General features: G+C 31.1%; 5 protein-coding genes across 6 annotated transcripts; all 5 read right to left on the bottom strand.

Annotated features, from left to right (window-relative positions):
- Positions 1–275: 275 nt before the first annotated feature.
- LOC111022179 (uncharacterized) lies at positions 276–2084 on the bottom strand. The gene is made up of 2 exons (XM_022299344.2): positions 1860–2084; positions 276–1310 (listed from the first exon to the last, which is right to left on the bottom strand). Exons 1-2 carry the CDS (start codon positions 2026–2028, stop codon positions 481–483), a joined length of 999 nt encoding a protein of 332 aa, XP_022155036.2. The 5' UTR covers positions 2029–2084; the 3' UTR covers positions 276–480.
- Positions 2085–8794: 6710 nt separating this feature from the next.
- AUG5 (HAUS augmin-like complex subunit) lies at positions 8795–20026 on the bottom strand. Of its 2 annotated transcripts, none has more exons than XM_022299349.2 (10): positions 18920–20018; positions 14250–14792; positions 11741–11882; positions 11366–11542; positions 11002–11211; positions 10668–10853; positions 10394–10553; positions 10057–10252; positions 9678–9810; positions 8795–9434 (listed from the first exon to the last, which is right to left on the bottom strand). In XM_022299349.2, the coding sequence occupies exons 1-10, from the start codon at positions 19441–19443 to the stop codon at positions 9306–9308; spliced, it is 2400 nt and encodes a 799-aa protein (XP_022155041.1). In that variant the 5' UTR covers positions 19444–20018; the 3' UTR covers positions 8795–9305. The 2 variants fall into 2 exon arrangements, 1 of the variants encoding a protein (XP_022155041.1); XR_015792938.1 differs by having other exon boundaries at positions 9293–9434; positions 9678–9830; positions 18920–20026.
- Positions 20027–22981: 2955 nt separating this feature from the next.
- LOC111022167 (Thioredoxin superfamily protein) lies at positions 22982–26158 on the bottom strand. Its single transcript, XM_022299329.2, has 8 exons — positions 26024–26158; positions 25464–25634; positions 24533–24652; positions 24379–24422; positions 24180–24305; positions 23985–24069; positions 23325–23381; positions 22982–23228 (listed from the first exon to the last, which is right to left on the bottom strand). The coding sequence occupies exons 1-8, from the start codon at positions 26102–26104 to the stop codon at positions 23151–23153; spliced, it is 762 nt and encodes a 253-aa protein (XP_022155021.1). The 5' UTR covers positions 26105–26158; the 3' UTR covers positions 22982–23150.
- Positions 26159–27765: 1607 nt separating this feature from the next.
- On the bottom strand, positions 27766–35548 carry LOC111022175 (agamous-like MADS-box protein FUL-L). The gene is made up of 8 exons (XM_022299340.2): positions 34856–35548; positions 32874–32955; positions 32062–32126; positions 30715–30814; positions 29702–29743; positions 29557–29598; positions 28652–28761; positions 27766–28221 (listed from the first exon to the last, which is right to left on the bottom strand). Exons 1-8 carry the CDS (start codon positions 35038–35040, stop codon positions 28107–28109), a joined length of 741 nt encoding a protein of 246 aa, XP_022155032.1. The 5' UTR covers positions 35041–35548; the 3' UTR covers positions 27766–28106.
- An 11429-nt stretch (positions 35549–46977) lies between these two features.
- SEP1 (K-box region and MADS-box transcription factor family protein) lies at positions 46978–54079 on the bottom strand. The gene is made up of 8 exons (XM_022299330.2): positions 53553–54079; positions 52747–52825; positions 52553–52614; positions 51797–51896; positions 48691–48732; positions 48533–48574; positions 47514–47650; positions 46978–47408 (listed from the first exon to the last, which is right to left on the bottom strand). Exons 1-8 carry the CDS (start codon positions 53735–53737, stop codon positions 47315–47317), a joined length of 741 nt encoding a protein of 246 aa, XP_022155022.1. The 5' UTR covers positions 53738–54079; the 3' UTR covers positions 46978–47314.
- Positions 54080–60948: the final 6869 nt, after the last annotated feature.

The raw sequence follows: 60948 nt of genomic DNA, 5'->3' as shown, positions 1-60948 counted from the left end.
CATTGAGGTGTCGAATCTGAATTCTAAATCCTAGTTAAAAGAATTTATCTCTCTTTTAAGATCTAAAAAATCCTTCAATTCCTCTTAGATCTCTCTTCAATTGAAAATAATAAATTTTTTTAGTTCAACAAATGTAAATGTGAGGTTGGAAATATTTGAACCTTCAACCTCGTAGGAATACAAAGTTGAGATCGAGAATATGCGAGAATATACAAGAATATGGAGTCACGCTATTTGAACTTTTAATTATAATGACTTTATTGGTAGAACTAGGATTAGATTTCAAATCTAAAGCTTTTATTTCTAATCCAAATTTAAGTAATATTAGCAAAGTTTAATATTCCACTAAATTTATTTTCACATATACTACACCATCACACATCAACCTCGCTACAATTATAATTTATACCCATAAGAAGGAAAATAACAAAAAAAAAAAGTAACAATTTTTAATCATAATCATAATGGAAAAATCATCCTTCATGGGCTCTGTAATTTGCTCGTTGAAGAAGTTTCTTTTCTAGGAGGACCAGAGGGAATCCCGGGTATGGCAGGCAACGGCGGCAGAAACGGCGGGAGCAACGACGGCGGCGGCGGCGACGGCGGTGGAGTAAAAAACGGTATCGGCGGCAGAGGCTGAAACGGGTTCGGTAAAAACGGCGTCGGCGGAGGCTGAAACGGGTTCGGTATAATCGGCGCCGGCGGAGGTTGAAACGGGTTCGGTATAACCGGAGCCGGCGGCTGTAACGGGTTCGGAATAATCGGCGCCGGTGGCTGAAGCGGGTTGGGAATCAACGGCGGAAACAAAAACTGCGGATTACTTTTCCGGTCTCCGATCATCCCGTCCGGCGGCGGAAGGCCGGGAATGAGCGGCGGAAGAGGCGGAAGATCAGGAATTGTAGGAAGAACAGGGGAGGGCAAAACAGGGGAATCCAGAGGGGGAAGAACAGATTCAATGGAACCAATTCCATTTGGTGTTTTTGGGGATTTCAAAATTGTGGGCTTTTGGCTGCACAAACTGGGCTGCTCCAATGGCGTGAAAGTGAAGAATCCGGCCGAGAAAATTCTGGTTCCTCTCTTGTTCTTGGACTTGAAACGAAGAACAGAGGAAGTTGCAGAGGAGGCAACAGAGCAGAACGGCTCGCTGCTTCTGATCAGTTTCACAGAACAGCTCTCGATTTTCTTCACGTGTTTGGCTATGGAGAATGGTAAAATTACTCTGAATTTTCCATTCTTGTTCGTCTTCACCTGCTGCCGGAAACTGGTTTTCGAGGCTTCTCCATCTCTGCACTCCACTGCAACTGTGGCACCTGCAATATTCAAACATTTTTATCAAAACCCACTTTTTTTGGTTTCTATGATTTAGTCTCACAAGATTTTTTGTCCCAAGTAAAAGCACATTTGGATGTTAAAGATAACCGTAACTTTTAAGTATTCCTACAATAATATGATATTATCGGTTTTGGACGTAATTTTCGCGACTCAACGATCGCTTTCACCTAGAAATCTTCATATTAGATAATTGTCCTTTTTCTACTATACCATAAGTCACTCTTTCTTAGCTAAATACGCTGCCACCTGGAAGAAAAGTCGAATTTTTGACCAACTTCCAAACAAATTTGAAAGAAAAATTAGAAAATTTCCTCTCTACTCTCAAACTTACCTACAATCCATTACATTTAACATCAACTTAAGAAAAGGGTGTGATTGAAAAATTGTTGCCTTGCAAGAGCATGAACAATAAGAACTAAATCAAACCAAAAAAACCCAATATTGTGACTAAAACAACATTAAATCTAGGCTTTTTCTTGCTTCACTTTTGTAAATAGTTGAAATAAAAAGGAGGAAAAAGAAAGAACCTGAGATGAAATGGGGAGCTTTGGAGAGATTTTGTTGGAAGCAAGTGTCACAGAAGACAGTGCCAACAACAACAGCAGGAGGAACAACAATCTTCTTAGCCTCACAGAAGCCATTAAAACTCAAGTTCACAAAAACAAGCAACACAAACAAAATCCAACACAGCCTCATTATTCAACAAGAACATGAAGAACAACAAGAAGAAGAAGAAAGAATTTAATTTCCTACTTACAGCTCTCTTCTCCTTTTATACTAAACTTTCTGAGGCCCTCAAAAAAAAAAAAAAAAAAAAAAACTCTCTTCTTATCTAAATTGCCATCTTTGTCCTTTTTCCCCACCTTCTGAAAACTCTGAAATTAAAAAAAATAATAAATAAATGAAATTGAAAGAAGCCAAAGAAATATTATTAAAAAAAAAAACCACTAAAAAACCAAGGCTTTGATTTATGACTTTCATGCAAAAGTCAGTGAACTCCCAAACCAGAAGAAGTGAATGCTTCTTTCGAAAAAAGAAGGGAAAAAAAAATTGAATGCTAAGTTCTCCCATCATCATTTTTGTCATGGTGACAGCTCGGAAACTGTTAAAAAATTTCACGTTAAATTTACCGCAACCCATTATGTGTTCAAACTTCAAACTCCAATTCTGTTATTTTTACCTCAATTAATGTTCTACTTCTAATTTAATTGAGCTTTACTGTAATTTTAATTTCTAAAACGTTAAATTACAGTAACCTCTCCAATTAATATTTTAACTTTTATAGCTTCATAAAACGGTAAATTTAATTGTTTGATAATGTTTTTAATTTTAACAAAAAAATCGACAACTATTTATATTTTTTTTTTCATTTTTTTTAGAAAAATCTCTTACATAAATTTTGGAAACAACACCACCAAAATTTCTTGTTTTTATTATTTTTCGTTTTCATCGTATCAACATAAATAATTTTCTTTTAATTATTCTTGCATTCTTAGAAACCGTGTAATTCTATTTTTTTATTAGAAAATTAAAAAAAAAAGTCACAAAAACCCTTAAATTTTCATGTTTAGTGATAAATTACAGAAAAAAAATGAATCATGGGGTGAGAGCATAATTGGACCTTTTTTTTTTTTTTTTTTTTATAATAATTGGGACCCTGTTGGTTCACGAGACAAGAAGAGAAATCACAAGTTTTTGTGTGAATATATATATATATATTTTTTTTTTTCTTTTTTCTTTTTTGATCTGTCAAAAAGTTTTGAAGCCTCCATTTTTTCTCCTCCACACAGAAGATGCCATTATTGTGTGTGATATGCTCTTTTGTTTTGTCTAAGTGGATGTTGCGTATCAACATTCATATAATAAATTAAATTTATCCAACCTATCAACTTAAATTTTTAAGTTGAGCGGTGGTTTGTTCATTTTTAAGAGAGATGAAATTGTAAGATTGTTTTCAGATTAAAATACTATTTTAGTTTCGAATTTATACTATTTTAGTCTATGTAGTTTTAAATGTTCAAATTTAATTTTTTCAATAAATCTTAAAAATAATTCTTGCCGTCCTTTTGAGGTCTTTTTTATTTTTATATTTTTAGAACACAAGCGTGTGAAGTGTAAGATTTGAAGCTGTTAGTTTGAGGTTAATTTTTTTACTAATTAATAATAAGAAGAATGATTTTTAAATTTTCAAGATTCTCTCTAACAAGTTTCTCAACTTTAAAAAGCATTCAATAATTTTTTTTCTTTTTTTTAAGAAAACATCCTATAAATTCATTAACTATTAATAATGTTGTTGCGTATAATAGACTTTCAAACTTTAAAAAGTTCTATTTAAATCCTTAATCTTGAATTCCAATTCTAAAAAATGTTTAACAAGTCAGAGATGTATTAGACATAAAATTAGTAGAAGTTTAAGAATTTATTAAGACCAAACTTATATTTTAACCTAATGATAATAACTTTCATTCAAGAAATGACAGAATTAATGAGAATATAATACCCAAATATACACCGAGAAGACCTAAAAGAATTTTTTTTTTTTCAAAAGTTAAGCATGGGGAGTATTTTTACAATTTATAAAATGTGTAAAGAGTAAATTTGGATATTTTATTAAAAAATGTAGGGACTAAAATGGCCTTTTAATTAACTTTATTTATATTATGAGATTTGGATTTAAATACTTGTTGACTTGTAAGATTATGATTGAGTTAATGGGAAAGCATGACCACTATCCCACATGGTGTCAATAAGTTAATAAAATCTTCCTAATCTTGAGACCATATAAGCTTTTTGTTTGTTTCATAAGGTGTAATTTATAGGGTTCTCAAAAGGCACATCATAAATAACTAATTAATATTTTAATGATCATTCTTTTTAAAGTGTGCAAAATAAATGATAACATGATATTAACAATTATTTAGAAAAAGATGAGAAAAGCATCTAAAAAATTAATGGTTGGATTACATCCTATAATTTTTTGAACTGAAAAAGATACAAGATATGACTTTTCTTTTCTTCTTTTTTTTTTTTTCAAATCTTTTTGCACTAACTAATTGAAATTCAAAATTCATAAATTAAGTAGGATGGGGTTGTTCATTTTATGTACTATACTTTTTAAAGAATCTTTTGAAAATTTGAGTAAGTTATGAAAGGGAAAAAGAAAAGTGACTTTTTAGAAACTCGAGAGATTTTGGATAACAACATTTTATACTTTGGAACAAATTCACAAATTCAATGAAATGCATGTCCGCATAATGTAATCATGTCTTAAAAGTTGTTTTCTTTGTCAAACTTTACGTAGTTTAATTAATTAAAACATATTTTCTCGACCAAAAGATAAGAGATTTAAGTTTTCATCTCTATGGTGTTATTCAACTAAAAAAAATTTTGTTTTCTTTTTATTTTTGTGTAACTTATTTAATTTTCATGGATGATCATTTTATAGATTAATTTAAAAAAATCATGGTTTACCTTTTCACTTCTTTATCTTTTCAAAATTTGTCTCGAATTTGAACATCCAAAACACTAATTGGATTAAATTTTCCCGTCTCTAATGTTACATATTTCCTTCTATTTCAGAGATCGAACTCACAACCTCTTGTTTGGAGATTTATGTCAATTACCCCATGCTCCTTTTTGCCGTTTTATTCATTTCAAGTCACAAACATAACATTCAATCATTCGTGAGTTTCATCATTTTTCTCAATCATGACTAATGATAATACCCACCATAACAAAAATTATTAACATTATTGACGGAGATATAACTGAGCTAGTTAAAATATTATAACTTTCATTATGAAACCTAACTTCTAAGATAATTAGAACTAAAAAAACACAAACTCTTAACATTTGGTAACAATACGAACCTTTTGAGAAATTCATTTAAAACTATACAAACCAAATTCAAAAGAAGTACTATCAAAAAATTACTTGTGACGAAAGGGTGTCCAAACCTTAAAAGACAAATGTATAGCAAAGAAAAGCCATTACGATGGAAGAATGAAAGTACATAAAAGCATTTACAAACTCCACACACACACACAAAAAAAAAAAAAGAGAGAAAAAGAGAAAAATTGTAGCAACTATTTGATATGCAATCCTAATTATGTTTCTTGTTTTTAGATTTACTGGATTAGATGAGTTCCGTAAATATGTGTTTGACAGGTGTTTTTAAAAAACTATTTCTAAATTTTGTGATCTAAATAATAGAAGTTTCGAAAACATATTGTTTTTAAATTTTGAATTTGAAACTTTAAAATGTAGAATTGTATTAAAAAGAGATACAAACTATGATTGGTACACTATGACTTTATATTATAAACTCATTTCATTTTAATTAAAAAATGTAGAATTAATATATTATAAATTATATAATATTGTAAAATAATAATTCTACAAAACTTATAACATGTTAATAAATTAGTTAAATATTATTTTAGATTGAACTAAATATTTAGTCGGTAACTACCACCTCACAAATATGTTAAAATAATATTTTAAATTGACATCAATTTCCATATAGTCTACCCAATACATATTCCCATAACACTCAAAAATGGATGAATATTTTGTTTTCATATTACCAACTAAATACACTCTTGACTTATCGTATAATTGAATTTAAACTTCCGACTTTTAAAGGAATAAATAGATGTCTTTTATGATTGAACTAATACTCGGATTATATAAAACAACATATATTTAAGATGAATGAGCTGAAAGAGTGTTCACGGGGTAGCAATAGGAAAGACAATATGGTCATTGTCCGACCATCACGGGGTGCTCACATCTATGTGATTTAATGCAACTTTTTAGTGTCGTTTTGTTGAATTCCATTTGGTTTCATTAATGAGATAATACATTTGTCCATTCTGTGTGTTTTTGATTGGCAATGAAATGTGACACACAGATAGCTACTTGTACCAACCGACTGTCGAAGAGCGAAATTCGTTCATACCACAAGCTGTGATCTGTCGATTGAAATTGTTTGATTGTAAAAATATTGGACCTTTTTTTTCCTATTTTTTCTCCCTCACTTGTCGATGTGTTTCTGGTCATGCTTTTTCGTAAAGAGAGATTGTCCAAAATGCATTTGTTGCTTCACTCTTTTGGAGTGAATGGTGAAATACTTTCAAAAAGTATGTTAAATTATAAACTTAGTCCTATGGTTTGAAAGACGTTGTTTTAGTTGGGTCACTTGTGATTTTAAAAGTTTCGATTTAGTTATTAGGGTTGTGATTTCGTTCCTATTAAATTCCTATGGTTTTAAAAGTAATCACCTGATGTTTTCTACTTGGCTAATTGTGTTTGCATACCTCTAGGGTTTGGCTTACCCTTCTATTTATAGAAATCGAGTTCTAATTCATTTAGGGTTTACCCAGTCGAATCCTCATACATCTTAATATTCGGATCCGCTCGTTCGTGATGAACCGCCACAAGACCGCGAACTACTCGGCACCGAGGCCTAGTTGGCCAGGAGCCGGCCCAAGACGTCATGTGCCGGCCCCCCTTTCCTGGTTTGGGCTTTCTCTCGGATTTCCTTCGGGCCCCATCGCTTAGTCTATTCTTCTTTTATCTCACCATAACAATGTTATTTTATTATGTTTAAAGTTTAGAGATGGCTAAAAAATAAAATGAAAGAGTTGAATTTTTCGAGTAAGTACAATAGAATTTAGGCACAATTCGTGAAATTTAACTATACGATTGAAACTAGCCTAAACCATATGAATCAAATTGAAACTTTTAAAATTACGAGAACTGAACTAAGCCAACCTGAGCTTTACTCAACTGCTTAAGACACACCTATTTTTGACCAAAAAGTTATGAGTTCGAATTTCTACTCTGACGTGCAAATTTCTACCCTTGCGTGTTTTTGTATTAGAAAAAAAGGTCTAAACCACAAGGGCTAAATTGAGACATTTAAAATCATAGGGACTAAATTTATACTTTTAACCTTAAAATGAATGTAATGGGAAAATTTTATTTCTCACTTGTATCATGGTTTTAAATATCCGTCGACACGTCGACATTGACATTTAAAACCTTGCTTGACATAGTGAGTCGAAACTTGAATAAGCAGTAAAATTAAATATTTTCAAGATCAATTTAGAGAATTGCCTCTAAACCAATGGACAGAAGCGTACAAATACATAATAAGGGGATATTCGAATTAAGATTTCACAGAATGCCCTAGGTAACAAAAATATGTTTTTTTAGTACATTATGTGAGGGTGGGGGATCGAATTCACAACCCCTTGGTTTGAAATATATGTCAATTACCGATTAGTTATGTTCACTTTGACTATAGGTAACAAAAATGTTATCATGCCAATTAGCTCAATAATTAACATCTACTCCTTTTCTCACTAGGTTGGAGGTTCAAATATCAATACCCCAATTTATTGTACTAAAAAAAGAAAAAGAAAAAAAAATAGAAATGTTATCAAATTTTTATGAAAATAATTAATATTTGTGTTTGTTTTACAATGTTTCTTTTTTTATAATTATATATAATTGTGATATATTAATTAGTGAACTAATATTTCAATAAATAAATAAAATTTAATTGATTATGTGTAATGAGTGAATAATTTTAATTGAATAATAAATTATAACTATTCAAAAGGTAAATCCTTACACTAAATTAATTTAAATAATAGAAATAATATAGATCATTAGATTATTTGTTACTTATTTTTAATAAAATACTTAATTACATTAATTTAATATATTTTTATCAGTGAAAATTAATTAACTATATATATTAATCAATCAATCAATTAGTTATTATTCAATTATTACATGTCAATAATTTATCATGTTAATTTAATATATAATCAGGTTGATTATAAATTTAACTTAAACTTTTTAATTAGTTTTAATTAATTAATTTAAACTCAATATATCAAACAAAAATAAGATATTAAACTCAATATATCAAACAATAAATAATATCTACTCTTGCACTTGAGATTGAAGATTCAAATCTTATTTTCCGACCTTTGTTATACTCCAATAATATATATATATATATAACTGCAAAAATCATGTTGGCATCTCTTTGCAAATAATCGAAGGATTTGATATTCCAGTCAAGCTGTAATAAGATGAGTTCCTTCCCTTCAAATAATTACATTATGTGTGCATTGTAGACCATAAAGCCATGCCCGACACAAATTCAAAGTGGCTAATAAAAAACCTTAGTATCAAATCTACACTGACATGCGTTCCAAGAATCAATGTTACTTAGTACCTACCATGGAAGTTAATCCTTGTGATTCAAATGAAGATGACTCGATTTGATCGACAACTCACGCTTCCTGCATCGTGTTATCACATCCCAAAAACACATCAAAAGATTTCAAAAGTAATCAGATTTCTTTGCTGAAGGGGATGATCTGGAGGAGTTTATACTTGGAAGTCAGTGTTACACAAATAGTGACTCTAAAAGACAAACATGTTAAAAACTGGAAAGACTTCATACTTCCAACCAGCTCTAAAATATGACCATTAATCACACAATAAGAGTAGAATTACAACCATAATTGCTATGATGAAAATCACACTACCTTAGATACAAAATAAGGGACTAAAACAATGGGGAAAACGACACGGGCAGCGAAAAATCAAGCCATACTCAGCTGCTCGTCACTCGTGAGATGTAATATTGGAAGAAACATGACTTACAGATTCTATAATGAGAGGGAGGGAGAAGGGAGTTCTAGCTGTACGTCAATGATGAAACGCGTAGAGATATTGGCCATTGCACTCTTCACCCCAGCGGCCTCCACCATTCCTCTACTAAAATCACACAAGATTTCCCATCGACATTTCCAGACGTCCTGCTCGCAGTTTACGTGGTTATGAAGTTTAACATGTGAGTGGTACAAAGAAATACAAGCAAACACGGGGCGCGAGCAGACCAATTATGCCTCAATTGCATCAAGATTTCAATTCAATGCTTTTTTCTGCTACAAGAGCTCCTTGTCATAAAAGGCAAGAAGTTGTTTAACATGATTATGCCAAGCAGCAACATTTTGCCCATCAACAGTGACCCAATCAACAACAGTTGATGCTGGTTGTTCCCACCACTCATCAAGCTGCAGCACCATGTCATTATTCAAGATTTAATAATAATACAGATTAAAGCAAAATATTTAAAAGTCTAGATAACAAAAAAATTAAGAAAAGGTTCTGTAGTTTTAGGTCTCTTTCCAGGTTGGTGGGTTCAGAGATGTGTACTCTTTTTCTAGTTTTTGGTTCTGTTGTAATATCATCAATAAAAATAATTATGTTTCTCTCTCTTTTTTTATTTAAAAAATAAGAATAATAAAATCCCTTACCAATCCCCTGACATATTTGCAATCTTCCAAGCTCTTCTGAGCGCTCAAGACTGCAGTTCTTAGTTCAGGCAACCACTTCTCTGCGACAGATTTCTCTTGCTCCGTGGCCAAATTTAGGCAATATTTTGTCGTCCTGAAATATAAGATAACAAACTAAACAATCCAAGGTAATGAAAAATGTTAAAATCAAATGAATGAAAAAATTTTAATGGTGATTCCAATGATAAATGTTCGTTTTTAATTTATTGGTCCACGGAGTAGTATATTGTTTTAATATTTTTAGATGGTCTCGTTCTATTACAGTGAGCTCTTCTTAACGACCAAGAACTGGAGGCCTTAATGTTATGAAAATCTACCATTGGTAGCATATTTTAGTTACCTTTCGTAATCGGTCTGAGCTCGGTGGGCATGTTTCAGCAATGCGTGACCGCTTTCGACAAGATCCTGCCTTATATGGACCAAATTGATTGCTTTAGCCAAGTCCTCCAACACACTAGCCTCAGAACCTCGAAGTTTCAAGCAGAATTCCAGAGATTCCAAAACCGATGCCAAACTAGCATCGGAGCCCTCCAAACCTAACAACACTCAAGAGTTCAGTTCAAGTAAAGAAAAGATGCATGATTCACCAAATGCATCCACATGATCCAAGCAGTTAGAAAGCAATTACCAAAAATACTGCAAGTCATATACATCATCTTAAAAGGAAGGAGCCTCACCAGCTGGATATTGAAGGGCGGCAGAAACACGACATATAGAAGGTATCGCTGATGGATCCCTGGCACCAGCTTTTGCAGTCAACATTGCAGCATTCTTCTCTGCAGCAGCAATGGCATCGGGTCCTAACGATGCATTTACACCCATGAATTCTAACAGTGCCTGACATGAAATAATCAAAGAGGATGCGTGATAGAATTTCATGAATAGAATCTGCATATTAATTAATAGCAAAAACTGAAAGTATCATAAAGTATGTTAAAGTTTTTGATGAACCTGTGGAGTTGACGGAAGCATGAAAAGAGTATTATCAGGACTTCTATAAAAGGCTGAAACTTCTTTATCAATAAGCTCTTTTGCATTATTTGAAATATCAGAGACAATGACACATGCAGGGATGATGGTGCTTGAAGCATACTCTCTTGCAGCTAAAGGCTGCTGATTCCAGAATGTAGCAGCATCCTACAAAATTGTGGAACCCATGTTTCAGATTACTATTTCTTTACCACTTTTTCTTCAAGTGTTGTAACCAACAATTCAATTTACAATGGAAATTGGAAAAGAAAAAATATAGAGTGGTATGTAACTTTAGAATATAAGATTTCCTTACGGTATTAGCCTTTAGAAGGGCAGTATATACGGTTTCAAGTTCAGATCTGCGCGCATCGAACTCCTCTATCTTCTTCCATTTCTTTCTCAATGAATCTTCAGCTTCTTTCCTTTCTGCACACAACTTATTCAAGCGTTGTATTTCTGACATAAGTGTATTCAAGCTGGCCCTCAAGCCAGAAAGTTCTCTCTCTTTGGCCCAAACTTCCAACTGCATCAAGATAAACCAACCTTTTTTTAGAAATAATCCTTGACCGGAGATAGAAAAATATAAAGAATCCAGAACTTCTGTTGGCAGACCATGTAAAAAGCTAGAAAGTGTTATAATCAAATTCTTATTCCTAGTTAGCAGAGAGTAGAATTACCTCAAATTGTCTAAGACCACCGACATTTTGTGATGGCCCCCCAACACTAAGGGAATGAGAAGAAATTACATCATCACTGCCATGTAATCGGTTTAAAAGTTTTTGACAAATGTCCCTAGCTTCTGCAGCTTTGTTCAGAGCATCTTCAGTGGCCAAAAATTGTTGAACATGTGCTTTCTATGGAAAATTAGTACCCAGATATCAATAAACGAGACACAGAAGAGAGACTACAAACTATAATATGAAATCATATTCAATAATAAAAAACCAAGGTCCAAATAAAAGCAAGGAAAACTTCATGAGTGAAACTGATCCAGATAGTTTTATAAAATATGCTGGTGCAATACAGAAGCTGTAACTGATAAAGAATAGGACCTGTCTTTCAAGAAGTTGATTCTGAGTTCCTTTAGAAGGTACGTCAACTCCTATCTTGCCATTACCATACAGTTCATAGTGAAGGGGTGAGTTGACATCAGAGGATGAAACATCTGTAACTCTATTGTTCTCATACTTGTACCTAATCAAATTAGTCAAACAGAGATGTTAATTTGACGTTGCACAGAAACATGTACATCACACATAATGTAACAGAAGCACATGCTTCACCATTAAGGTAAAGGCTAATCTATACCTTTCGCCCCTATGTTGTCATGTTTGTGTCAATTTCATCTTTATATTTTTAAAAGTTCCAATTTTGTCCTGTTACTTTCATTAATTAATCTCAATGATCCTAGTAACAGAAAATTGATTCTAGTACAAAAAATTGATGGGACATTGATGTAGACAATAATTTTTTAACACCCAATAACAACAATTTTTTTCTAATGAAAAAACTGAGAAATATGAAAGAAAATACGAGAGTCCCGAAACTACCTATACATAAACGGACTCCAATCCAAAAGCATAATACCTAATTGATAATTACAAAACGGTTAACTAACCGAAGCACACAAAGAGGTGTTAAACCTAATAATATACCATACCTCTTCCCAGTATCTCTCAACCCCGTTAAAAACTTTAACATTTCTCTCAAGCCAAATATTGCACAAAATAGCAAAGAAACAAATCTACAAGAGGATTGTGTCCTTTTCTTGAAAAAGAGGATTCAGGATAACCTCCTCCATACTAGAACAACAATCTCTATTACTTGCTCCGCAAATCCCAAAAATTGACACAAGGTGACTCCATAAAGCCTGTGCGAACGAAAAAAGCTCAACAAGAATTGGTCAAGATCCTCTGTCACTTGTCTACAAAGGTTGTACCCTAGATAGATGAGTCTAAGAGGTTTCGGTTCTTAAAACCACCTCAACTATGTAACCATGGTTATTTTTAGATAAGGAATAATATATCATGAGTGGAGCTGCCAGTTCGCTTGGGTTTTTTCCTTTTAGCTGTTTAATGTTGGTTTGGCTAGAAACAGATAGTGCCGCTTGAGGGTGAAGGAGGTCCTTTTCCACCATTTAATAGGGCTTGGATTTAGTGACATAGTAGCCTTTTTCAATTCTTCAAAACCTTTGAATGGAGAGAAATAATAGGATTTTATGAGATCTTGAAAAGATGTTTGGTCTCTTGCCAAGTATAATGCTTCTATTTGGGCGTCAATCTCCAGGATTTAGGTAATTACCCACTAGGTCTTCTTATCTTAGGTTGGAGTCCTTTATTGTATAGCTAGTTGGTTGGCTCCTATCTTGTGCTATCTGTTTGTATGCCCTTTTTTAATCTTGTAACTTTCTCCATCAAAGTTTGATTTTTATAAATAATATATATATCATGAGTGAAGAAGATTATGGAAGATGGTAGATATGCTATCAACTTGAAGAACTAAGGGAGTTTACAAAAGGACTCCAATTTATTATGATAAAAGAGGAACTATAATTACATAACAATCTAGAATTACACCAATTAGAGGCCAAAAGTCCAGCTAGTTTCTTTTCTGTATACTTCTGTTTGAGAGTTCTTTGATTCGTCTCCACCCAAAACTCCCAAAGCAGGGCTTAACCACATTAGACAACAAGACCTATAATTTATCTTTAAAGATAATGATAAAAAAGATTATTCTTAGTCTGCACTTTGTCGACTTTGCATTCTTGTACTCTTTTTTAGCTTTTCAATCATTAATGAAAAAAAATTTCTTGTTCAAAAAAGCAATGATCAGAAAGTAGGAAAGTAGCTTCTCTAGTCATATGAGAAACACTGCAGAAAGTCAAATCTTCTCGTCAAGCTGGACCAGCATCAGTAGATCTTGGGGCAATAGAAGAACAAAGAAATAGATTTTCCAAAAGAGCCCCAACATATAACACACCAATTGGGACAAAAAAGATACTTGGATCTTTTGTTTGGACTCCCTCCATAGTATTAAGACCTAAAAGCTAAAATTCAAGAAAAAAAATTTATCTTCTTCAAGGTATTTAGCCTCCAAATTGCTTTAAGAAAGGGCTTCTCCAAGATGGTAGAGTAGACTATAAGATGGAAAACAAGGGGCTAATATGTATAAACCCTTGTTAGGTCCCTTATCTTTTCAACGTGGGATCTTTAATAAACCCCTAAAGATGCTGTCTCTTTTGGATTCACCAATCTTGGTCGGATTCCATTTTTGGACCGGATGCTCATTTAAGCTTTTAGACTTTGATACCATATCAATATTCATGAGTCTCTATCTCAAAAACAATTGGCAAATAGAGAACTGGCTCATTTGTATTATAAACCCTTGTTAGGTCCCTTATTTTTCAATGTGGGATCCTTAACCAGAGACCAAATAAACACTTAGATCAAACCTCAAAGACCGACACCCCCCCAAAAAAAAAGGGTTCTAGGACGGGAGTGCAGAAAATACCAATCTGACAAACTAAAATAAAGAAGAGTGGTCCAACAAGAAAATATTTACCTCAAGGTTTCTGCATCAGCTCTGACATCAAACTTTTCCACCTCTCTAGAAACTAGAGTTTTAAGCCGTAGAGTGTACATTGTAATTGCCTGAAGCAGTTGGGGAGGATGCTTCAAGCAATTAACAATAATAGTTCTAACCTCATCAGGTATTTCCCCATCAAAATCAATACCTAATTTGGATGCTTCCAACTGTGAATTAAAATGAATACCACAGCCTTCATAGGCAGGAAAAGAAGATCGTATCTTTTCAATCATGAGAGCTGCAAGAGATTCACAAGCCTTCCTGATATTTCTCTCCCGAGTAGTCTCGATAAGAATCATATCATCTGCTGATTTACTGCCTTTAACAGTTGAGTAAACAGCTTCCCTCTCAATATTTGCATTAAAGTTATTAATCACTTCAATGGAAGAGTCTGCACTAGACCTTTGAGCCTCTCTTGCTTGAATCACATAAAACCGTAGACGTTTGTGGTATTCTTCAAATATTTTTTCTGCTTCATCACATTGTTGGTCATAAGCTTCCAACATCACCTGTTTGTGCCTGCACAATCAGTAGGTTAAAGCAGTGAATCATAACTGACCTAAAAATCATCTTTGTCATGAATCTAAGTATTGAGTATATCTACCTACTGAATTTTTTTTCATTTTTGTACTCGGAAAAAAAAAGGATAATGACATCATCTCATTTTACTTGTCATTCTCTATAAGTGAACTCTGAGGTCTGGGATCGGATGCAGGTAAGGAAGATGAGGCTCCAAAATTTGTGTCAACTTTCTGAGGCAGGTTGGCTTGATTTCAGCAAATAGTGCACCAAATCGAATTTCTAATACACCTAAACAAACTTTTTTTTTTTTCTAATACACCCAAATTTTTTAACGAAAAAAATAGTCATAAAAAAAAAAGAAAAAATATAAGAAGAATAAGGGGGGAAAACCAAGATAAAAGGAGCCAAAAAAAATTAACAAATTAAAAAATTACTAAACAGTACTAAATATTACTTCATTTCAAGAGAATTAGAGTTAAAAGAATAATTGCTGAAGTCCTTAAAAATAAAAATCTAAAAGGAGGAGTTGAACCCAGTCAGGGTTCAAACCTCCCTCAAAACCTCTTTGCACTATTAAAAACAACTCTCATATTTTTCTCGAGCCAAATATTTCATAAGACCAAAACGAAATCTGCATGTGAAAGAGCCACCCTTACCCTCAAAAGGGAGGATGAAATAACACCCCTTCCATCACAAACTAGCATGACCTACTAAAAGCCATATGCACTCCAACTCCAAGAGCCTAACATAAAAAACTATCTCATATCACTCGGCACCTCACAAAACATTCTCCAAATCCTCAGAGGCACTTATACAAGCTCTACTTCACTAGGCCCTATGTTAATGGTATTGGTCCACATGTTAGAGACTTGCCATGCAAAAATCTAACTTTCTTAGAAATTCACACCTTCCAAAATGAGAGAAAAAAACAGAGAGCGATAGTTGAGAGCCGTGCAAAAGAGAGAAAAACAAGCTACAAGAAACCTTGGGAAAAGGGGACCATAAACAAACTCCGATGACCCTGGAGAAACGAATTCAGCCAACAAAGAGAGCATCAGAGGACCTCCACAGACTCGCAATCAATAAAAACATGCCCACAACCAAAATTATATCAAGGGTAACCTCAAAAGGACCGGGACAAAAGCCACCAAAGCAAACATAGAGGAGGATAAATTGTTGGGGGACAGGAGTAAAAGGAGATTATCCCCCAACCAAGAATCCTGCCAGAATCGAATTAATGATATGTCCCCAATAGTGAACCTCACAAAGCTAGAGAATTTTACATAACCCGAAGCGATGGATTTCCATGGGCTTCTAAAAGTACCTTTGATCCTATGACTTGAGATCCACTAATTAGAGAGAGAACCATACTTGCTCACAATGATCCCACGCCACCAAGCATCAGTTTCCAAAGGAAACCACCGTAACTATTTTGCAAAAGGCCTCTTAACACAAAGTTTCAACTTTCAAATTTCCTATGCTCAAACCCCTAGAATAATAGGTCAGGTCACAACCTTCCACCTAAACTAAGTGACCCCTTCAATGCCTTCCCACAGAAAATTCTTCATCATCTTTTCCACCCTAGAACACAAGGAGGAAAGAATCCTAAATATAGACATAGAAAAAGTCAGAATCATGATCCCACTCATAACCAACTAGATAAGTTTCAACCTTCCACCTTTTGAAAAGAAATCATTTCTCCACAAGGAAAGATGTTTTGGACCTTCTCCTTCACCGGGATTCAAAAGGACAAACAATTAGGAACCTACCTAAGGGAAGACCCAAAGACTTAAAAAAGAATAAAACCAATCTCACAACTCAGCTGTGAAGGCCCACCTCTCAAGCTTAGAGGACTCACAATTAATATCACAAAGAGAACTCTTGTCCCATAATGGATTCTTTTTTCTTTTTCCTTAACAAGAAACAAACTTTTTATTGATTAATGACAAGCTCCAAAGAAAGATGCCGAAATTGTGTCTCTCCCCACACTGGTGTGTGCTTTGTAAGAAGCATGAAGAATCCTTGGGGCACATTCTTGTTTCATGTAAATACACCACAAAGCTTTGGGAGAATCTTCTTTCATCTTTTGGCTGGTCTTTAATCCTTCACACAGATCCTCACTCTCTTCTATCCTCAACACTAGTGGAACCCCCCTTCAACAGTGAAGCAAAAACCCTGTGGAAACATTTTGTTAGGGCTCTGCTGTGGTCGACTTGGCAGGAAAGAAACCGCCGGATTTTCCATGGAAGGGAGCTACCTACTCGCAGTCTTTTTGAATCTATAGTGTCTTTGGTTGTATCATGGTGCAAATGTTCCCCCATCTTTAAGCACTATAGCTTTGTCTCTCTTTTAACAAATTGGAGAGCTTTTTTGTAACACCATTGGTTTGGGACCTTCCCCTTTTGTACTTCCTTTCTATTTCATTACATTAATGAAATTTGTTTCTTCTCCAAAAAAAAATGAAAAGAAAGAAAAAAAAAATCTTCCCCAAACAAAAGAATATCGTATCGTCCACAAACCAGAGAAACAAGAACTCTCTCCCAACCCACATGGAAACCTCAAACCACCATCATCAACCTGAAGGGACACCATCTTGGCAAGGACATCAATAACTACAAGGAATAGAAAAGGGATAAGATATCTCCATGTCTCACACCCCTCATGGAAGAAATTTTACTCCTAAGTTTACCATCGACCAAGATGGAAAATTTGGTTCATAGGCAATTCCGCACCCAAGATATCCATTTAAACCCAAAACGCTTCCTCCACATCACTTTATCCAAGAACCCCTGATCCACATTATCATAAGATTTCTTAAAATCAATCTTAAATACAAAACCCACCAACCTGCGAACTCCTCCAACTTGTGAACTTCATAATCTTGGATTGACTCGCTTGCAGTAAGAATCTCATCTAAAATCGGTCTCCCTGTAGTAAAGTTCCTCGATGCTCCAAAATAGTGTTGAGGAGAATACAGCTACCGCTAGAACCTTAGCAATAATCTCATACATGCTAGTAACAAAGTTTGATAGGTCTGAAATCCTACACTCCCCTAGCACTCTCCTTCTTGGGATGAGACAAATAATGGTCTCATTCATGGAAGGATTATAATGCCTCTCTCACAGAATGCATAAAAACACGTTACCCAAATCCACCTTGGTTAAAGTCCAAATTTTCCTAAAAGAAAGCCAATGGGAGACTATTGAGATTGGGCAATTTGTTGTCGTTAAAGCTAAAAACCACCTTCCTAGTCTCCTCCAATGTTTTTCTTTTTGTTTTGTTTTTTTTGGTTTTTTTTTTTCAATGTGAAGGAGGCTTCTAGCCCTTCCCCATCCCTATCTGAGACAGGTTACTATTTCCACAAACTTTCTAGCACATACGGGAGAGGAATATGGGGGGTTGAAATTCATTAAGAAAAACTGAAAAATTTGTTCAGAAATCTACCATACTTGATGCACTAAAAGAATGAGTATTCCTATAATGTGCCATCTTACGGCTGCAGAGTTGAAATACAAGACTAAGAGGACAGAGGACAGAGGTGTAGTTGTACATGACCAATACGCATTCTGTCACAAGGATAAGTTTATCAACCAAACCCTTCATAAAGCCAAGACAAAATGCTTGACCAGAAATTCCATAAATCGGACTTCCTAGAAATCCACACTAACCAATCCACACATAAATTTCTAATGACAACAAGTCATAACATAATAAAGCCAATCCAAAAAGGTGGTATAAAGAGCTTAGCACACTTCTGTTCTATTTACCAATAAAAGACAGCCAAAAACTATACCGTGACCACCTGACCACTTAATACTAGTTACCAGAGTTAAAGAGTAGGATCCCATTCATCCAAATTCATGCCACAGTAACTTATACTTATTGAAGTAAGCACCACAGTGTACATAAAATAGTAAAGATAGGAAATATCAGTTGCTTTCGGAAGTACTACATTGAATCCAAAGTTGACATGACCAGAGACTCAGAAATGAAGAAAAGAAGCCTCTAGGCCCAGCCTCGGATATGATTGTATGAGACTGTCTGTTAGTCCTTCAAATCCAAACATGTAAGAAATTCCCAATGGTTCCTAAAGCGGCCAAAAAAAAAAAAAGCTGTAACCAAACCTGTAATTTGCTCGCTCATCAAGCATTCTTTTTCGCTCGGCCTCCTCCCTAGATACTTCCAACATTCTGGCCTTCAAATCCTTCCGTTGTCTTTTAACAGCATTCCTCAATCTCTCCACTTCCTTTTCCGCCAATTCCCTTTCCTGCAATGCCGCTTCTCGAGTCTCTACCATACTTGTGCTCTCTGCAGCCACTTTATCCTTCCTCCTGCCTTTTATCCTGCCCTCTTCTTTCCCTGAATTAGCTGATCCACCGCTACTGCTCTCGCCCCCTCCACCACCACCACCATGGACCATTATGTTCCTCCTAATATTCTCCACCGTCTTCTCCGATTTCACTCGATTAATCAAAAAATTCCAAATGGGTATCATATTTCCGCGACAAACCTTGCGGAAGGCATCGATTGAAGGCAACTGCGATTTGCTCGAGGCGCTATATGAACCTAGTGGCCTATACCCCATTTCCTTCTGAAGCCATTCGAGAATGGCCTCCGGCTGGGCCGTGGAGCCAGATGCACCCTGCATTGTGGAACTTTCTAGGGTTCCAAATTTATTTTGCAGACTAAATCGCCATCCACTGGGCCTTCAAAATTCCAAATGTGAACCCCGTTTGCTGAAATGGAGAAACAATCAATTCTCTTTGGCGAAACCCATAGCATTCCACCGAGAAAACTGATGGGAAAGACAACAATTAGCAGAAACTGAGCTCCGTAAAGCTCATTGATTTCATACGGAGACTTGCCCTTTTGTGGGATTAAGGAGAAATCCCCAAATCAGATCGACCCTTTAGTCCTCCGACTAAGAACCACCAACTCAACAATTCCGAGAAGAAATTACCTCCAATGGCAGAAATTCCATAATCCCCCTTCACAGTGAAACCAGTCTCAGAAACTGACAGTGATTCTTCAAGGAATTCGCCGGAGAAGAAGTCGAACCAACCAAGACAAAACAGAACAAATTTCAAAAACAGAGTGTAAACTCCGAGTCCGGTGAAGCCAATTTTTAACCCTCCTTTCAAAAAGATAATCTCTCAGTTTTTTCGGTTGAAAGGTTCGAATCAAAGGTCCCGCTCATATTATATATGCAAATGGAAGCGAGGAAATGTTGTATGAAAAATATAGTTTCAAATTTTAATTCAAAAAGAAGTTCTCTTTTTGCTTTTTTCAGATGCGGAATTTCTGTGCTCAAATCCTAGATTTTCATGAAGAATTTGCAAAACAGACAGAAAAAAAAATTATTGTAATTTTTCTTAATAACGGTTTAAAATGTGAAATAATTATTTTACATGGATGATTATGGTTGAAGCTTTGCTCTTTTTTCTTGTCAAAGGAATGCTTTTCTTTTCTCGTTATTATGATAATAATTTATCGAGTTTTAGAAGTTTAAAAATTATTTCCTGATAAATAAATTATAGAGTTAGTAAAGTAACTTTTGTTATTTAAAAAAGAAAATTATATTTTAAGTGCCGGTAGAAAAATGATGTTTAATAAATCTCTAAATTTTAAAAAATATTTAATTTAATAAGTTTCTAAATTTTCAATATTGTGTTTAATAAATTGTTGAATATTTATATATGAAGGTTTGCAATCCAATCCTATTTGTCCATTACGAGTCTAAGTTAAGATTTGTCTATTCAAATTATTATAATTTTAACATGTCACTGTACTCCTACTTTCAAAATAATTTATTAATCTCAAGAATGAAATAACACTATTATTTTTTTTATTGGAATTAAATATGTAGGGGAAATATTCTTTTAGTTAAGGATATATGACTTACTTATTTGAACAATGTTCAAATTGGTATCACATCACATTATTATATTACTGTTAAAATGATTTCTAATCACATTATACTACTGTTAAAATGATTTCTATTGACCATATTTATTATTAGAGATTAGTACATTGATGGACTAGAGATTATTGAATGTGTAAAATTTATATTTTTGTCATAAAACAACCCTATTTAAGATGGTACCCATCAACAAATTAGTAGTATATCATTTTGTATCTACACCTCAATATTAATTAATTTTTAAAATCCAAAATTGGTTACTCGAGGTTACAATTTAAACCCCTTAAATTTTGCCTAATTATACTAGTAAAAAATAGTAAATCCCCAAAATCCTCCATTATTGAAAAAATTTGAAAACCTCCTTCCTCCGACTTTTCTTCCTCCTCTATCGTTCGATTTCCGTCTGCTACTTCATCTTCGGCTGCCATTTGCATTCCTTCGTCTCTGGTCTCCGTCTTCGTTCTTCTCCGTCATCGGAGCAGTCCGTCTAGCTTCTCCTTCGTCTCCGTTTATCCAGACCATTGTCTAGTCACCGATTGGAAGATTTATTTTGTCTCACCATATAAACTTCGATATATTTTGCATCCAATATATCCTCATAGTTTTCGATTTCAGATTTTAACAATGTTGAAAACCCTGGTTTTTTTTTGTTAAACCCCTTACATATCCATATATCTTCGATGGTTGTTTTTGTATTTCAGTAGTGCAAAATTTGTGGGGATATATCTTATAGTGAGTTTGATTCCTTATACTGAGTCGAGTTGGGTATATTGGATAAAATATAGAACTAGTTAAGTATTAACGAGTTTGAATTAGAGTATTACCTTAAGGAGATAGTTGTAAATAATTTGAAAATAATTGTAAGATATCCAAGTTTATATGAGATTATATTCGGATATATTTTATAACTCAAAAAGTTTAGTCTGATATATTTTATAACTCAAAAAGTTTAATCTGATATATTTTATAATGTTTAAGTAGTTGTGAGAACTCTTGTATATACTCAGGAACCGGAGATCAACATGTTTGTTTTGTCTCACCATATAAGCTTCGATATATTTTGCATCCAATATATCATTGTAGTTTTCGATTTCAGATTTTAACAATGTTGAAAACCCTGAGTTTTTTTATTATTCTTTTTTATTTTTTTTACTGTTAACCCCTTCGAAACCCCTCCCATACCCATATATCTTCAATGGTTGCTTTTGTACTGCTATGATTTCAGTGGTGCAAAATTTGGGTGTGAACTATTGTATATATGAAGATATATCTTATAGTGAGTTTGATTCCTTATACTCAGTCGAGTTGGGTATATTAGATAAAATATAGAACTAGTCAGAATCATTATTAACTAGTTTGAATTAGAGTATCACCTTAAGGAGATAGTTGTAAATAATTTGAAAATAGTAAGATATCCAAGTTAATATGGGATTATATCCGGATATATTTTATAACTCAAAAAGTTTAGTCGGATATATTTTATAATGTTTAAGTAGTTGTGAGAACTTTTGTATATACTCAAGAATGGAGTTCGGAAGGTTTGTTTTGTCTCACCTTATAAACTTTGATATATTTTGCATTCCGACAACCAGTAGAAAATTACACAAAGAGAGAGAGGAATTGGGATATTTTTGAGGTGATTAAGAGATTAGTGTTGAAAATTTGTATGAGGCCCTTAATAATTGAAAGAATATGATTACAATTTAGGGAATTAAATGTTTTAGATTTAAAAAAAAAAACTAATGTAAATGCAATAAATAAGGGTAAAATCGATATTATAAAAAAAAAATTATACATGTAGAAATCTAAAACTATAAAATTGGAAAACGACATTTCTAAAAATAAGTTTCTACTCTACTTATTAGGCAAATGCTATAAAAATGGTTTTTCTGGTTACATTTGAAGTTATGTTCGAAAGTGCAACATATCAAAATCATTTTTTTTCCCAAGCATATAAATGCATAAAACTTATTAGTTTTGAATCTTCTGGAAAAATGATATTTATTTTTAAAAAATGTATAAATTTAATAAACGTGTCCTTGCCGCAAAAAATTATATGTCACCATGTTTGTGTCATAACATATTCCTATTTCGGGTCCGTATTCGTGCTTCGGAACAAAAATTAGAAGGGTGACATTCATTTCAAAAGGGATTACCTCAATCATATTAGAAATTGCTAATGAATGGTCCAGATCATTTGAATAACTCCATTTCATTATATACTATATTTCTGTCCAAACAAAGCTATTAAAATGTCAACATGGGCTAAGCTAACAGAGTACAACCTAGTATTTTATTGCTGGGAAAACAGTAAATAGTAGTCTGATCTGACATGCATTTTCAATATGGTAATAAATACAAGATCAACAAGTATGTATTCTGGTGTTTCAGCAAACAAGTTACATTCTTATTGATGGTGTTAAATCCAAAAGCTTTTATTTTCCAGCCACTTGAAAAGCTCTTAGGAAAACCTCAGGGGGTTGAGCACCACTCAGTTTATGCTTCCCATTGATCTGCCACAAGATTGTGATGGGGGAAAAATGAGAACATATAAGAATTGACCTAACTTTTTAGCTCAGTTTGGATAAAGTTGTTTGCTTGTCACTTACAACGTAGAAGGGGACTCCTGAAATTTTTCCCGAGTACTTCTCAAGCTCTTCCTTAACCTACAGTGAACCATGGAAGTAACTGTCTTAACACATAAATTTCAGCAAACGCAAAATCCGGGGCTTGCGGTTGGAACTCGGAACTAACTTTGTTAGGAAATATGATTGAATGAATTTAAGACAGGTTAATTCAATGAGCTTTTAGTTAGATATTTATACTTGGCTGCAAAATATTGTTTAAACCACAATCAAAGTTTTAGACACCTATTACCTTCCCTTCCATAAGCTTGAATGTTCAATCCTCACCCCACATTTTATGAAACTCAAAAGGGCCCACAATCTGATCCCCTAATTACTCTCTAGTATTTTCTTCATCCTCCACTAAAACTTAATTGCCACTACAGAGGAGAATCAACAACAACAACAATCACCACAGGACTGCCACTAACTGGGAGTGCTCCCATAGCCGTTTCTAGTGGTTATTGCTCAAAACTCACTAGAGATGCCTCATTATGCAATGAAAAAGTCTATACAATAGGAATCTCCTTCTTTGGTTTGGTGTTTGTGGGGAGGTGGGTGAGACTACTTAGGCGGCTTGTACAATAAGAACATCATATCTAGGTCTAGGCAACCAAATAAAGCATATAGGACTTGTGTCGATACCTGGTTCACTCCGTTATCATCTGACCCGAGAAACTCAGCTGCTCCTTCCACCCCAGCCTTTCTAGCACATTCCAAAAGAAATTCCCTACAACAATTCGACACTGTGATCACGTCTATAATGCCATGCCATTAATTATTACTGTAAGAAATTCTCTCCAGAAATCCAGGTATGTCAACAAAATTCCGGCGACATACCGGTCACCAATGTATTTTCCTTGAGTGAAGTATCCAACGCACAACTCCTCCACAAGGTCATGTTGCTTGTCTAGACCCTGTTGACCTGCCAAATATATAAGTCTGTGGCTGTCTAGAGTATTTCCCCTGCAAATACAACGAAGTGTTAGAGAAAATCATGCTTTCTTAAGTCCATCCTTATATATGCTTCACCACTTACGTCAGTCCAGACATGTCATAATCCAATCCAAGACCCCTAAACACCTGAAAGATTCCCAAATTTCAGAGTTACTTAGTATTCATGGGGGACAAATTGATTAGAAAAAAAAAAACCACCAAGAAAGCTTTCAGAATTGTTCATCATATTGTAAAACCTCTGCCATCCGAGATTCCATCTGTTCAGATTGAATTCCGAACTTCGTCCTGTAAAATTCCCTCTTAACAACGCCCTCCTTGGGAGCAGAAGGATTGAGCTGGAATGGATGCCACTTTAACTGCAAATTTACGTTGACAATTATTAATGTTGGAACAGCATATAAACTATGAGAGAATTGGATGTGGATGGAAGTCAGTTCTTGATCTTACTCTATGAACTAAAATAGGTTGATCATATAGTTCCACTACTGGAAAACATGAAATTGGAGTAACCAACAAAGGTTGGGGAACGGGTCATTACATGGCTCATGCTTTTTATTCATCGTGGTTGCAAAATGTGAGTTCCTTAACGGGAGCAGGGCAAGATAAGTTTCTAACAACATATTCTTTGTTGAATTTTAACTATACGAGGATAAGGATTTAAACATCTCATCTTTAGGACAAGTAGATAATACCTTAACCAGCTACTATACTTAGGTTGGAACCAAACATATTGAGAATAGATTAAAAATAAACTAACCTTAGCCCAATTGTTTTGAGCTTCCACATGTAGTGGAAGATTTAACATGGTGTTAGAATGAGGAGGGGTTTTGAGTTAACTAGTTAAGCCATTGCAACATATTTCACTCTTTCATATTCTCCTAATATCCAAGTGAAATTTAACATTTTCATCATATTCTCAAACAAAGTACAGCTATGGCAGAAGGAAGTTCTCATGTGAAACAATAGCCTTTATACATATGAACACACCTTTTATCTACACCAAGAAGAAAAGAAAGTAGATCAGAGGAGGAAGATCTTTTATCTATGCATTCAATCTCTCATGTCTAACTAAAATAGTCCAACTTTTTTAATTTATCGCCCGAATTGGCAAGTATCTCAAATCTACCAAAACTTGATACTTAAGATGACAATAGATTAGATAAGAACCTCAAAATCATATTGATCCTGAGAAGCCGCTATAGCTTTGTCAAGATTCTTTTTGCCTACAAAGCACCACGGGCAAACCGTATCTGAGCTTATATCAATTTGTATAAGCTTTTTCTCCATATTCCTACTTCCAACCGACTCAGCCATGATCCTGAAATATTTGTACTCCCCCTGAAACGGAAACACAACCAGCCCATCAGGTTCAAATTGTCAAACAAACACTACATTTAAGATTTAAACCCCAACAACATAATCATAAAAACAATTCATCAATCGGTAAAACAACCAGCAAACGTGGATTACAAATTCCCTATGAGAAAACTTAGATTCGCGTTCTTTTTCTGAAAGTTTCTCCAACAATTTGAAGCCATCAGAAGAGTCAAAATCGAACCAATAGTGCCTCTGAATCTCACAATTTCGTTCGAGGTTTTTTCCCATTGATTATCGTTATATACACAATTATTGAAATGTGGAAAACGAATTGGTAAGTTGAATCTAGGAGAAGGAAACACGATAGAACAAAAATTGGGGGTTTGGGGAGAAAGAAAAATGGATTTTACCTGGAAAATTTTGGAAGCTGCAATTTGGAATCTGTTGGGAGAAACGAACCGCAGTGGCAGTTGAATCCGGGGCATGGCCATATTTGAAGCTTCTCCATTTTCAACGTTTACCTACCACCTACGACTTTCACACCGGGAAATAATAAATAATAAATAAGCCTAAGGGAGTGAAAAATAAAATTTAAAATATAGTTGCGGTGTTTTTTTCAATGTTAAAAAATAAAATACCGTTTTCGTGGCTACACGTATATGTTGTTCTAAAATATTTATTTTATTTTGGTGGCTGTACAGTTATCTATTTTAGTTAATGTATTTTTAAAATATTGATTTTGGTCTCTATATTTTAAAAAAGTGATCATTTTGGTCCATTCTTTTTTACCTTTTTTGGATCACGATTTCACTGCACTTAATATATTTGAAATATAACCTTAATTTCATACTAAATAGTTTTCATTGTATTTTTTGTGAACAGAATTTTATAAATAAGGATTAAAATAATCAATTTTTGAAAATACACACGAAACAAAACGAATATTTTAAAATTACAATGATTGAAGTGGACAAAGTTGAGAGTAGAGTGATAAAGATTAAAGAGAAAAATAACATTTTATGATGCTGGTACTTGGACACCGTTATGATTGCTTATACTTGTGTGGATTTACACTATTGTAATTCTTGTATTTCTAAATGTTTGAATTTAGTCTTAATCATTATAAATAAAAAAAAGCCTTCGCGGTTAATTTCTACCGAAGAAAATTATAGGTACTATTTTTAAGATTTATTGAAATTATACGGACTAAATCTGGATGTTTATAAATAGGTTAAAATACAAATTTTATTCTTATCGGTTTGAGTTTATTTCCAATGTGGCCCTCTAATTTGGTTAAACTTCACAAATGGTTTATAATAGACTATTTTTTACTCAAAAAATTCACATATTTTCTTCTCTTTCTGTACACATACCTCAACCTTAGTATAATCGATTAAAAAAATTTAGCCAAATATAAAATATCAGTTCATTTTCATGTAAAAAGATGGGTCAAAATGTTGTAATGACAAAGACAATTTTAAAGACCAAATTAAAATTTTTAAAATCATAGGGACCAAATTGAAACTAAGGTCAATTCGTAGGCTTAAATTGAAACTTACGTAAGGACCAAATTGAATTTATTCCTAAACTGTAAGCACTAAATTTGAAATTTAACCTCATAATTAATGCAAGGACACAAATAGAATAAGCCGTAAAGCATAAGAAATAAAATTGATATTTTAACGGAGTTTGTACACGTGTTTGGACCATGAAGAGAAAGGAGTTGGTTAAATAGGTTTTGTATAACTTGTAATAAAACATTGGCTAAGTATATATTTTGTCTATGATGTGGGAGTATTTTTAAATTTAGTTCCTATGAAAGTTTTAATTTAGTTCATAATGCTTGATATTTTTAATTATATATATTTTAAAACATTAAGATTAATTGATGATAAATTTAAGTGACATGATAACGCATGAGTGAGTTAAAATTTAGAGGTAAAAATTTTGTATAAAAATTATATGTTTTTTCACAAATGATGTGTGTTTAAAACAACTGTATTTTGTTCTTAAGAGAAAAAACACACATCATTCATGAAAAACATAGGGTAAGAATACCAAAATAATGTCATCAAATAATTTTATAATTCTTGTTTGTGTTTTTAGTTTCTGAAACACATAAATTAACTGTAAGAAACAAAATAATAGGAAATGAGGGAAAAAAAACGTTATCAAATGGGCTAGAAGTATCTACATTTCATTTTCCTTTCGAAATGTTTCAAATTAGCCATCACAAGTAGGTCTTGAGAAATAATCAACATCTACAAAATACAATAACAATTAGGCTTTGTGTGATTAGGGTATATGGCCATTTGGGGTGTGGGAGCTGTCTTAAAAAGTTAGGGCAACTTGCACTTCACATCTTCAAAAATCAACCTCCACAGTCATCCCTTCTCTTTTTCTCCCCTCTGCCCCCATAGCCATTTGCTCGGCAACAATGGTGGTGTTGGCTGTCCACCTGCCCCGAAGAAGACGACCGATGGTGTCATTTTTCTAGTTGTGAGGCCTTTCGGGCACATGACTCAGCATCCATGCTGGTATTTGAACGTTGGCGCTTGTTGGCCTCGTTTCATCTTCACCTGATCCTCCTCTTTCATGCAAGGTTCCTCTGCATCTCAAAATATATAGTTATATCGAGAAAGAACCAGAAACAAAAAATGTTATCAAACATTATTTCTTTCAACACAAGAACAAGAAACAGACACTTAATTTTATAATTCTTATTCGTGTTTTCGATTTTTGAAACACTTAAATAATAACATTATTTATCTTTGGTCTTTGAGCCTAAGGTTTCTTAAGACCAACTGAAAAAAGTAAACCCAAAACGAACCCGACTATAATTATTTAAAGGTTAACTCATCCCTAAACTCTAAGGATATCTACTTAGTCCTTCGGTCTCCAAACTTGTGAGATTACCTTAATTTATTCAACGCACTCACATGATATGCTAAACTACATGCACGTTATTTAAGGACCATCTCTTTATAGCATATCACATGAACATTAATCAATCGAGTCAATGCCACGAGGAGAGATACCCAATAGATAAAGGAAGTTGTGGTGGCATTGCAAAAATGGGCTGATTTTGCACCAAGGTTGGCAGGTCACAGTGTCCACGTTCGGCCATACCTTTCTCATTCTCCTTTACCTGTTTCAAATCAAGAACCCACACACAAATTAATTACTTACTCAAATTTCATAATTGTACAACTTTTCTCTATATATTTTTTTAAGTATGATTTTATTATCTATCTTTTCGTTTTCAAAATTAAAGCCAAATTTTAAAAACTATATACACACATGTGTGTGGGGCTAAAAATTCAAATGTGCAAATATGTTTTTAAGAAAAGTTTAAAATACACCCAAAGAAATGGTGAAAGAAAGCAAGCATAGATTTTGGAAAGGCTAAATGTAAGTTTTAGTCTCTAATTTTTGACTATTTTGTTGTTTAAAAAGTTTCTATTTAATTGCTTAAGTTTTAACCTTTTTCAATTTAATCTCTTAAAAAATGATAAAATTAACTGGTGATAAATTTGATATGACAGGATAAATAGTGAATTGGTAGAAATTTAGAAAAGAAAAAAGGTCGTATAGAAAATTCAAAATTTCTACTAATTTCTTAGAAATTTTAAGGAGGAACTAAAAACTCTCTTTTCATATTCCTTTTTCCTCCGCTAAAATTCCACCCATTCACTAATATGCAAGTTTAGCATTAATCAATTTTAAACGATGATGGACTGAGTAAATTGAAAAATGTAATAGACTAAATAGAAACTTTTAAAACGGTAGGGACTCAACTGAAAAAATACACCTAAACATTGTTAGTCTTTTAGGAACGGAAAATTACGAAATAGTTATCAGCCTATCATTTATATTATTTATATTCCCATCTTCCACGGGCTACCAAATGGGATATACAGCCTCTTCTACTAATCTACTTTACCTTATTTGCTAGCTGCCTGTTCTCCTCTTGCAATTCCCTTTCCTGAAACCATTTTCAAAGCAAAATTTACACATAATGTAAAGCAACTAGAGTCTTAACACAGAGAAAAATAATGATGCCAAAATTTGCTGCAAAAGTTACTCACCTTTTTGTGTAACATTGAAATGGATTCTTGCATCAGTTGGTTCTGCAACATATAATAAGCTCATCATTTCAATCTATCATAAGCAAGATGCTATAAAATGCTACTATCCATAGAAATATAGTGTCTCAGTGCACAGGTAGAGATTTCAAAAACAGTTATAAAAATTCACAAGGTTATAAGTGACGGGGAAGGGAAGGTTAAACTATCGATCTAGATTGGAGGGCTTTTACGTAACACATTATTTTGAGAGACAAAGGGACATGTTAGGAACAACAAAAACCCTCCATATTTCCACGACAAAGTACCACCAAGCTTCCACTCAAATAGTCTAAACTCTTATTCAGGCCATAGGGCTTAACCATAGATGCCACAATTCACACCGAGGATTTTACCAACATAGCCAAGTCAAGGACATGACTATGATACCAATTGTTAAAGATAGCGGACCCTTTGCACATTTCTACAAAATGGTATGATATATTTTTTCACTTTGAGCATAAGTCTTTCGTAATTCTACTTTTGGTTTCATCTAAAAGACTTCATACCAATAAAGATGTTGTTAATCACTTATATATTCATGATTTCTCCATATCTAAGTCAATGTGCAACTTTAATCGCATTTCCAATAGGACTCTTGTCCCTTGGTCTTTTAGGTTATTTTCTCCTGACGGTTTTTGAACGGAAGTTTCTGATATATTTCTTATAAAAAATTCACTAATATTATTTCTTTTTGTATCTAATTACATCACTAAATAATGATAAGAGATAAAAATTGTACTTTAGGGTTTCATTCCTAGATTTCCGTCACTACGGATTGATTGTCCAGCATTCTTAAGACCAAAGAGGCGGGCAGAAAAGATACGAGGGCTTGTAAATTATATAAGCTTTGGAAGAATAAGGGCAAAGATTTATGAAAATTCACACATGGGCAAAAATGTACAAAAATGGTGATTAATTGAAATGAAAGTTGAGATTAAAAAGGAAAAAACCCAAAAAAAAAAGTGGGGGCAGACCTTTCTGGTTCTTATGCGCTTGAGTGATGAGTCAAGTTGTTGCTCCAAGCTTTGAAGTTCTCTCAAATTCAAAGGGTCAAGATCTTGTCCCAAATAATTCCTAAAACCAATGATAACAAACAGTGATTAATTCTCATTAATCAACGGGTTTTCCCAATCATTACACCCCATTTATCATTTCAAAATTATAAAACTAAACTTAAACAGTCACATCCCATTATCATAAGTAGAACTAATTCCCACACTATATTACTTACTGTTGTGTACAGTGTACTCTCTTAAATAATAAAATATCAATGATTTTGATAGCAACAAACTAATCAAGTTCGACGACCACGGTGGGTTAAAACATCTCTTCTCGATTAAGAGGTCGTGAGTTTGAATGTTCACCCCACATGTTGTACTCAAAAGAAAAAAAAAACTCAAAGTTTATCCATATTAGAATGTTTAGAATGTGTTAAAAGGCACCGTAAAATTACCCTAACTTATATTACAATATATTTTTTTTCTTGTTGCAATGAATTCGATTTTGGTTGACAATTTTGGATTGATTGGTGATTTTTTTAGAAGAAGAATACCATATTCATTAAAAGTATGGTGAGAGATATACAAACAAAAGAGGAGGCCTAGATGAAAGCACTCCAATAGAGAGAAATAGTTAGATGATTTAACATGATGACAAACACGATATCTTTTGTTAGAATTGTTATAGTGTAATTTCCTCTCCCTTTAATATTTATTTACTATCTATAAAAGATTAAATTTACCCAAATTTATCAGCTTAAGCTTTTAAGTTGATTGATGGTTTAAGGTAATTATATGAAAAAGTTGGTTGTGTTCTTCTATCTCATGCTAATAATCTCACTATTCAGCATTGGAAAACACGCGATTTTACATATAAAAGAAGAATTCTTACTACCATAAAAATTGGTAAAGCTATATGATAATACAATTTATCACACTCAAAAAGTCAGAGTCAATAATATATTTTTTTTAGTACAACATGTAGGGATGGAGATTCGAACTCACAATCTTTTGGTTGGAGATACCTTAACTAATTGAGTTATGATTTAGGGTCATATACAATCTTAGTAAACTAGTCGTTTCTTAAAGTGAATTCAAATAATTTAATTAATTTTTTCTTAATTAAAAAAAATGTTGACTTGCCAAAGCGAACGTAACTCAATGGTAATTGACATACACCTCCAATCAAGAGGTTGTGAGTTCGAATCTCCTCCCCAATATATTGTACTAAAATAAAAGTTGTGACTTTAATTCAAGATGGTTACTTTTACCTAGCATAACTTGGCAAAAAAGTTACTGTATTTATAAGATCTGTTCAAATACCTCAAGTTCTTCTGTACAATTTCCAATCTAGCTGCAAGTTTTGGGTACTCTTGACACCAACTTACCTACAAGGGCATTTTGCAATTCAAAAGGGTAAAAAAGAAAAATAATAAGATGATTCACTTTTAGTTTTCACCCAACTCTATCCTATTTGAATAGATATGATGGATTATTATATACTTTATCAAAACTCGACATCGATCTTTTTCCATTCCTACGGTATCTGAACTTAACTATTTGAGTTGTACGTAAAATTTTGTCCCATTAGAATCACTCTAGTAAGGTGATGGATTCAGCTCAATCAAACTATGAAATATTTAGGCTGAATTAGTTCGAATTATTTTGATTGTTTATTCCAAAAGTAGTTAAATATCATATTGTAGTCCTTTGTTAAAATACCTAAGAAATTTTATAGTACATAATATTTTCTAATTAATAATAAACTTTGGTTGGTTTGGTTTAGTTGGGGAAAGAATTCATGAACTAATTACCAGACTCCACAAGATTCAAAGTTTATTTAAACCAAAACACTAACCCAAAAAAACATTAGATTGATCAAATTTAAATATTTGAACATGTACTAGATCAAGATTCCAAGACAAGGCATCCCAAACCCGAAACAAGTAAGACACTGCCCTTTGGAGGTAAATTTCAGTCCTTTTTAAGTTGTAAAAATTGTTGTAAACAGCAAGAATTAGTTAAAAGTATGCCAAAAATTTGCGCACTTTCCATGAATTTGCTAGTCAATAAGAGGACAAGACTTAAAAATAGTAATTAATTAAGGCAAATTAAATTCAGATATGTATATTTACCTGTGTTTCAGAATCTGCATTTCCGGCAAATGGTCTTTCTGCATAGGAATATCTCTCATATCTTTCTAAAATCTTCTCCATGCTGTTTTTGGGAAGCCAAATCAAAACCTTAATCAGATTTTAGAATAGAAATCCCCAAATAAATGAGCTTAGAAGAAATTAAGCTATAAGTAATCTATTTGATAACGATCTTTTGAGAAAATTATCTAGTTTTAACCATGTAAAAGAGATAAATTATCTTTGAAATGTTTGAGGTTTTTAGTTCAAAGTCCTTGATCATCATCTACCGTAAAAAAATGTTACATCGTCGCAGAACTATAACACATATGAATTGAGAATGACACTAAAAAAGAACTTTTTGAAATGGTTCGAAGGTTAACATAATTATTTGAACTCATGATTTCCAAAGAAATGAAATAAAAGAATTTTAGGAGATGCTTTGCTAGCCCTGACTAAAAATGTCAACATATATGGCTCACATTCCACTATGAACTATAATTACCTTCCTAAACTCTCTCTAATGAATGTACTTGATATATAATTGTTGTATATATCATACACAATCTTCAAAAAAATGAGATAATTAAATATGATTGAACTCACGAAATCTTGACAGCATGATATATACTCTCAAACTCAAAATATCTCATACATAAAAGGCCTCATTTTCCCTAATGATGTAAGCTATAGAGCTGAGAATTGAAGAAAGGTAAACAATATATATATATATACATTCATAAAGCAAGCATTATATAAACCAAGAACTCAACATGCAAAATTAATAAGAGTTTTTATTTGTTTTTTCCTTTCATATGTTAAAATCTTAATAATATTAAAGATCAAAATTTGAGTGCAGCTCTTTTCATGAAATTATATGATTCAAAGGAGAGTTAAAGCTCTTCAGTCGAGGTCACTAACAAAAACATAGAAAGATTCAAATACTAGGTTACAGCTACCAAACCAAAGTGAAGGACAAAAAAAAACACCATGGTCTCCCGACACGTGGCTCTAGGTTTTTCACCTGTGTCCAAAGCCAATTCGATGTCTTTTTTTTCTTTTTCTTTTTTTTGGGTTGTAATTAGGACCACTCGTTAAAAATACCAAAAGAAAAAAAGAAAAAAAAAAGAAAAAGAAAAACTGAACAGGAATTTCTGTTATATCGAAATTCTCTTGCAACACTCCATGTCTTTTTTCATTGTTTCAGAGACCGTCGAATAAATGTATAACATGTACTGTGTGTCTTTGTTTTGTCTTGTCTATTACATGCACATATATATATATATATATATATATATGATTTGTACTGTAAATTAAAAAAAAAAAAAGAAACTGAAGAGACAAGAGACAAAGTACAAGGAAAAATAAACATAAAGACACATACACCCAACAAACCAAAAATGAAAAAGAAAAAAGAAAAAAATAAGGAAGTTTCTTGCACTTGTTTGTTGGCTCCTTTTGAATTTTCCAAAGGAAAAGCATAGATTATAAAAGATGAGATTTTTAACCTGTTGTACTAGTAATTCCCTTTTAAATTATTCATAAACAAGAGAAAAAATGTAAAAACACACAACCTTTTTAAAAATTTTTAAATTTTCAATTCTAGTCGCAGAGATATATATGTCGATGGATATTGTTCTTACAAAATAGCGAACAAACAACCAACAAAATGTAATCCGGATAAAATTTTATTCTCTTTTTCGTTTCCTTAATAATTAGATTTAATATTGTTTTGATTATCTTAAACCTCTAGCTGATACGATGGGAAATCTACATAACTTAAGTTGATAAATTGCAGTAAATTTAATCATTTATTCATATTTTAACGTTAATAATACATAAAAATAATATCAATCTCGAGATTGAGCTAATTAATCCTTTATTTATATTTGAACTCTGATATCATGTAAAACTATTTGATACTGTACCATCGATCTCAAAAGCTCAAGCTAATAGATTACGGAGATGGATAGTGCGGAACGAACCTGGAATCAGTGGAGTACTCAAAGAGCTTCCCTTTAGTGGAGAAGACGATCAAAGCAACATCAGCATCACAAAGAACAGAGATCTCATGGGCCTTTTTGAGCAGCCCACCTCTACGCTTTGAGAAGGTGACTTGGCGGCTGATCTTGTTCTCGATTCTCTTCAGCTGAACCCTCCCTCTTCCCATGGCGGAAGTCTCTTCTCTCTGTAAAGGGAAAAAAAGAAAAAAGAAAGAGAAACCCTAAAAAGGGAATAATTTGGAGGAAGAAGATGAAGTGGGTGTGGAGAGAAAACTAATGGAATATTGATGGGTGTGTTTGTGTTTGTGTTTCCATAATTGTTGATGAGGGGAAGTGATTCAGTTGGAGTTTGGGGGCAGGAGAGATTGTTGCTAATGTGGGAAAGAAAGAAAGCTTCAGTTTTTGTTTTTATTTTTAGAGAGAGAGAGAGAGAGGGGTGGGTGTGTTGAGAAGTACAATTGAGTTGTCGAGAGATGGTTGGAGGGAGAAGCTACGAGTAGTTAATGTCTGAAATTTTTTGTCAGCAAAGAGGAAATTTTCATAAGAGGGGAGAGACAGAGAGAGTTTTTTGTTTTTGTTTTTGGGTTGATTTTTGTTGTTTGTTTCATGCGAGAGAGACAGAGAGAGAGTGTTTATTGTTTTTGTTTTTGGGGAATTGGTTTTTGTTGTTTGTTTCATGCGACGGCGCCATGGTTGTCAAAACCCTTCCTTTATCCTACCACACAATTCGAAAGTTCGAGTAATCTTCCGTGGATAAAGTACCTATTATTTCTGTAGATATCGAAGATTCAATTTCCTATCTATCATATTTTGTTGAACTAAATAAATGAAAAACTTTTTTTCTTCTCTCGCTTTCTAATTCTCTATCCTATTTGCTGACAAGTTACGCCACTAATAACCTCACTTAATGTTCGAGGTTTAATTTGAATTCCCATTCCTATCCTTATTTGGACTTAAAATTCTATCTCTCAACCTTACGGTGAGTTTGGAAGTGATGGTACAATTAGTGATTTTGAAAAAAGAGATTTAAGTATAATTAATTTTTCATAATCACCGTCCAAGTGATACCTTAAAAATCAATTAAAGTGGTTTTAAGTTTTCCTAAAATTAATTTTCTAATTTGCCAAACATAATGAATGGATGAAGTGATTTTGACCATACCAAAATCACTCTAAAATGCACCTTTAACCTTATTTCCAATCAAGAATTAAAATATTAATATTATTGATGGAAAATTAATATATTATTTGAAAATTAATATTGAGGGCTTAATTTTATGTTGATAATGATGGATGTTTTTTAAAATTTATAGAATGGAGAAGCTTATAAAAAACTATTTCAATTGATAAACAAGGCTCCGTGTCATAAACAATTTTTTTTTATTTTTTCTTTGTTTTTTAAAAATTAAGCTTACAATCACTACTCCACGTGTATATTCATTTGTATTTGTGATTAATTTTTTTAAAAGCCTTATGAAATCTAAGCCAAACTTTGAAAAGAAAAAAAAAATCTAAAAGCTTGTTTTGTTTTTAAAATTCGGTTAAGAGTTCATATGTGTCTTGAAAAAACGTGAAAAACATGGTAAAGAAATTGTGAGGAAACCTGTATAAATTTTTAAAATAAAAAATAAAAAACGAAATGGTTATCCAACAAACTAAAATATTTTATATTTTGATATGGGTGATTTTTTTTTTTGGTTGATTTTTATTAATGTGTCGTTTTGATGTCAAAAGAACGTATACATGAATGGAGTAGAACTTATAAGTTATTTCGGGTCTTTTTTGACACACGTCTATTTTTCATTAATTATGTTGATGAATAAGTGCTAAATATATAGAAATATAATCTAAAATTTAGAGGTGTGTCTTAAATTTTTTAAATAAAAAGGATTAGTAGGCACAATATTGGAAGTATATAAAAATTAAAGTTTATAATTTTTTTTTTGTTTAAATAAACTAAAGCTTATAATTTAGAGATTGTCTCTTTTATATTAGTTTGTTGTTTTTAAAATAACATTTTTATTGTTTTCTTATCTAATTTCATGAACTTTTTTAAAATTCTATGCCAAATTTTGAGAATTAATTTAGAAAAAAAAAAGTGACTCAAAATCTGTTTTGTTTTTAAATTAAGATCTCAGAAAGTGATTTTATAAAGTAAAAAACTAAACAAAGAAAAAAAATATTATGTTGAAAAGTAACATTTATAAGTTTAATTGTTTTTTTTAATCATTATTAAACAGCCCTTTTGCTTTTGATAACTGAGAAGTTTTCTTTAAGAAATTACATACAAACATAAATATACACATATACACCTACATATAAATGTTAATACTTTTTTTTTCCGCAAATATCACAAACGTCACTTTTTTATTTTCAGGTTAAGATTTTTTTTCTTTGAATTAAAATCAAATTCTGCTATTTATGTAAAATTTTAAACTTCTTGTTGTTATATTTAAAAATACTTACTTTTTTATTTTGCCATGAAATTTTAAATTTTTTTAAGTAGAAATTTGAACCTCCAATGAAAGTTGTTATTGCTTTAACAAATTAATATATGTTCTAGTATTAACTAGTCTTCTAATTAAGTTTTTGAAAATTTTGAAAATTTGAGCTTGCAAAAACACACTACTACAACAAATATTATATTAGTTTTACTATTTTATTATTATTTTTTTTTTTGATTCCGTGACATTTTGATGAAAAATGCTCAAGAAAAACATATTTTTTGAACTTAAAATGTTGAAATAAATGAATAAAAAAGTAGGTATAAATTTTTTAATCTATTCTTACTCAAAATATTTTACCCACAAAAAGTGTCAAGTAGAATGAAATCACGCTGAATGACATCATGCTTTGTAAATACATTTTATTAATGTGTTAAAAGGTTGGAAATTTTCGGCTTGTAAATTTCTGAAATGTAAGTAATGTTTTGGTCAATTAAATTATGACAAGTTTTTAGATATTTGAGAATTATAATTATTTGAAATTTTGGCATTTAAAATGTTTATAAAAATAGTTCTAGTTCTAAAAAGGGGTGGCAGGTTTAACTCTCTTTGCGAACTCTCTCTTTAGAATTTAAAATTTGGTTAATATATTATTAAAATTAAATTTTAAAAACTAGAAAAAAAAATTGCCCATAAATTTGACTAGACGTATCAGTTTTTAACATAAACGTTTAATTTCATCCAATTGACCTTTGTAATTTGTTGACTGCCTTAATCTCTTATTTGCTAAGTTCAGTCAGCTTTAAAAACAAGTCATGTTTTTATCCAGCTCATTTTTGGTATATCCCTATCATGGGTGATGTCAGCACTATTCTCACTATCCGTCCAGCTCAATGGTCTGGATTAGTTGGTTAGAGAGAGAAGACTCTAGAATTTTGTAGATTTCTTCTTCTTCGTTCACGCATTCTTCCTCTCGAAGACCTTCATTAAAAAATAATGATAAAATAAAAAATGTAATCATATTTATTATTTGTTTTTGTTTTTAAATATATTTGTTAGGGAATGGACCTCACCTCTCCATAATTTTTACAGTAAGGTGCGTGCAACGTATGATACTCTCCACTTTTATATGATTTTGTTTTAATTTCACCTAAAAGGCCTCTTATTATTAAAAGAATATAGTTACCTGAACTTATACTCATGATCTTTTTCATTGTCAAACTAATGTGAGACATTTTCTTGTACTCTTAATGATCCTCCTTCCAAACAAAGTATCACATAGCATTCCCTCGAATAGTCATTCCATCTGCCTAGAGCATGATGCCACGAATTACATCGTGGGATATTTGGTGTTAACCACTCCTTGGCACACCCTTGACAATCCTCCCTTTGAATCACACTTGTTCAACATCAAGAATTCATCCACAATTCCTTACATGTCTATGTCTTTAAGGCCAGTCACACTTCTTGGCTCGACGTTATAGGATTTTTTGTTACAACTAAGTTTGAGACAGGACTCTAATACCAATTTGTTAGATAATTTTCAAAATAGTATTATTAAGTTTGTAAAGAGTGCAAACAAAGTCTCACATTAGCTAAGAAATGAACTGATTCCATAGTATATAAGAGAGAACAATTATCTCTATTGGTATGAGGCATTTTGAGTGAAATCAAAAGCAAAGCCGTGAAAGTTTTGCCCAAAATGGACAATATCAAATTATCCCAATTGATAACTATTTTGGACCTAGGGCCTCATCGTTTTGTTTTTAGTTTCACCAAAAATGTCTCACAATATAATATAAAATAGTTTTCTATGTTTATATACTTATGATCTTCTCCCTTATCTAATCAATGTAGGATATTGTTCACATTCCCAACAATATTATTATAATTTAGACTGGAATTTGAATTATTTTCAGTAAATTAGGAGGTCTCTAATATATATATATATATATATATTGTGTATGTTGTTGGGATTATGGAGCCAAAACAGGAAATCATATCCTATGAAGAAAAAGATTTTTCAACACTATTACCAATTCCTACCAGGGTAGAATATTGTTGTCTTATAAGGATTACAATATTATTTTCATATAAGAATTAGGATATTTGGCCTCTTATAAATAGAGCCTTTATGTTAAGGTTTCATTTGTAGAGAATCCAAATAAAAGAGAGGGTGGGCAGTGCTGAAAAAGATTCTGTATCTAGTGGGTTTAGTGAGTGTTTTTCATTCCTATAATAGTGTGTTATAATACTTAGACGATAGAGAGCTTTTGTTGGGACCTGTAGGGGATACTTTTGGGGGGAGTTTTGTATTCTAATCCTTAAACAATTATTAGTAAATTACCCACAGGATAGAAGACTGGACGTAGCCCTTAGTGGTGAACGGCCAGTATAATTTACTGTGTCGTTATTCTGGTGCTTTTACAGTTTTCTTCCTATTTTCATATATTTTGGTTGTGTTTGAATATTTCTGTAGAACGGGAAATTATTCAGGGTCTTCAATTTCCCAACATACATGTGTATATATAAATAAATAAATAAGTAATAGATAAACATAATAAATTGACTTTCCAATAACTTTCTCCAAAATATATATATATATGTATATATATAAATAAGTAATAGATAAACCTAATAAATTGACTTTTTCCAAATAATGATATGTGATTACAATCCTACAATTTGGTATTATATTACATTCAATACTTCGTTAGTTTTTTTTTTCACACTTTGGACTTTGGAGCGGATTTCTCAGTATTGGTGTGTGATCGATCTATGATGCTCGGTAGAATCTTGCATCAACAGTGACATTTTTTTCCTTCATCGAATCTCGAAATTTTTAACGTAGTTTGTGGCAGTGAAAAGCCATCATAAATGTCGGAAAAAGATCTCCATTTTTCCTCTAAAAATGCGTCCATTTGTTGTGGCCTTTTTTTCATTCACTTTTCTTTTACTTAAATCAGACGTCACTAAAATCCAATTTTATTATAGTATGAGAACGAAAAGTGAAATTTAACTAAATTATAAGGACCAAATTGAAAATTTTAGAAACATAAGAATCAAATTGAAATTCTAAAATATAAGGATTGAACTAAATTGAAACTAATACCAAATCTAAATTATAAGGATCAAATTGAAATTTTTAGAAATATAAGTATCAAATTGAAATTCGAACAGGATTGGACTAAATTGAAACTAATTCCAAATCATAGGGCTAAATTGAGCCTTAATAGTTCAAAATTTATGAATTAAATTGATAATTTGGTCAAATATTGGTAAGTAGGTAAGAATCAATCACATCACTTAAAACATGATTCGAAGCAAAAAAGAAAATCTACATAGAAATAAAAATGATTAGGCAATCTAGTGAAGGGAAGAGTAATGAAACAATAAATAAAGATGAACGTCTATGACATCATTACTATTTACATGTTCACTTTTCTATTTAATCTCATTAATACTCTTTGAATCATTTAGAACTTATACGTGTCTGAGAAGGAAATTTTTAATTTTTTTGGACGCATTTATTGATAGTTGAAATCATAGTTTGTCCGAGTAGATTAGATATCTACTATCATTATATAAATAGTTATGGTTTAATGTTTCATTGTTGTGATTATTAAATAATTTTTTTAAATAAAATATTTTTTTGTCCTTGAAATTTAGACAATCAAAATTACCTTTCTAAGTTTTAAAATCGTGCAATCTGACCCAGGTTTAGGAAATCTTTCAATTTGGTCATCGATCTAATGTCGCAATGAAATAACTAATGGAATTGATGACTTTGTTGACTATGTTATTTTAAAATTGAATGACATGACATTACTAAACCAATTAAACGTTGACGATATAGATATATTAAGATGAAAATCAAACAACATTTAAGTTTAAAAATTAAATACGTAAAATCATCAAAATTCATGAATATTAATTAAAAAAGTTACTCGCAATTTTGGATATAGTTCTTTTTTAATTGGAAAGGATAACATTTAAATAAAACTTTCCAAATATTAATCACATCTAACATATGCAATGATACAATTTTTCTTTTTTATTATCTTTTTGACACGAGGATAACTCAATCTTTCAAATATTACTTCCTTACTGATTAGAAATTTGAACATCTCCACGTGAACTAAAAAATATATACAACTTTCTCTTCATAATGGCAAACACAACATCTTGTTTTAAAATAAATCAATAAATAAACATAACATCTAGCAAAAAGTGTGATGCATAGCCAAAGCGAGCATAGCTCAGTGCTAATTGACATATACCTTCAATCAAAATGTTGTGAGTTCGAATCCTCTCCCGCTGAATTATGTTTGTTTTAGCGATCTAGCTCCCTTTCCTTACCCAACAACAAAATAAATATTCCATAGTTACCTAACTAAAAAGGGTTATCAAATTTTAGGAGTTATTTGATAATTTCTTTATTTATGGTAGAAATTTAAACCTTTGATAATTTTTTTTTCATATCTTATTTTTTAAGAAACTTTTCTAAATTATATAAAATTTCGAGACAACGACATCAAATTTTATGTTTCTGGTTCACGCAACAATTTCTACCCATTTCATAATTTTCATAATCATGAACAAACACATTAATGTAAAATTTTTGAATTATAAAATGCACAATAAATATATAGAAAGATATGACATCATAATTTTGAATATTATTTTAAAATAAGCTTAATGTAAAACTAACTTTGATTTTTTTGATTTAAAGTTCGAGGGAACGATAAATTTGAAATACCAAAAGCCCGCTTCTACTCAAAGAAATAACGAGAATCAAGAAATAATTACTCAACATAATTTTTTCTTTATAAAAATCATAAAATAGAAATAAAAAAAATAAAAACAAAATAAGTTATTAAGAATTACAAAGGATAAAATGATTATTTTTATAAACAAAATATATAACAGTTTTAAAGACCAAAATAGGATAAACATAAAAAGTTAATATGCATGATAAGATAAGAAGTTTATCTACCGTGAAATGGTTTAAAAACTATTTTGGAAATGTTTTTTTAGTTCATATAATTTCAATTTTTGTTCATTTTAGTCCATGTACTCTCAAAATGTATGTTTTTGTCCTTGTATTTTTTAGAAGTGACCATTTTGATCTCTATTTGCAAAATTTTAACACAAAGTTTTATACCCAATGAAATTCTTTTCATACAAATTTATGATTACATTTCAATAAATTTAGTAAAAGAACCATTATATTAAAATTTTGATTGAACCAAATGAGATAAAAATAAAAATGAATGGTCAAAATATCACTTTTAGGATCAAATAGAACCTTTCAAAATTAAAGGGATTAAAATAACCAAAAGTTGAAAGTATAGAGACCAAAAATAAATTTTTTTAAATTATACGGACTAAAATAATATTTAAACCAACCTAAAATTAGACAGTTGGATGAAAAATAATTATATTATTTTTCTTTTCTTTTATTTTTTTGTCAAAATAAAATGATTATATTCTTGCCATTCAATAGAAAATTTAAAAAGCAGGTGTGTTTTGTGGTCCATCCTACGTGATAATTTCCAGAAGACTTTGGTTAATGGGATTATCTTGCTTTTAATGATATTGATATTAGTGTAAAAAAATTAATTAATGTTGAATGCTCTTTACCAAAGTGGTCCCTTATTAATCGTACTACTAAAATTATTACTTTTAATGAAAATAAAGGTATTTATTGAATAATTGATCAATTGGACCACTAAAAATGGAATCCTAACGGATTACTATATAACAATTTAGTACTATTCGATCTTGTATAGTATTTTCCAAATTCATTGGGAACCTTTTTCTTTTCGCACTATCGAGAAGGAATGATTTTTCTTTTGGTTTTTTTGAAAAACTTTGTGAAAAAAAAAACGATATTGGTATCGTTTAACGAAATATCAGACAGAGCCCTATCCAGCATCCGTTCATCTGAAATTCTGCAATATTGTCTCAAATTTAGGAGACTAAAGTTTATACTCAAAATTATTGAGGTTTGAATGAGAGGACAATTTGAAGGATGGTGGTGCTCCATAAATCTAAGAATTATATATATATATATAATAAAGTATTTTGGTACAATGATTTCTACCATTTTCCCATTCATTTGGTTTCTTGTCCAACGTTGGATCTAAAGAATTTTGCCCAAAATTTAGTCCTAGTACACGTAATCATAAGATTCTTTTTTTTTTTCTTCCTTTTTTCTTTAGTTTGAAAATATTATTAATTAAATGTATAATGTAAAGAACATTAATATTTATTGTCCATGGACATATGCCATTGTAATGCAATAGAAGAGGCATTTAAATGGAATATAGAAACCAAACTGTTCAAGTGGTTAAGACACATATCTCTAACCAAAAGATTATGAATTTGTATTCCTACTTCAAGTGTTATACTCAAAGGGAAAAAAAATGAAACTTTTAAAAAATTGATAATGTTGTAATATGGAGAAGTAATTATCCAATACCTTTAACATTTAGGTGTTGAACATAAACTTCATGAGTAAATAAATAACAAATAAGGTTAAATATTATTTTGGTTCGATTTTTAGTTTTGGTTTATTTTGATTTATATATTTTTTAAAACGTCTATTTTAGTCTCTGTATTTTAAAAAAAGTGACCCTTTTGGTCCTTTTTATTTCTGTCTCATTTCTTTTGATTATAATTTTAGCATGACACTTCAATTACATTTCTTAAAATGTAGCCATAAATTTATATTAAAATGTTTCAATTGTGTATAAAATTTTTAAGTTAAAATTTTACCAATAGGGACAAAATTAGTCACTTTTAAAGTATATTGACCAAAAGAGATGTTCTGATAATACCATGACTAAAATGAACCGTTGAAAGTACAAGGACCAAAATTAACATTTCAAATGTATAGAGATCAAAACGAACCAGAGTAAAAAGTATAGGGATAGAAAATAGTATTTAAATCTAATAAATATTATAATAATATTCTAAAGAAGAAATATTGTTACTAACTAAATATATAGTTAAAAATTCCAAATTTTCCTTTTTTTAAGAATAAGATGGTCAAATAATAAAAACATTTATTTCATTTTATTATGAATAGTTATACATTATCATATCAAAATGTCACATATATGAATATAATGAAAAAAATAATTTAAGTTCTATGTCATCTTAATTAATAAAAAAAATTCTATTTTATTTTCTGAAATATTATAATTCAAATACCGAAGTTCAAGATTCAAACTTACTATTTTTAAAGGAGATTATTAATACCTTGATTACTTTGAGTTATGTTTAGAGTTATTAGAATTTTTACGTAATTTAATTTTCTTATAAATTAAAGTATTCAAATTAAATTGTTATTTTAAAAAAAATGTTAAATACTAAATCTATCAAAAAAAAAAAAATCTTTCCTAACATATGGTTGCAAAAGTTATTTACAATTTTTGACTTTGCAATTTAATCAATTTACTTTACTATTTCTATTTCAAAATTTTGTACTTGCAACTGGGAAATTTCTTCACGAGCATGGTTCTTACAAACAATTAAAAACAAAAAAAAGATTATTGGATTGATTGCTCAAAAGAATTATAAGAAACATTGAGACATCTAAATAACTTTTTATTGGTGTAGAAATATAATTCTAGCACAAAAGAAAAACGGATACCCAATTTAAAGTGAGTAAACAGAATTTCAAAGCTAATAGGTATCAAATTGTCCAATTCACCATTAATTAAAATCACAATATTGCTTTACTTCATTATATTAATTCATTAAGAATTCTGAACCAATGAAGTTATTTAACATAAAAAATAGGATATTTAGGTAACTTACCGCCATTAAAAATTTGACAATTATTTATTCTATTTTTTCTCTCTTATTATTCATTCATCTTCTGAATTTATTGTCAATTTAATTTCAATCGTGGTGATAAGTAGTTGGATAAACACTTATTCTTTAATAAAATAAATATATATATCTTGGAGTTTTAATAACACGCCACTAAACTCCAAATACTATTTATAACTTGAACTTATACTATATATATTCAACAAATACTCATAGATTTACACCAGCTAATTGCTTAGTTCCTATAAATGTCGAAACATGAGACCAACAAATCTTAAGTTTTAGTATTTAAAAAGAAGGTAAAGTCAAAAAAGAATATATTTTTTTCATGATATAATATTGTCTCTCTCTTCCTTTTTCTTAATGTTAAAATTCCCTTATATTACATTAAAAAAAAAAGGAGGGGAAATAATGTTAACTTTCTACACATGTGACTTGAAAATGATTTGCCCAATATGGATAAAGTAAAGAGAACAAATTTGAAGGGAATCTCTCATAATTAAAATATAATATTGGTAATGTAATTGGCATATGAATGGTAGATGTAGAAGCCAATGCCATTTCTTTCCTTTAGACTATGGGGAAAAAAAAGAAAGAAAAAAGAAAAAGTGCTTTTGCAAGTTGCTTTCATATTCCATTCCATTTCTTGTCATCTTAACACTATAATTCTTTAGGAAAAGGACACTTTGAAATGGGAAAGTTTGGTATTTGGTACCTATCATTGTTTATGAATTAAATTTAGAGTTCAATGTCATTACTGGATTGGATCCGATCGGTTCATGGGTTGGATTGTTCGACCCAAAACACATGAACTAACTTAGGAATATGATTGATTGGATTAACTTTAATCATTAAAGATTTAGTCAAGCTCAGGAGATTTATCAGCTCTTATGTGATTGATCTTATTCGTTTAATTTTATTTTTATAGATTTTGTTAATTTTTAAAATAAAAGTCATTCACTTATATATTGATATTGTGTGATGTGTGTTTTTTAGTTGTACAATATATACATTACAACTCATAGGTTATGTTCTTAAAATTTTATCGGCAAAGAACCTTATTCGTCGATAGGGATTTTCCAACACCGAATTCGATTTCTCAAATGTAGGAATGTGGCAAGGACAAACGACGACATATTTCATGAATTTGTTAAATTTTTACATGATAATTATATATTAGTCAAGTTTTAGACAACTTACATAAGTTAATCACGACTTTACAAGTTTTTTCTTCTATCTTTCAACCCTCAATTCATTTTCACTCTCAGCTTGAGATTAAATCAATTATCTCTTGGACCCACAACTAATTCTACCATTAAAGCTAAAGATAAACAATATTGTCTTAGAAGATAATAATAATAAGGGGAATGAACAAATTAACCTCAAAAAATTAAAAGCAAAAGAAGAATACAATGTTTCGAGGGCTCATGACCAAGTTGGTTACCTAATTTGAGAGATGATCCATTCTATGCCAGTTAATGATCTCAATTAGCTACTTAAAAAACATATATATATAAAACATCACCAAAATGTAGGGAACAAAAAATTAATAAATCTAACTTTAATAACTAGACCATTGCAATCCAAAGCATAGTTCGAGCGGATAAGACACCTATTCCCATATTTAAAAGTTGATGGTTGGATCCAACTCACCCGGATAAATTGTGAACGAAAAAGAAGAATCGAACTTCTTCCTCCCTCTTTTCAAAATGTTCAAAAAAAAAAAATAGGGAGAAACAATTGATCTCTCCTTCTCAATAAAGTAATTCCATCCCTAATTCCAAAAATACACAAACCGCAACCACAATACAAAAGGAGAAGCAATTCAAAACCCAAAGCATCTTAAAATTCCAAAAGATAATACAAGTAAATATCATATGTTCTTGATACAACAAGTCCTTCAAATTTGTCTGTGGGCAACCTTTGTTTTTTTCCTCCATTTTTTCCATTTCTTCCCCCATCTTCCATTGCCCTCCACAGGACCACCTTTTTTCTTCTTTTTTTTTCTGGGCTTTTTTTATAAAGGTCTAAAATAAGGTAAAATACAATGCTTATTAACAATTTTGCAAAGGGTTGGTAGCAAAGTGCATGGAAAAAAAAAAGGTAAAAAAAAAAGGCAAAAGTACAAAATAGAGAGAGAGAAATGGTTTTGGTTTTCAAAGCATCCAACCAGGGAGGAAGCCATTGACTTGTTGGGCATGAGTTGGGGCAGTGGAGGCTGTCATCTGGTCTGATACAGCAGCAGTGTACCTGATTATAACCCACCACAAATAAAAAAGAAACAAATTACCCACAAAAATGGAAAAAAAGAATCATTAAATCTCATTGTCAAAAATAAAGGGAAGAAATGGTTACCCAATTTGCAAAGTGGGATTGCAATCTAGAGGCTGGAAGAAGCCTTGAGTTTGGGCATTCTGTGGACCATATGACATGCTTTGATCTCCACCATCCCATGTTAGCCTTATGTTGTTTCTTGAACTTATTTCTTCCAGCTGATCACCAAACAAAATATCCAAAGGAAAAAAAGAAAGAAACTGAGTTGGTTTAAGCGGGTTTGATAACGATTTTGATTTACTTTTTTTTTTCTTGTTCAAAAGATGTTTTTGAAATCTTACCATACCCTTTTGAAAAAAGAGAAAATTTTGATAAACAGACATGTCTCTTTAGAAAAAGAATGACAAAATTTCAATCTAAAATGCCATCTCAAAACTACTTAAAAAAAAGGTGCTTTTGGGGAGACAAGGACATTTTAAGTCAAAAATAGCTTATTAGATCCACGTCCTAGTCCAAAAGTTTAGGTTACATTTTCCTCTCAAAATTTATCATGTTTGAAGTGTCGTATATATGAGAAAACTAATGTAAAGTACTTTTCGTCGAAATACTTGATCAAGAAATATCTAAAGATACATTTATATGAATATATAACTCAATTTAAAGTGATTGGTATATAACATTATTTCCTAAATTGCTTATCATTTAAATACCATTTTTAAATTATTTTTTTTCAGAAACCAAAATTTCATAAAGGACAACCCAAAGCAATCAGAGAAAACATTATCTATCTAGAAAATCTCCGGTATTCTAAAATATAAGAACCTAAAGCATAATTACAAAAATCCTTAGAAACGTAGGTCCAAATAGATACATAAAATCTAACAAGAAACTATACCATTCCTCTCTAAAAATTCTATTGTTCCCGTCAACGTAAACACCCCCACAATCATACCTTAAAAGCATTATCATGCCATAATAAAGTTGATCTTTTTCACATGCTCTGATCTATCATTGAAGGATACCTCTTTTTGTTTTTCCAATGTTTGAGAGAATCAGAAATATTGAGCTTTAACGTGTAAAGAAAGAGTTAGTTTATTTACCTTTAATGTCAGAGCTCGGTTGGTTTCAATCAGCATTTGTTCCTGTACTTGAAAAAAAAACATTTAGTATTTAATTCGATGAAAATTCCAAATAATAACAATAATAATAATAATGATTTGAATTCAGCATTAAAACTTGATATCATGTCAAGGCCTACCTTGTTCTGAAGATCAGACAGCTGGTCCAGCATGTACTGAGTCTGCAAAATTTCCAGTTCCAATATTTTTCAGAATTTGGGTAATAATTGGCTAATTACACACATTATGAGCTACAAAAACATCTCATCCATCACTAAAAAGGTTTCTGTTAAACACACCATGTAAAACAAACTGGTCGATAAGTAATTAAATTTTTCGTGATGCATTAACTTAAGCTTTGGGTTCAATAACGATTTAAATACGATATCAAGGCAGGAGGTTCCATAATGTCATTTTCTCTCCACTTAATAGTGATAATTAACCACTCATTGCGTCGTGTACAAATTTCCAAGTTCAAACAAGTGGAATAGAGTGTTTAAATGTTGATAAATGATTAAATTTATTGTAATTCATTAGCTTAAACTTTTGGATTTAGTGATGATCTAACAAAAAGTATTTTAAAGTTAAAAGAAGTTCGAGTCTAGTCTTGATACGTGAGCTCATATTATGAGTTTGTAAATTCCGTGAACTACGTAAATCTGTTTTTCACATAGACAACTTAGAAAGCTCAAATGGGCATTTGGCTTACGGGTCGGGCTTATATTTGGTATATGTATTTGCTTAATTTAGCCTACAAAACTCAAAAACTTGTTAATTCATCATGCCACATAACTCAAACTACATACTGCTAAACTTTTGCATATCATAAAACTATAGGTTACACAAACCTAAGGATGTGATTGGTTGATAATATATAGTGAGAAATTTAAAACAAGAGATTAAATATAAAAAAAAGAGCTGTATTTCACATCATCCTTGTCTTTCTAAAATGTGTTTGATAGCAACTTTAGAAAATGAAACACTAAAAATATCTAAATGTTGTTTTCAAACACTTCACTTTCTACTATCTAGGTCACATAATCCAAATACAATTATATTTTTATATATAAATAAATTGGATAAGATACTAAACAAACCCTAAATTTTGACAATCTATTTTCTCCTACAACCTAAATACTAATTATAAGCTTACTTTTCACACAAACAAAAAATTTCTATATTCCAGTTATTTGTACAATCTATATACTAAAGTATATAGGAACTCGTTGATCAAAAGCCAAATTTCCCAAAAGGATTTAACAGTGTATTTTACTTTATAGGTTTAAAACTTTTGGTTAAAAACCAGAGAAGAATGGTGGAAGTTAATGGCCATTTATGAAGAAGCAGAGCAAAAACTACATCCAAAGTACTGAGTATGTCTGAAGTGAAAACTTCAATGGTTGTCTTTTAAGACAGAGCACACCCACATGGATTCTGTTAGGGACAAGACCAAATATGCAGATAAAAATTACATGTCGTTTCTTCTTAGTTTCAAAATTATATTTATATTCTACCCTAACTTTGTTATTTAATTGACTGATTAATGTTTGCTTCACCAAAAAAAAAAAGACTGGTTAATGTTGGGTTTAAATTGTTAAGTGGGGGTAATCTAAAAGGAACGGAAGTATAAAGACTATTAATTTTTTTTTCAAATGGAGCGTAGCTCAATTGGTTAAGTCATCTATCTCCAATCGAAAGTTGTGAATTCGAATCCTCACTCTTAGAAAACTGAAAGAACACAAAGGGATTAAAAAACCCAACCGAATGAAGGGATCAGAGCCAAAACAACTACTAAAGACCTAACAAGATTAAAGAAGATGGAGAGAGAGAGAAAACTCCGATTCTCTGAAATGTTAAATAAAAGTAGCAAAGCTTAGGATTACGTAATTGTTTATAATGTCTTATCTTAATTACGCTAGATTATCTACTAAAAAAATCAAATTCATAACATTTAAGAAACAAGTAAGCAACAAGTTCAAACATTTTATTTATGATGATAGTTATTTCTCTCTCTTTAATTCAATGTTTCAAATATTCACTGGTAAGCAAAAGAATTAGATTAAAAGAAGAACTATTTGTAAATACACCACACCCTCTTGTGAGAAATTACAACGAATAATAAAATGGAAATTAGAGACATGAAACAGGGTATAAGGATACAAAAGCTTAGATAAAATATTTGGGTTGAATAATACAGAAATGAAGTTTAGTTTACATATGAAAATAAAAGAAATATTTGCACAATTTATTTATGTGTTGCAAAAAAAGTGCCCTAAAAAACTGAAACTACTCTCCTGAAAGCAAATAAACTTCAACATACAAATTTATTTACTATTATATTTGACTTTTTCCATGCTAAAATTATATTTTTCTCATAAATTTATTTTGAATTTGAGAGAAACAAAGGTGGAATGAGATGAATGTGGAAACGAGTAAGGAAAAAAAAACATTTTATGCCATTTTTATTACTACTTTTAATCTTTGGAAGTTGGATTAAAATGTGTTAAAAGAAAGCTTTTGAACTAGAGGAAGGCTCAATCCAACAATGGAAGTGAAAACATTTGTCCTTTAATCATCTATTTACTCATTTCTAAAAATTAAATTAAGATAAGTGGCTCAACACCCGTTTTTATATTATCAAAAACTATACTCCAGAGACTTGAAAGATTATTTTTCAAAATATATTGGGAAGTCAAAGATTTAAAAATCACAGAAATACGATTAAATAGATATATCCCTATGTAATTTTATTGTAAACAAAAGTGATTTGAATTAAGAAAAGAAAAGAAGAAACTTAAAGGTCATGTTGGGTAATGTTTGTGTTTTGTTTTTAAAAATTAAATTAGCTTATTATCTATTACTTTGTCTTTGTTTTTGTTTGTTTAACCTTTTGTAAGATCTTGGTTAAATTTTTTTGTTTCAAATGCTACTTTTTCTAGTTATGAAAATTATTTGGCTAAAATTCAAAAACATTTTCAACATACATTGTAATAAAAGAAAATTAGTTGAGTAAATAAAATTCTAAAAAGTTATTGAACTGACATAAACAAGCTGTATTATCCTAATCCATACACGATTCTAGAAGTGCTTCGAAAGAAGAGAAGAAACATAAAACAAAAACATTAGATACCAATCGAGCTCTTAACAATCAAATTCTAACAATATACTCAGAAAGACTAAGAGACAATTAAAAAAAATTGATTCATAAAGTTATGGTTTTGAGATTTAATTTTGATAAACACGTACCTTAGTGGACCTAACTTGCTTCAAAGAAGACTCTAGCTGACGCTCTAGCTGCTCAAGCTCCTTTGAGTTCAATGGACCCAAATCCTCACCAAGAAGGTTTCTACCAAAAGAACACAAAAACATATGTCTTAAAAGTGCTTTCTGCAGTCGACACGGTAAACACACTTCTGTAATGCTCAAAATAGAGCTTCTCTCGAAATTAAAGTAATATTAGTATTTTTAAAAAGAGTTAAAAAGAACTTAAAGTGCTTCGTCGCGATGAAACCAAATGTTAAAAGTGATTTTTTATCGCTTTTTTTTTTTAAACTTACAAGTGCTTAATGAAACAAAAAATAAATAAATAATAAACAAGTTTAAAGGAAGGCGACTAAAAAATAAATTATATATCAAATATGTCTTTAGTTATTTGGTTTTAGTTTCTTCCAATAATTAAAGTTTGGAACTTTAACTCTATATATTCCATATAGTAAGTTTGTGACTGAATAATGTTTGGACAAAACTTTAGTATTAAAATGTAACTAATAGTTTTTACTTGTATATATATTTATATTAATCTAATTATATATTTTTAGATAAGTTCGTAAATTTTATCAACATGAGCATAGGTCTCAACAATATTTACTCATCTTGAGATCGAATGTTTAATTTGTTGCTCTAAAAAATAAAAATAAGATTAAACATGTCAATCTCGTTAATTAACTTTTATAATTCAATAAAAATATATTATATAAAAAATACAAATATATATCTAGTTACCTCTGAGTTCGTTGTAGAGACTCAAACCGCGACTTCAGCTTCAAGTATTCTCTATAGCTGCTCTGTAAAAATTAATTAAAAAAATAACCCCATAGTTACTTCAAATCTAGAATTCCAAACTATTATATTAAGATTACGATAAATTTAATCATTTAATATATTCTCAATAATTGATGTAATCTCGACGGGTTCACCTCGAGTTCTTTGGCCGGTTTCGTGACCTCCACCGCTCCATAACTACATTTTTGGTAGCGTTCGAGCGTTTTGAGCATGCTGGGAGCCAAGAAACAACATAACATAGAGTGTGTTATATTACGATATATCAAACTAAGAAGAAACGATAATTAATATCTCAAAACTTTTCCCATAACCTCTTTTTTTTATGTTCTTATCAGAAGTTTAAGACCATAGTCTAAGTATCCATGAAAGAGAGAGACATCGATTCTCCGTAATAATGAATAATGGTTTGAAAACAACGTTATAAAAAGCTCAAATCACAGACCTTAAAAGCTTAAATACTAAAGTCCGCTTGGGTAACAATTTCTTAATATATTTTCACATTTTAAAAAAACACATTTAAACTCTTTTTTCCTTTTCCTTTTGTTTTGAGTTTCCAAAATTTGTTTTAGATTTTGAAAATTAAAATAAAAAAGACTAGTAGTATATATTTACAAGTTTAATTTTGAAGAACAGAAGAGAATAGAAGATCATACGGAAGGAAGATTTTTTCTAATATTACAAAGTAACAAAAAAAAAGTTTTTGTTTGATTTATTGGAAAATTCCTCATAAACCCAAAAAAAAAAAAAGGAAAAAAGCAAGCTCAAAAGGGACCTATCCATCCATCCATCCCTAACTTGGGCAGCAATAAAAAATGGAAACCCTAGAACGATAAGATCATCCATCGGATCAAAACCCACACTCCGTTTCGGTTCCACCAATCGAATGAAAAAACAAAAAAGGATTTGAGAACGAGATGAGCTAGAGAGAGAAGAAATTTACTTGGAAGTGCTACAAAACTCATAGAGCTTGCCACGGTTGGAGAAGATGATGAGAGCAACTTCAGCATCACAAAGAACAGAGAGTTCATAAGCCTTCTTGAGAAGCCCATTTCTTCTCTTTGCAAATGTCACCTGCCTGTTTATCTTGTTCTCTATCCTCTTCAGCTCCACTCTTCCTCTTCCCATATTTTTTCCTTTAAAAAGTTCCAATTTTTACCCCTCTTCCCTCTTAATCTTAATTTAATTCTTACCCAAAAATGCCCTCTTTTTTAATTTCCCTCCTCTCTTGATCTCTTCTTCAGGTACTCCCTGATCCTCCTTTCCTCACTTGGTACTCCCAACTCTACCTAAATTTGTGAAAAAACAACACCAAAAAAAAATAAAACCCTAGTAGTAGAGAGAGAGGAAGAAAAACAAACAAAAAAAAGAGGCTTTTTTTTTGCTTCTTTTTTTTTTCTTTTGTGTTTGGGTTTTCTCTCTTCTTCTTCTTTAAAAACTTGAAGTTTTTTTTTTTTTTTTTTTTTTGCTTTCTAATCTTCACCCAGAAAATGGAGTCAGGCTTAGGGTTATTGTTGTTTCTAGTTTCATATAAAACAGCCTGTTTTTTTTCCCTTCAATTTTCCCTTTTGTAAGAGAAGCCTTTTCCCCCACGCGCGGTTCTGGCGCGTGCGCTACACGTCTCCGCCATACTCGAGAGCGTCGCGAGATTTTTTATCTTCGAGGCCACGTGGCGGGGTTTTATTTGGCACGTGTGGCTTCTGTAATCGCGAGCGCGTGGGGTTGGTTCGAGCAATCTTAAAAACCTGCATTTGGTTCTCAGATTCTTGTGTGTATCAGCTCAAAGCCGATCAGATCGCTCGGAACGTCGTCACCAACCTTAAAACGGATCTCCACGTGTCATCTCCTTATTGGACTACTCCTTTTCCCCAACACATATATATATACATGACAATTTTTTATATGTTAAATTTATACCAATTTTCACCTGAGATTATTATTAGCCAATTTAAACCTTCATAAACAGTAAGAGACTAATTAAATTGAAAAATGTTTAACCTATTGAAACTTGTTAATATGTTAGAGTATAGCTCAGTAGGTTATGGTATATATATGAACCGTTCAACTTATTGACACTTTTTAAAGAGTAGGAATTCAAATATTAATGTTTAAAACATATATTTAGCTCAGTAACACACAATTTTAATAAATCAAAAACAAATTATTGCTAGAAGCTAGAAGAAGGTGGTAAAAATACTTATAATTCAAAGAGTTTTGCTATAAAATTTTATTAATGACAATAATATGGATGTTTGAACATATTTGAAGATTCAATTTGGGAGTTTAAATTTTCAGCAGAGAGATTGGTTTTCTTTAATTTTCTTTGATATGTATTATTATCATTTTAAGAAAACATGGACTTTCTTTTTTCTTCATTAATTAATTTCATCATTTATCGTTTAGAACAAGGACTTATCTCTAGTTATGTTTATTATTATTTTACCCAAACAATCAAGATCATTCAACAATTCAACATATACATTTAGAGACACAAAATGACTAAAAAATGACACTTATTTTATTCATACAAAAAAATAAACAAATGAAACGAAAAAATCATTAAGTTATGCTAGGCTTAATCGTCAAATATTGTTATGGCGATGATATAATTGTTGATGCAAAATTTAGATACATATTCCAACGTATAGAATGCTGCTCCAGTCAACACCTACATAGACAATAAATTTGCATACCGATGAGACTAGACAAATTAAGGTTGTTTAATGTACCTCACGCCCCAAGATTCTACTTTTATTTATAGATGGAGTCTCATTTAGACTGGTTTGGGTAAACTGACTCAACTGGGTTTGGTCAACCCGAGCTACATTGCTTCTTTAGCCTCACTTAAAATGAATATATTACGGTAATTTCACCACTAACATAATTTATTATTGAAAATTAAAATGTTCTAGAAAGAGAGCATGATTTTCATGGAGGAAGAGAAACTTTGCTAGAATTGTGATCTAGTGTGAAAGGAAAAAATGATATGGAAGTATTAAGAGTGCAAGAGAAACTTTGCTTTTCTACACCTTGGTTTCAGATTTGTCATTTTTGTTAGGATACTAAAGATTACAAACTTGCTTGTGAAAGGAGGGATGCTGACCAAGCTTTGACCAAAATAACCAATCGTTGAAAAAAAAATAAAATTGTTTGTGGGATAGGGTTAGTTTGGTCAAATCCCAAACAGAAATATTTGGCAATTTTAACCAAGTATAGGTTGAAAGGACCATATTCTAAAATAGGTAAAAGGGTGGTTTTTCTTTTTTTGACAATATATATATTCTTAAAGAAAGGTATTTGATATCCACGGTACTTAAAAACTTATTTCAACTTTTTTACTACGTAACATAAATTTAATTTATTACAACTTTTTTTTTTCTTGTTTGTGTATTTTATATTACATTTTGAATTTGAGTTTAATTTGGACTAATATACTATATTTTAAAATTTTCAAACATCCAAGTATTTATGTAGATGATTCTTTTGTCAAACGTAATAATGTCATGATTTAGACCACAAAAAAGTTGAGATCATCTTTCGAAGAAATAATTCATTTAGTTAAATTTTTCGCTTTTGTCTTTAAATTTTTAAGGTTCTCTAATAGGTCTCCCGAGCTCTAAAAAGTATTTAGTGTGTCAATAAATTATAAATGTTGTCTTTAATTAATAGGCTTCCAAACTTTAAAAGTGTCTAAATAGTTCCCTGATTTTTAAATTTTATATAATAAGTCCCGACCTTTAGAAATATATAGTATAAAGTGAGGATATGAAATCTTATTTTAGGAGATGATTTCAAAAGTTATATCATTTTTAAAAATAAAATATTTAGACTATTTTATTTATCGAATCATATTGAAATATTATTTATTTGGGGGAAAGGCCAAACATGGTAGTTGAGAGAATTTTCAAAAATTATATTAATTAAGTAGGATTGTCAATCCGAACATAGTTCAACTTGATTAAGACATAGATCGAAGGCTCGGATTCCCACCACACATGTTGTAAACTACTTTTATTTTTTATTTTTTTTTTATTTAGGTTGAAGCATTCAACATTGTTACCTTGACGTATGGGAAACATTGGAAATTTATAAATGATTCTATTTTTGTGGCTTAGGAAGAAACCCTACCTACTTACATGCTTTGTATTATGACTTATGAGAGGGATGGATGATATAAAATCTAACCACATTTAATGTTAACATGTTGAATTAAATATATTTAATTCACTCATATATCTTTAGGTTTTTTTTTTCTTTTTTCTTTTTTTTTTCTGATATCAATAGGGCAAAAGCCCAAGATTTGAGTGGAATAAGAGGACTTGAACCTATGAACTTTTGGTCAGATCTCAATTATAGCTCATATATATTTAACTTTTGGACCAAACTAGATAAAAGAAAAATCACTATTCTTCCATCTATCTAGTTTGAGAGCGAATGCAGTTTTAATTTTTTTTGCTTTCAAAAATAAATTTTGCTATTTATCTCCTATTTTTAAAAAAACATCTATAAAATTTTAGTTAATTTTTAAAAAGTACAAAAAAAATAAATTTTAGTTTGATTGATCTAAAATATTCAAGTCTCTTTCATCCTAACTCACCGACTTTCAAAGTGTTTATTCTAACTTCTGGCTATGTTATTTGTGTTTTGCCATCAATTGTTTAATACATGGATGGTGTATCTTTCAATATGGTACATTGATAGGCTCATGTTGACATATTTTGAGCAACAACTAAATTATATTTGAAATTGATTAATACTTATCACACCTAGTATATTTACTCATAATGTTCTTATTAACTATTTTATGTGACTTCAATACATATATTCACGTCAATGCATTAGTACATAGATGTATCAGATTTGATAAGATGGTATCGATGTTGGTAAACTATCGAGATATCTATCTTCAACAGTAGACAAAACTGAAAAATAAAATAAAAATAAAAACTCTCTTTAAAATCCTTGCTATTTTTTTTAAGTACAACATGTTGGGAGTGAGATCGAACTCACAATATCTTGATTTGAGGTATATGTTAAGTACCGTCGAGCTATGCTCACTTTGACTTAAAATACTCGCTATTGAATAACGTTAAAAAGTTAACTGTTACATTTTTAAAGAGGCTGCTCATCGCCTTAGAAAAAACAACTAATTAATTCTAAAAACATTAGATTGCAAATTAATCAACTCAAAATCAACAAACTTAACTGAATAAAATCTCTTTTAATACAATTTTACAATTTCATTGAAGAAACTAGTGAGTAAAATGTCAGGCTAAAATCATAAAATCATAATTGAAATAAAAGAGACAAATTCTTTTTTAGTACAATAATTTAGAGATATGAGAAAAGAAATGAGGTAAAATTGAAAATGAAAGGACTAAAATATCATTATTTATGTAATTTTATTTCAAATCCAATTGAATAGAAAAATAATTTGGGTACATTGTAAATTTATGTTAGGCACTCATTTTTTCACAATGAAATCCTTAAACACAAAATAGTGTGATAAGAATAATAGTTAAAATAAACGTTTCAAATTATACGGATTAAAATAAACAAAAACTAAAAATTTTATAAATATTAAAATAAATAATTCGAAAGTATAATAAAATGAAAAAAAATAAAATAATATTTAAAGCCTACTTTTTTATAACCTTCAACTATGAACATCTTTTGTTGATTGAAAACACTTGGTCTGAATCTTGAAACCAACACGTCATCTGACCCAATGATTTGACTTCTAAAAATTGACAAAAACTTTTATCTTTTAAATTACTTCAATTTAATAATTTCTGTCCAATCGCGTAGATTTAGTTCTTATCAATTTCATTACGTTATACATATATATATATTTTCTGCATGGGATTGTTCACGGTGCATTTCCAACGACCCTCGGGAGTTACGGCGGCGGTGGCTGCAGCCAAATAACCACCGTGGGGGGTCGGTTCCGCCACGTGTCGCGACGGCAACTCCGACTTTCATTTCACTGTTCAACAGTTCCCAAAGCCAGCTGTTCTGTTACACTTACACTGCTGAGCATGAAAAGCACCCTCTGTCAGTGACGTGTCACTCTGCCATTCGTCTGTGATTGACAAAGGCGTCGGTGCAGGGGTTGTCGAATCCTCCGCCAGTGGCCGTACGGTGGAAACCCTTTGCGGGACACGTGTCGGGCGGAGAGGGCGGGTGCATGGAAGTTGCCAGATTGCGCTGGGTTGGGAGGTCGCATGCGTTGAAAAGCCCGGGGGGTATTTTTATTTATTTTTGCTTTTTCTGTTGTTGTATTTACGGATTTGCCCTTATCGATTATGCCTGCCCTTGCCATGCCACCAGCTCCGGGTCCACAGTACAGCGTGCTTAACATTGGATTGTCCAAAAGTCAAATCCCAATATTCCATTTAAATTTTAAAAATAAAAAAGTACGAATATAATATATATATAATATTTTTTTAATATGAAAAAAAAATCTTGATTTGCAAATCCTAATCAAAATCCCGTTTTACTTTTTTTTTTTTTTTTTTTTTGAAAATTAGACTTCTAACACTATTTTTTTCATGTACTTTTTTCAACTGTTTTAAAAATCTAAACAAATTTTGTTTTTTTTTATACAATTTTTACACTTTTATTAGTAAGTTTATAAACTTGTTTAAAGAAGGCAATTGAATTATGTGGGTTAAATTCCAAAAATAAAAACTACTTTTTTCTATAAACTTAAATTTCTTTTAGATCATTTTGGTTTGTTAGTCAATGTAAACATAACTCAATGGATAACACAAATATTATCTTCTTTAAAGTTGAAAGTTCCATCTCAAAAAATTAGTGTTTAAATTTTTAGACAAAAGAAAAAAGATTGTTAGACACATAATTAAACATTCGAGAATCTATTAAATATAAATTTGAATTTAAAGACCTACGAGTTCCCTGAATTGAGAGACGCATTAGTTATCACATTGAAAATTACCTATTATGTATTTTTTAAATTTATGGATTTATTAAAGGAGACAAAACTTACTAATTTAATTTTTTTTTCTTTTCTTAAATCAACCAAGATGGTACATGAAAGGACCAACAGGCAACAACTACCAACTTTCCCACTCAAAGGGCTAATCTAGCAAGAATATGAGCCGTAATGTTTGCATCTCTGATTCACTAATTTAACGTTTTCTTTTTCTTTTTTTTTCCCCTAAGTTTTTGATGAGGGCCAAAGAGATGGTGTGAATATTAGGAGTGGGAAGGAAAATTGACCTTGAAGGAATATTTCTTTATGGATATTACATTTATTTTTGTAATCAATTCAATTTTTCTTTTTTCTCATTTTTTTATTTTATTAAGAAATCTATATATTTGACAACTATTTATGTTTCTTGTTTCTCATTTTTTAAAAACATTCTCAAAATTGTATAGAAATTTTGGAAACAACAAATTAGAAAAGTTTCTTATTTTGATTTTCCAATTTGTTTTAAAACATAAATAAAAATAGTTTCACCCTTCTTATTTCATGAGCGTTGAAGTTATACAATTTTATTTTTCTTTATTAAAAAGAAGAAAACAAGAAACAAGAAACAAGAAACTTCATTACTCCTTAGGATGAGATCTTTGTCTTTTATGTAGAAACAATTCTTTCTCAATACCTTTATGATTTGGAGGAGGATAATGTTTAACGAATAGTTATAGTTTTGTTGGACCAATTTTGCACATTACTAATTCTCATTGGTGTAAACCTACTTGGTTGTTAATTCATAAATAAAGGTATTGTTATGAATGTGATAGATCGTAACTCTTCTATAAGTTTTTTTGAGCTCACTAATTTACCCCATAAGGAAATTGTATATGACAAATTTATGAAGAATGAAGACCCTCTTTGTTTTTGTATTTTTATTTTTATTTTTTATATATATTTGAAGTGTTCAAGCCAATTTCTATACACCTTAACTTATCTTATGAGACAAAACCACCTCTTTCTATGAGCACCTTAAGAAGAATTGATAATTTAGAGTGTGCGGTAAGTATAGTTTTTTTGAATGATCTTCTTAGATAGTTAAAAGTTCTTTTTAAAAAATCAAGATCAGGAATAAAAATACATTTTTAAAAATTTATTAGACTTCTTTAAAATTTGAAGAGATACTTAGAGAGAGGGTCATCAAAAAAAATTATTTTAATCAGAGTGGTTGACACTCTCGTAGTTTTAAGCACTTGAAAAATTGCTACTCATAAAAAAGTTCTTAAATTAAAAGATATACTAAACTCACCGCTATATCAATTTATTAAAATTAAATTTATCCTCAACGTTCAATTTATCCCATTAAACTGTAAACTTGAATAAGTGTTGTAATTTTTAAACA

Source organism: Momordica charantia, assembly GCF_013281855.1.
Source record: "Momordica charantia cultivar OHB3-1 chromosome 8 unlocalized genomic scaffold, Mcharantia_2.0 BLBB01000008.1, whole genome shotgun sequence".
Lineage (NCBI taxonomy): Eukaryota > Viridiplantae > Streptophyta > Magnoliopsida > Cucurbitales > Cucurbitaceae > Momordica > Momordica charantia.
Note: the sequence above shows the minus strand (reverse complement) of the source record. Positions and strands in the feature narration are given on the sequence as shown.

Excerpts from the sequence above, each read along its gene's own strand:
- LOC111022179 (XM_022299344.2), bottom strand. The coding sequence starts at position 2,028 with ATGAGGCTGTGTTGGATTTTGTTTGTGTTGCTTGTTTTTGTGAACTTG. Across the intron at positions 1,311-1,859 it reads AGCTCCCCATTTCATCTCAG|GTGCCACAGTTGCAGTGGAG; the intron begins GTTCTTTCTTTT and ends TGAATATTGCAG.
- AUG5 (XM_022299349.2), bottom strand. The coding sequence starts at position 19,443 with ATGCAGGGTGCATCTGGCTCCACGGCCCAGCCGGAGGCCATTCTCGAA. Across the intron at positions 11,543-11,740 it reads ATCAACTTCTTGAAAGACAG|AAAGCACATGTTCAACAATT; the intron begins GTCCTATTCTTT and ends AATTTTCCATAG. Across the intron at positions 10,253-10,393 it reads CGCCCTTCAATATCCAGCTG|GTTTGGAGGGCTCCGATGCT; the intron begins GTGAGGCTCCTT and ends GAGTGTTGTTAG.
- LOC111022167 (XM_022299329.2), bottom strand. The coding sequence starts at position 26,104 with ATGGCCATGCCCCGGATTCAACTGCCACTGCGGTTCGTTTCTCCCAAC. Across the intron at positions 24,423-24,532 it reads TGGAATCTCGGATGGCAGAG|GTGTTTAGGGGTCTTGGATT; the intron begins GTTTTACAATAT and ends GGAATCTTTCAG. Across the intron at positions 23,229-23,324 it reads CAGGAGTCCCCTTCTACGTT|ATCAATGGGAAGCATAAACT; the intron begins GTAAGTGACAAG and ends ATCTTGTGGCAG.
- LOC111022175 (XM_022299340.2), bottom strand. The coding sequence starts at position 35,040 with ATGGGAAGAGGGAGGGTTCAGCTGAAGAGAATCGAGAACAAGATCAGC. Across the intron at positions 32,127-32,873 it reads ATGCAGATTCTGAAACACAG|GTAAGTTGGTGTCAAGAGTA; the intron begins GTAAATATACAT and ends ATGCCCTTGTAG. Across the intron at positions 29,599-29,701 it reads TTTCAATGTTACACAAAAAG|GAAAGGGAATTGCAAGAGGA; the intron begins GTGAGTAACTTT and ends AAATGGTTTCAG.
- SEP1 (XM_022299330.2), bottom strand. The coding sequence starts at position 53,737 with ATGGGAAGAGGAAGAGTGGAGCTGAAGAGGATAGAGAACAAGATAAAC. Across the intron at positions 48,575-48,690 it reads TGTCTGATCTTCAGAACAAG|GAACAAATGCTGATTGAAAC; the intron begins GTAGGCCTTGAC and ends TTTCAAGTACAG. Across the intron at positions 47,651-48,532 it reads ACCGAGCTCTGACATTAAAG|CTGGAAGAAATAAGTTCAAG; the intron begins GTAAATAAACTA and ends TTTGGTGATCAG.